The sequence below is a fragment of the Ranitomeya variabilis genome, chromosome 1, assembly GCF_051348905.1.
Source record: "Ranitomeya variabilis isolate aRanVar5 chromosome 1, aRanVar5.hap1, whole genome shotgun sequence".
NCBI lineage: Eukaryota > Metazoa > Chordata > Amphibia > Anura > Dendrobatidae > Ranitomeya > Ranitomeya variabilis.
Window position 1 is genome coordinate 761,551,879 of NC_135232.1, and position 72,089 is coordinate 761,623,967.

The following is a 72,089-nucleotide window of genomic DNA, read 5'->3' on the forward strand; positions in this document are numbered from 1 at the left end:
CACAAATAAAAGTATCCAGATGTTAGAATGGCCAACTCAAAGTCCAGACCTCAATCCAAACGAGAAACTGTGGAAAGAGCTAAAAACTGCTGTTCACAAACGATCTCCATCAAACCTCACTGAGCTCGAGCTGTTTGCCAAGGAAGAATGGGCAAGAATTTCAGTCTCTCGATGTACAAAACTGATAGAGACATACACCAAGCAACTTGCAGCTGTAATCGCAGCAAAAGGGGGTGCAACAAAGTATTAAGTTAAAGGGGCCAAATAATATTGCAGCCCCACTTCAGTTTTTGAATTTCCACAAAAATTTAAAATAACCAATAAATTTCGTTCAACTTCACAATTGTGTTCCACTTGTTGTTAATTCTTCACCAAAAGTTTACATTTGGTATCTTTATGTTTGAAGCATATGTGGGAAAAGGTTGTAAAGTTCCAGGGAGCCGAATACTTTCACAAGGCATTGTATGTGCGCTCATGAGGTGCCTCAGGAGGAATAGTGAAAAGGTTATGCATTGGAAAATAAAAATAAATGGATCTGATTTGTCGTTATATAGACTTGTTCTTGTATATTATGTAAAGTGCGTTTACATGAAGCAACTATTGGTAAGGCTCAAATAAATTTAAGCAAACATAACTAAGGTAAATTGATTCATGCTAAGAATCAATTATTAGCTAAAGTTTAGACATGATTGTGCAGGATCTGAAAATTCTCACCTAAAGTAACATTTTCAACAATCCTTGACTGCCTTTAATAAACAAGGATATTAAACACTGTTTTACTGACTCTACACATTTCCCCGTCCCATGGGCAGTGTACATGGCAGAAGTTCCCCCGATGGTTAGGTAACCTCAGAGAGATGGCCGTGGCTCTCTCCGTGTCAGTCTGCGAGGTAAGGAAACAGCTGAGTTAGTCACATATAAACTCAGTTATTGCTTTTATACCAAAACATCATTTGTGTCTTACTCCTCACTATTCCTTTTCTAATGTGCATAATATAAGAAAACCTTTCCAAATACTTTCCATTTCAGATCATTTATAGCACATTTCCAGTTGGCAAATGCATGGAAAATATTTACTAGGGATTAGCTGATCTCTGCATTTACAAAGCTTTTTAGATTGATATATAACTATGGTTCGTAGCAGACTTAAAGAAAAAACAGGTGACACTAAATAAATGAAAAACAGACATGTTGAGTGGAGGTTTAATGGAACTGAGTGCCGCCATTGTTAGTGATTCCAATTAAGCCAAGCTGCTTCCATGTAGTCAGGTGCTGACTAGATGAGTGCCACCTCACTCAATGCTAGTCTACTGCGCAAGGCCAGACACAGTCTAGTTGGAATGTGGCAGGAAATATGTAAATCATATACTTGCAGTCACATGACTACCGACTCCTAGTGCCGACACACGACAATTCTCAGTGTGCAAGGTGCTCAATGTGAGGATTCACAAGTCTGCAGTCACATAAAGAGACTGTAGACATGTAGCTTAAAGGGAACCTATCACCCCGTTTTTTAAAGATTAGATAAAAATAATGTGAAATAGGGGCAGAGCTGGGCTTTACATTAGTGCCTTTTTGGTGTCTTTACACCCCCGTTAGGCTGCCGAAATACCTTTGTGAAGTGGCCGTTTTGTCCTGTCACTCAAGTTGGTCAGGTCGGATGGGCGTGGTCACAGCGCTGTTTCTCCCCCAGATCAGGCTCATCATTACGTTGGTGGCGTAGTGGTGTGCGCATGTCCAAAGAGAAGATCCACTGCCCAGGAGATTCAAAACAGCGCAGTCTACGCTATTCGCCGTTTACCGGTGGGCGCGGCCATCTTTCCTGTGGCCGCGCGTGCGCAGATGGAGCGCTCTGCTGCCCGGGGCTTCAGGAAAATGGCCGCGGGATTCCGCGCGTGCGCAGATGGAGATCGCGGCGGCCATTTTCCTGAAGCCCCGGGCAGCAGAGCGCTCCATCTGCGCACGCGCGGCCACAGGAAAGATGGCCGCGCCCACCGGTAAACGGCGAATAGCGAAGACCGCGCTGTTTTGAATCTCCTGGGCAGTGGATCTTCTCTTTGGACATGCGCACACCACTACGCCACCAACGTAATGATGAGCAGGATTCTGGGGGAGAAACAGCGCTGTGACCACGCCCATCCGACCTGACCAACTTGAGTGACAGGACAAAACGGCCACTTCACAAAGGTATTTCGGCAGCCTAACGGGGGTGTAAAGACACCAAAAAGGCACTAATGTAAAGCCCAGCTCTGCCCCTATTTCACACTATTTTTATCTAATTTTTAAAAAACGGGGTGATAGGTTCCCTTTAAGGCTGGACAACCCCTTTCATATAAAATACTGACTAATATGCATGACAGCCATGAGGTAGCAGCAGATTTAGTATGCTCCATTTGTGCCATGGCTAAAACTGTGCAATTTTAACCCCAAATATTGATGCTATGATATAAATCTACTTGTGTATTTTGTGGTCACCATCTCAGCTGATTTGCTTTGACGATTCAGGGACAGAGAATATGGTCAATAAAGCTGTAAAGGATAAAATCTGCTCTTTTAAAACAGTCAGTGCGCAAATGTTTTTTTTTCACCTATAGGAGTCAAGAGAACTGACGTGGATTTAAACAGGGAGACACAGAACTCGGTCAGGGGTTGCCCAGAACAGATCTAAGATCTGAGACAATAAAGATGGCAAACTGGTTTCAACCTGATTAAAAATGGACTTCAATTACTAACTTAAATTAGTAGTGTGGTTCATTTAGGTCTGTTCTCTGATCCTCTAGTAACAGCTACATCCCAGGTCCCACCACTTCACTTCTGATCAGTAGCTAAGCCAGCTATGATTCAACATCATCACAATGAAAGAAGGGTTCTGCCTTATTATAGAACTGGAAGTGAAATGTCCAAAACCAGAATAACGTGGCTAGCAGAGGATTAGACACTGTTTGCATATAATTTGCAATTATTAACAAAGGAAACTGAATTTGGTCTTGTAAATTTTAATAATGGCTGATGTATTAAAAAAAAACCAGAAGCAATACAGATTGCCTTCAGATGGCATATGGGCCAATTCAGATTAAAAATCGGCCATTTTTTCTGGATGAAAATGTAATTATATTTTACATGCTCATATGAATTTAGCCATAGAGTTTCAATTAAAACGATAAGTACCATTTTTTTAATACATTTTGCTAAATATATTGCAATTTCTCAAAATATTGCACTTTATTAGAAGCGTGGACTTCAGCAGACAAGACAAGGTATATGTTTGACCATCTATATAAATTATAATATATGTTAGCAATATAAAACAATTGGATAAAATAATAGTCTAAAATAGGTTAACTGAAAACGCAAATTGAAAAATAATTTGAGATATACATTTAATTAATGGCAATTTTTCAGTGTTAAATAACTCTAATTTGGCACAAAATGAAACAGAAAACAACCTAAACCAGACAAATATTTGTATAAAATAGCATTAGTATGTTCGGGTGTTTTGCTTAATTTATAAGCGTATGTTTTAGTATTATACTTTTTCATTTATATAATTTTATACTGTGCAGAACTGCTTAAAAATGATGCTGTTTCGCAGGATCTTTCTGCAAGGAACACGTCATCCATTAGTTATGCTAGGGAACTGCAGTATTTTATGGCTGATGTCTATATAAAACCATTACAATGGGCAATCAAGCTCTGCAAAGGACCCATTGTAATCAATGACTGTCTACGTCATCCTACGTATAATGGGTTTCCTTACAGTGCCCTGCTGCTCTGGAGGTTGCTCTACATTATTCACTAAACATATCACAATACAGCACCTAAAGAGAACCAGTCAGCAGTATTTTATAATGTTAATGTAAAGGCATAGCGGTAACGGCACTCTAATACTGATTACATTGATAACTTTGATGAAGAATTCTGCTTTGATCTCCTTCTGTAATCAGTGGTTTAAAGTTTTCTTCTAATTAGGAATCACAGACCGGAAGCAGGCAGGGAGTGCTGGAATCAAAGACTGGAGGCAGGCGGGGAGTGCTGGAATCACAGACTGGAGGCAGGCGGGGTGTGCTGGAATCACAGACTGCAGGCAGGTGGGGAGTGCTGGAATCACAGAACAGAGCAGACAAGGGGGGCTAGGAATCACAGACCGGAGGCAGGCGGGATGGCTGGAAATCACAGACCGGAGTAGACAAGGGGGGGCTGGGAATCACAGACCGGAGGCAGGTGGGATAGCTGGAAATCACAGACCGGAAAAGACAAGGGGGGGCTGGGAATCACAGACCAGAGGCAGGTGGGATAGCTGGGAATCACAGCCCGGAGGCAGGTGGGATGGCTGGGAATCACAGACCGGAGGCAGGTGGGATAGCTGGGAATCACAGACCGGAGGCAGGTGGGATGGCTGGGAATCACAGCCCGGAGGCAGGTGGGATGGCTGGGAATCACAGACTGGAGGCAGGGGGGCTGGGAATCACATACCGGAGGATGGCAGGGGGGCTGGGAATCACAAACAGGCTTGGAGAAGACCCAGTGCAAAATCCAGCCCCGATGCACTGAATGTCAATTAGAAGAAAACTTCTAGTGGTGATTAAAGAAACAAAAAGCGGATTTCTTTGCCACAGTTATCAATGTAATCAGTATTACAGTGCTATTACAGCTAAGCATTTACTGTGCTCACAGGTTCTCTTTAAATTTGAATGTCTGAAGCCATTAACATGTTCCTTTTTTAGTTGATCTTGGGTGCACGTTTGGATTAAAGATACTACATATATTTTACATGTAAAATTTACAATTATTGGTCATTACTGTCTAATTACTATATTCATCTAAAATGATGCATTACTCAGTATTCATGATTCCTGTAAAGGCAGTCGGGTACATTCTAATAATAATCTCACACAAGCTCCTTTGAAACATAATATTTTTCTGTTTTATTTCTTTTATGAATCCTACATGCTTATTTTGCTTCCATGTAGAAACCCATTATTAGTTTCAGTCGATGTATTCAAGGTTAATGGTCTCTCTGCCTGAGGTCTTTCATCTCTGTGCCTATAACTATGGGTACTTGATCTTACAGACCATGCTGACTTGTGTCCTTTGTCTGGAGTTCCATCTCCTTAGATATGTGCTCTTGACTCTCCTCCCTGTAACACTTATCCCTGATTTATGGTGCCTGATGGGAGAAACAGATAATTGCTATATGTAAAAATATCTACTCACATTATTAGTGAACAAGTTGCCCCTAAGGATACATGTCATTGGTTCCTTCTTTATGTACATGCGTATCCTTAGTTTCCATCACTATGCTCAAGTGTTTCCAATCTCAACAAGATGCTTGGTAGATATCTCAGTAGACATCCCTTTCCAGTCTCAATAAACGTACATATGTAGGCTTGGGTTTCTATGTGTACAGATACAATGTTGTACATATTTCTAGTTGCTTATACATTTATTTAGTTCTTCGAGTTTATATTCTATTTTTATAGCTGTATAATTCCAGGAATTTTTCCTCTATAAATATGTATAACCAGTCCCTGGTATAGAACAGAATATATTTTTGGAATATTAATGTTTAGTAGCCTCTTTATGCTTTTGTAGGCTAATATTGAGGAACAAACTTGCTGTTTTCTTATTCGCAGAGTTAAATGGCCCTGTACCCTTCTGTAATGATCGATCCATTTGAAACACAAACAGATCTGTAGAAAAGGTCTAACCTACTTCATTCCTTGTGCTTTTAAAATTAGATTTGTGCTCTTTTAGTATTTTGATACTTCAATTCTAATACTGGCAAATGATCAGTGCAGTTGACTTTTACTAACGGACTCATTACTGCCTTCACAGTGTTTCTCCTAACAGTTTTAAACACCTTCTTTAGTTACAGTCACACGTGATTGTGTAATATGGGGCATTGATTATTTTCTAATCATGTAACCTTAGCCTCCAAAGTTCCCTCTTGGCATACTAGGTTCTGTGAAAAAGATGAAAGCACCATCAGTTCACTGGATTGAGAAATGCCCGGAATGAGGGCTCGGTGCGCGGAGACCTCAGGTTGGTTTCCTGAGCAATGAAGCCATGACGGAGGAAAAAGGAGAATCCCGCAACCCCCAACAAAAAATATTTAAAACATCATATTTTAGATAATTAAAAAAAATATGAAAGAATTAAAAGTACATATTAGCACTACAGTCAATATGTTTCAAGCGCTACAAGCTCTTAATCTTTATTAAGAGCTTGTACAGCTGGAAACGTGTTGACATTCGCACTAATATGAATTTTAATTCTTCTTTCATAATTTTTAAAGATCTAAAATATGTTATTTTAAATATTTTTTTCTTGCATTGCTGGACTTTCCTTTTTATTTTAGTTTCTGTGCTATTCTGTTTATTGGATAATCACTGTACATTGTGCTTGATAACACATCTATGTGGGCTTAAAATGTATGTTTGTGGGGCAAATCATATAGGATTCACCTACCTCTTGTGCCTTTAACACTTTGCTCTGTACTAGGCTAATATTACACACAGACTATGAACATTATACATACATTGCTATACTTCTACATTATGGAAAGGTTACAAGAGATGTGTTGTATATATACGTATGATGATTGCTAACATACTACTTGACAACCCCTTTCCATTGCATACATTCCTTCAGAGTAATAACTTTATCTAGGAATATCTCGTGTTCATTTTTAAATATTTTGATTTGTTTAGTATATATTAAGGGATATGGTTTATACATGGTTTACCAATAATACAGACCATTTTCTCTAATGAAGCAATCACATTATCCTGCAGTACTGAGTATGAAGTACCGAGTATTCTATGCTACTGTCCCATATTTGAGGTTAATGCCACACATATAATAGATGGCTGGTCTGACAATAGAGAGGTAACCAACTCATTTTGTCTATTTCTTTTCCTCTTACTGTGCATACAGTCAACAAGATGCTAAATAATATTATGTATAAAAAATACTTTACAACGAAGTTGCACACAAAATACATAACAGTAGTGTCTCAATGGCATTTTCCTTTCTTACAGAGAATAGTAAGCCAAATGTTATATCTTTTTTTTTCTTTTGGAATGAGTTGCTTTATTAAGAACCAGTAAAAAGTGCCAAATTGTCATCTCGTCCATTTTTCTTTCTAGATAAGTATTTTCCAACATTCGTACATATGCATGTGCAGAGGTGTGTGATTCAATTTGACGTCCAGTCCATAATTCCAAAATTGTATGAACACTAATAAGCAACTTAACCCACAAATATATAATTTCTTATTCTGTAAAGCCATGGTTTCTGTCCTTTATTTTCAAATGAACTGTATAATCTTCCAAATGGACAATCAATAGAAGCATGCAGATTGCTTTTCTATGCCAAGTCTCTTAAGTTGGATTTTTCTTGTTTTTAGGCCTCCTCTGTTATCTCAGTACTACATTTGTAAGGTCAAAGGTAACTTTGTATTCTTTGATGCCTCTGTTTGTGCTCCTCAATACATCGCTTTCTAATGTTCTTTATGGACCAGGACACATTCCTGATACTTTATTTAAGCACCACCCTTTAATAATTAAGTTAATCTGTAATCATAAGGCTAACAGCCGTGAACTTGTGTAGTTTTGTGTTGTATATGCATGTTGAAGCAGAGCAGACATTTCATAGCTCCAGTGTTCTTTCTTTAAAAAAAAATATAATAGAAAAGGGGTATTGTTCTGTCAGATTTTACATTTTTCAAAAATAAAATTAATGACATTTGATAGTGAAGCAAAACCTGTCATTGCTGCAAAATGAATGTGCAAGGCAATTTCTGCATGCCTGAGCAGTCACAGTGTTAAAATGCAGCAAGGGATATTCCTCTCTTCCAAGCAACAACAGAATTGAAAACTGGTATGACTGTGTATATACATGAATGAAACAGATGCACCAGCATTTCCATTGCTTACATCAGACTGCACTTCCCCTTAATTTTTTCTGCCCTCTTCTGCTTGCTGGACCTTTTGCCATCAATATTTAGACTCATGTTTCTCCTTTTCTCCAAGTTCAGAAGCTCTTGGAAAAGTTCTTTCACATTGTAATTCATCTTGGCTGAGGTCTCCATGAAGGCACATTTCCACTCTTTGGCCAAAGCCTCCACATCTTTTGTATCCACTTCACGTTGCGTCTCATCACACTTGTTTCCCACCAGCATGACTGGAATACTCTCTATACTTCCTTTAATCTGCAGGATCTGTTGATAGATAGGTTTCAGCTCCTCAATAGACTGTTTGCTGGTCACTGAAAAGACAAGAATGAAGGCATGACCCTTAGAAATAGAGAGTCGCTGCATGGCTGGAAACTGGTGACTTCCAGTTGTATCTGTGATTTGCAGGGTGCAAACACTTTTGTCACAGCTGATGACCTGTCTATACGTGTCCTCGATGGTGGGGATATAAGTGTCTCGAAATGTTCCTTTTACAAAACGTAGAACCAATGAGCTCTTCCCAACACCTCCTGCTCCAAAGACAACTACTCGATAATCATTACTTTGTTCTGGCATCTTTACGGCTTGTTGAGTCCTAGAATAAAAGGCAATAAAACACAATCATATTTATTGGAAAAGAATGTGTTTAGACTTGAAAGAATACAGATACAATCACATAATAAATTCAGATAGCTTTTACAAACTAATATTAGGTAACATTGTCACAGTCTTGTGTATATATATATATATATATATATATATATATATATATATATATATACTATATAATTGTCTAAGGGGTACTTCCGTCTGTCTGTCTGCCCCGGATATTCATTGGTCGCGGCCTCTGTCTGTCATGGAAATCCAAGTCGCTGATTGGTCGTGGCAAAACGCCCATGACCATTGCCACGACCAATCAGCGACGGCCATAGTCTGGCAGCGAAATGGCCGCTGCTTTACTGCCCTGCAGTCAGCGCTGAGCGCTCACACAGGGTTAATGCCAGTGTAAACGGATCGCAGCGTAACGCACTCCGTTAACGCTATTAACCCTGTGTATGCAGCATCAATAGTAAAAAGATCTAATATTACAAATAATAATAATAATAATAATAAAAAAGGTTATTCTCACCATCCGACGTCGCGCACTGTCCTCGGCAGTGCAAGCGGCAGGTTCCGGTGCCAAGGATGCTATGCGAGAAGGACCTGCCATGACGTCACGGTCATGTGATCGCAACATCATCACAGGTCCTGCGCTCATACCAACCCTGGGACCGGAAGCTGCCGCGTGCACCACACACAGGCGCCAGGACTTCAAGGGGCCTTCGGAAGGTGAGTATATGTTTATTTTTTATTTTAAGTCTTTTTTAACCATGCATATAGTGCCCACATTGCTATATACTACGTGGGCTGTGTTACTGCGAGGGCTCTGTTATATACTACAAATCTGTGCTATATACCATGTAGCTGGGCAATATACACGTCGACTGTGCAATATACTACGTGGCTCTGTTATATACTATGTGGCTGTGCAATATACTACGTAGCTATGCAATATACTACGTGCCTCTACAATATACTACATGGCTATGTTATATACTACGTCGCTGACCAATATACTACATAGCTGTGCAATACACTACGTAGCTGTGCAATACACTACGTGACTGTGTTATATACTACGTGGCTCTGCTATATACTACGTGGCCTGTGCTATACACTACGTAGCTGTGCAATACACTACGTGGCTATGTTATATACTATGTGGCTGTGTTACATACTACGTAGCTCTGTTATATACTATGTAGCTATGTTATACCCAATACGTTAGAATCGGGCCACCATCTAGTGTATATATATATATATATATATATATATATATACACACACACATACACATATATGCATATATATATACACATACACACATATATATATACATAGAGTGGGTATGGAAAGTATTCAGACCCCTTTACATTTTTCACTCTGCTTCACTGCAGCCATTTGGTAAATTCAAAAAAGTTCATTTTTTTCACATTAATGTACACTCTGAACACCATCTTGACTGAAAAAAAACAGAAATGTAGAATTTTTTGCAAATTTAATAAAAAATAAAAAATGAAATACCGCATGGTCATAAGAATTCAGACCCTTTACTCAGACACTAATATTTAAGTCACATGCTGTCAATTTCCTTGTGATCCTCCTTGAGATGGTTCTACTCCTTCATTGGAGTCCAGCTGTGCTTAATTAAACTGATAGGACTTGATTTGGAAAGGCACACACCTGTCTATACAAGACCTCACAGCTCACAGTGCATTTCAGACTAAATGAGAATCATGAGGTCAAAGGAACTGGCCAAGAAGCTCAGAGACAGAATTGTGGCAAGGCACAGATCTGGCCAAGGTTACATCAGAATTTCTGCAGTACTCAAGATTCTTAAGAGCACAGTGGCCTCCATAATCCTTAAATGGAAGAAGTTTGGGACCACCAGAAATCTTCCTAGACCTGGCCGTGCAGCCAAACTGAGCAATTGTGGGAGAAGAGACTTGGTGAGAGAGGTAAAGAAGACCCCCAAGATCACTGTGACTAAGCTCCAGAGATGCAGTAGGGAGATGGGAGAAAGTTCCACAAAGTCAACTATCACTGCGGCTCTCCACCAGTCGCGCTGGCAGAGTGGCCCGACGGAAGCCTCTCCTCAGTGCAAGACATATGAAAACACATCAAGGACTCCCAGACTATGAGAAATAAGATTCTCTGGTCTGATCAGATGAAGATAGACCTTTTTGGTGATAATTGTAAGCCGTATGTGTGGACAAAACCAGGCACTGCTCATCACCTGCCCAATACAATCCCAACAGTGAAACATGGTGGTGGAAGCATCATGTTATGGGGGTGTTTTTCAGCTGCAGGGACAGAACGACTGGTTGTCATTGAAGGAAACATGAATGCGGCCAAGTACAGAGATATCCTGGACGAAAACCTCTTCCAGAGTGCTCTGGACTTCAGACTTGGCCAAAGGTTTACCTTCCAACAAGACAATGACCCTAAGCACACAGCTAAAACAACAAAATAGTGGCTTCAGAACAACTCTGTGACCATTCTTGACTGGCCCAGCCAGAGTCCTGACCAGAACCCAATTGAGCTTCTCTGGAGAGACCTGAATATGGCTGTCCACCATCATTCACCATCCAACCTGACGGAACTGGAGAGGATCTGCAAGGAAGAATCCAGGTGTGAAAAACTTGTTGCATGACCATATGATATTTCAGTCTTTCTTTTTTAATAAATTTGCAAAAATTACTACATTTCTGTTTTTTTTCAGTCAAGATGGGGTACAGAGTGTTCATTAATGAGAAAAAAAAACAAACTTTTTTGAATTTACCAAATGGCTGCAATGAAACAAAAGTGTTTCGTCTGAAGGACTTTCAGAAAAAAACTTGAGGGGATTGAAGTACCACCTAACACCCTTCTTGCGAGTTTGGATGTACAGTGGGTACAGAAATTATTCAGACCCCTTTAAATTTTTCACTCTTTGTTTCATTGCAGACATTTGGTAAATTCAAAACAGGCCATTATTTTCACATTATTGTACACTCTGTACCCCTTCTTGACTGAAAAAAAACAAAAATGTAGAAATTTTTGAAAATTTATTAAAAAAGAAAAACTGAAATATCACATGGTCATAAGTATTCAGAGCCTTTGCTCAGTATTGAATAGAAGCACCCTTTTGAGCTAGTACAGCCATGAGTCATCTTGGGAATGATGAAACAAGTTTTTCACACCTGGATTTGGGGATCCTCTGCCATTCTTCCTTGCAGATCCTCTCCATTTCCGTCAGGTTGGACGGTGAACGTTGGTGGACAGCCATTTTCAGGTCTCTTCAGAGATGCTCAATTGGGTTTAGGTCAGGGCTCTGGCTGGGCCAGTCAGGAAAGGTCAAAGAGTTGTTCTGAAGCCACTCCTTTGTTATTTTAGCTGTGTGCTTAGGGTCATTGTCTTGTTGGAAAGTGAACCTTTGGCCAAGTCTAGGTTCCAAAGCACTCTGGAAGATGTTTTCATCCAGGATATCTCTGTACTTGGCTGCATTCATGTTTCCTTTAATGACACCAGTCGTCCTGTCCCTGCAGCTGAATAACACCCCCATAGCATGATACGTCCACCACTTTTCACTGTTGGGATTGTATTGGGCAGGTGATGAGCAGTGCCTGGTTTTCTCCACACATACCGCTTAGAATTATCACCAAAAAGGTCTATCTTTATCTCATCAGACAAGAGAATCTTATTTCTTTGAGTCCTTCATGTGTTTTTAGCAAACTCTATGCGGGCTTTCATGTGTCTTGCACTGAGGAGAGGCTTCTGTCACTCTGCCATAAAGGCCCGACTGTTGGGGGGCTGCAGTGATAGTTGACTTTGTGGAACGTTCTCCCATCTCCCTACTGCATCTCTGGAGCTCAGTCACAGTGATCTTAGGGTTCTTCTTTATCTCTCTCACCAAGGCTCATCTCCTACGATTGCTCAGTTTGGCTGGACGGCCAGGTCTAGGAAGATTTCTGGTGGCCCCAAACTTCTTCCATTTAAGGATTATGGAGGCCACTGTGCTCTTAGGAACCTTGAGTACTGCAGAAATACTTTTGTAACCTTGGCCAGATCTGTGCCTTGCCACAATTCTGTCTCTGAGCTCCTTGGCCAGTTCCTTTGACCTCAGGATTCTCATTTGGTCTGACATGCACTGTGGGCTGTGAGGTCTTATATAGACAGGTGTGTGCTTTTCTAAATCAAGTCCTATCAGTTTAATTAAACACAGCTGGACTCCAATGAAGGAGTAGAACCATCTCAAGGAGGATCACAAGGAAATGGACAGCATGTAACTTAACCCGGCTGTTGAACCATGGGGTCATATAGACCCCCGCAAAATATTTCTAAAACTGGTCAATCTCACACATAGACCTTCTATGTATTTTCAAGTAACATATTTCTGCTTATGTTGATATTTTGAATTTGTTTTTCAATTTTGTTTCAAAGTTATTTTCAATTTTCTGTGTTTGGGACTATCCTGACCCCATAGTACCTTTATTGTCTGACTTTTTTTAAAAAAAAATTTCTGTTTATTAACAGGTTTTGTAATATAATTGTAAATAAACAATGGCTAGTCACTTCCAAGTGACACCAGCAGTGTAAAGGTACCTTCACACTAAGCGACTTTGCAGCGAGAACGACGACGATCCGTGACGTTGCAGCGTCCTGGATAGCGATCTCGTTGTGTTTGACACGCAGCAGCGATCTGGATCCCGCTGTGATATCGCTGGTCGGAGCTAGAAGTCCAGAACTTTATTTCGTCGCTGATCACCCGCTGTCCATCGTTGGATTGGCGTGTGTGACGCCGATCCAACGATGTGTTCACTTGTAACCAGGGTAAACATCGGGTTACTAAGCGCAGGGCCGCTCTTAGTAACCCGATATTTACCCTGGTTACCATTGTAAAAGTTAAAAAAAAAACAGTACATACTCACATTCTGATGTCTGTCACGTCCCCCGGCGTCCACAGGGTTACGCGCTGCTGCCGAGAGCTTCCTGCACTGTGTCAAAGCAGAGCACAGCGGTGACGTCACCGCTGTGCTCTGCTTAACTGCCGGTGCTGACACATTCAGTGCAGGAAGCTCTGAGCAGCAGCGCGTAACCCTGTGGACGCCGTGGGACGTGACAGACATCAGTAGGTGAGTATGTAGTGGTTTTTTTTTTTTTACTTTTACAATGGTAACCAGGGTAAATATCGGGTTACTAAGCGCGGCCTTGCACTTAGTAACCCGATGTTTACCCTGGTTACCCGGGTGCTGCAGGGGGACTTCGGCATCGTTGAAGAGAGTTTCAACGATGCCGAAGTCGTTCCCCTGATCGTTGGTCGCTGGAGAGAGCTGTCTGTGTGATAGCTCCCCAGCGACCTAAACAGCGACGCTGCAGCGATCGGCTCGTTGTCTATATTGCTGCAGCGTCGCTGAGTGTGTGGGTACCTTTACAGGACAGCGTAAACGGTGCTATGTTTGTCCTCAATCGAAGGACAAAAAGACGAGATTTGTTTGCAATGACTACAAGAAGTTAATTTGTGAAGAACAAGGCACTATGACGTCCAGTGAATGTAAGGGCTAAATTTATTGCCAGATCATTCGCTGTCATTATGTTTTTACTAAAATCCACACAGTTGCAGTTATTGTGCATTTTTTTTATTGAATTTGAATACTTTTAGTTATTAGTAAAGCATTTTGGTATAAATTTCATTTTGTGTTTGATGATGACAAATAAATCACTTCAAAGTTACGTTTGATTTCATAACTGTGTTCTGAAATGATGACAGAATAAAACTTGATTATTCTGAACAGCCAGCATGTTCATTTTAATAAAATATGATGAATTTGAGCCTGGGGTCATATAGACCCCATGGTACCAAAGCAGTGATTTTTTTCATGGTTCCACAGCAGGGTTTTAAATATGAGTGTCTGAGCAAAGGGCCTGAATACTTATGACTATGTGATATTTCAGTTTTTCTTTTTTAATAAATTTGCTAAAATTTCTTCATTTCTGTTCTTTTTTTCAGTCAAGATGGGGTGCACAGTGTACATTAATGAGAAAAAAATAAACATTTTTGAATTTACCAAATGGCTGCAATAAAACAAAGAGTGAAAAATTTATTGGGGTCTGAATACTTACCGTACCCACTGTAAAGCTCTTTACAGCTCCATCAAACACGATCTAGGATGTGAAGCAGTGAAGTTTTACCTAAATATGAGAGGTATCCAATATAAAGAGCATAACCAGTTTATCAACCCGCTTGAATTCATTTTGACCAAGAATGTGTTCACATTTGGAGGTCAGTTTTACCACCAGCAACTCAGGACTGCCATGGGCAGCCTGTGTGCATGCAGTTTCACAAACCTCTACTTGGGATGGTAGGAGGACAGAATGTTTTTTTCAGATAGCATGGAGCAATACACCTCATTCATCGTATTTTGGGTGAGGTATATTGATGATATTTTATTCAATAGACAGATATTGAAATTAGATTCAAGGAGTTTGTCAACCATCTCAATCAGAATGAGATAGGGCTGTTCTTCGCCAGCGAGATCCAGAGAGAACATCTCAATTTTTTGGACATCACAATTGTCAATAGGTCCTATGGACAACTGGAGACAACCCTATACCGAAAACCCACTTCCACAAATGGCTTTCTGTACTGTAACAACTATCATCCTGCCCCATTACGTAGAGGTATACCAAAAAGCCAATATATCAGACTGAGACGTAACTGTTCCTGCATAGGTGAATACATAAATAAGTCAAAAGACTTAAGGAATCATTTTCTAGATAAAGGATACCCTATAAAAGTACTCAATGAAGCATATAGGTACGCGATAACACAGAGTCGAGAATCTTTATTGTCTCTTCGGGAAACAATAAAGCCAAATGATAACATCCATTTGTTTGGCACTTTTGTTAATCAGAGTTATGAAGTTAGGAGTATCATACAAGGTTTGTGGCTTATCTTGAAAGCAGATGGTGATCTCACAGATGTCCTGCCAGATAAACCTATTATCACATACAGAAGGGGCAGGAACCTCCAAGATCACCTAGTTCATAGGCACTATGTCATAGGATTACCTCTGGCACTTATAGATGCCTGCAATTACGTACTCAAAAGTAAAACCTTTTTAAGAGCAACAACAAAAAGATATATCAAAATCGATAACTGGCTATTTGTAAGACTAAAGGTGTTGTCTACTGGCAACTTGTCCATGCCCACTCAATTATGTGGGAAAAACCAAAAGAGAGCTAAGGAGGAGAATCTTGGACCATATTGGCTACATTAAAAGAAAAGAGGATACTTCGCTTGCCAGTCATATGTTAGAGATCCACCCTGATGCTCCTCTAGCCATCCAATTTCAGGCAATTGAGGTGGTACGTCCTCCGATAAGGGGAGGTAACTGGGCCAGTTAATCCTACAGGGAGAGTAGATGGATCCATAAATTGTGAACTGTTTGTCCAGAGGGGATTAATGAATCTATATCATTTGCATTTTTTATACGTCCTTAAAGATTTCCTCTATTAGAAGATTAACTGGGATCAGTTGTTCCTATTGAAGAGGAATGGCTAGATTTATAAACCACAAATGTTTTGTTCTGAAGAGATTAATAAATATATATCTTACTAGATGGTGGCCCGATTCTAACGCATCGGGTATTCTAGAATATGTATGTATGTATGTATGTATATAGCAGCCACATAGTATATAGCACAGGCCACGTAGTATATAGGAGCCATGTAGTATATAGCAGACAAATACTATGTGGCCTGTGCTATATACTATGTGGCTGCTATATACATATATACATATTGTAGAATACCCGATGCGTTAATACAGGCCACGCAATATATAACAGTGGCCACGCAGTATATAACACAGCCCAAATAGTATATAACACAGCCCACGCAGCATATACAGTGCCTACAAGTAGTATTCAACCCCCTGCAGATTTAGCAGGTTTAATAAGATGCAAATAAGTTAGAGCCTTCAAACTTCAAACAAGAGCAGGATTTATTAACAGATGCATAAATCTTACAAACCAAAAAGTTTTGTTGCTCAGTTAAATTTTTATACATTTTAAACATAAAAGTGTGGGTCAATTATTATTCAACCCCTAGGTTTAATATTTTGTGGAATAACCTTTGTTTGCAATTACAGCTAATAATCGTCTTTTATAAGACCTGATCAGGCCGGCACAGGTCTCTGGGGTTATCTTGGCCCACTCCTCCATGCAGATCTTCTCCAAGTTATCTAGGTTCTTTGGGTGTCTCATGTGGACTTTAATCTTGAGCTCCTTCCACAAGTTTTCAATTGGGTTAAGGTCAGGAGACTGACTAGGCCACTGCAACACCTTGATTTTTTGCCTCTTGAACCAGGCCTTGGTTTTCTTGGCTGTGTGCTTTGGGTCATTGTCTTGTTGGAAGATGAAATGACGACCCATCTTAAGATCCTTGATGGAGGAGCGGAGGTTCTTGGCCAAAATCTCCAGGTAGGCCGTGCTATCCATCTTCCCATGGATGCGGACCAGATGGCCAGGCCCCTTGGCTGAGAAACAGCCCCACAGCATGATGCTGCCACCACCATGCTTGACTGTAGGGATGGTATTCTTGGGGTCGTATGCAGTGCCATCCAGTCTCCAAACGTCACGTGTGTGGTTGGCACCAAAGATCTCGATCTTGGTCTCATCAGACCAGAGAACCTTGAACCAGTCAGTCTCAGAGTCCTCCAAGTGATCATGAGCAAACTGTAGATGAGCCTTGACATGAAGCTTTGTAAGTAAAGGTACCTTACGGGCTCGTCTGGAACGGAGACCATTGCGGTGGAGTACGTTACTTATGGTATTGACTGAAACCAATGTCCCCACTGCCATGAGATCTTCCCGGAGCTCCTTCCTTGTTGTCCTTGGGTTAGCCTTGACTCTGCGGACAAGCCTGGCCTCGGCACGGGAGGAAACTTTCAAAGGCTGTCCAGGCCGTGGAAGGCTAACAGTAGTTCCATAAGCCTTCCACTTCCGGATGATGCTCCCAACAGTGGAGACAGGTAGGCCCAACTCCTTGGAAAGGGTTTTGTACCCCTTGCCAGCCTTGTGACCCTCCACGATCTTGTCTCTGATGGCCTTGGAATGCTCCTTTGTCTTTCCCATGTTGACCATGTATGAGTGCTGTTCACAAGTTTGGGGAGGGTCTGAAATAGTCAGAAAAGGCTGGAAAAAGAGATAATTAATCCAAACATGTGAAGCTCATTGTTCTTTGTGCCTGAACTACTTCTTAATACTTTAGAGGAACCAAACAGAATTCTGGGGGGTTGAGGGGTTGAATAATAAATGACCCTCTGAAAAAACTTTTCCCAATTTAAAAAAAAAATAAACAAAGAAATAACATTCTTTTTTGCTGCAGTGCATTTCACACTTCCAGGCTGATCTACAGTCCAAATGTCACAATGCCAAGTTAATTCCAAATGTGTAAACCTGCTAAATCTGCAGGGGGTTGAATACTACTTGTAGGCACTGTAACACAGGCGACGTAGTATATAACACAGGCCATGCAGTATATAACACAGCCCACATAGTATCTAACACTGGCCACGTAGTATATAGCAGCCACGCGGTATATAACGCAGCCAACGCGGTATATAACACTGCCCACGCGGTATATAACACTGCCCACGCAGTATATAACACTGCCCATGTAGTATACAGCAGCCCACGCGGTACATAACGCAGCCCACACGCTATATAACACTGCCCACGTAGTATATAGCAGTGTGGGCACATTTCCATGTTAAAAAAAGATAATTAAAACAAAAAATAGTTATATACTCACCCCCTGGGATCCAGCGAAGCTGTCCCTATGAACGCGGCAGCCACCATCTTCCATTCCCAGGATGCATTGGGAAATTACCCAGATGACTTAGCGGTCTCGCGAGACCGCTAAGTCTTCTGGGTAATTTCGCAAAGCATCTCTGTTAACGGAAGATGGCGGCAGCCGCGAGCACATCGTCGGACTACGGAGGGTGAGTATAGCAGGTTTTTTGTTTATTATTTTTAACATTAGATGTTTTTACTATTGACGCTGCATAGGCAGCATCAATAGTAAAAAGTTGGGGACACACAGGGTTAATAGCAGAGGTAACGTTACCCGCGGCATAGCGCGGTACGTTACCGCTGGCATTAACCCTGTGTGAGCGGTGAGTGGAGGGGAGTATGCGGGCACCGGGCACTGACTGCAGGGAGTATGGAGCGGGCGCCAGGCACTGACTGCAGGGGAGTAGGGAGGGACTAATCGGACTGTGCCCGTCGCTGATTGGTCGCGGCAGCCATGACAGGCAGCTGGCGAGACCAATCAACGACGCGGGATTTCCGTGACGGAAGTTGCAGACAGAAAGACGGAAGTACCCCTTAGACAATTATATATATATAGATTTGTATTTGAACATTCCTCCTGTATACTGTGGCTCCACATTATAGAGTAGAATTCTGCCCAAAACCCTACATACTGGCAATTTTGCCCTTGGTATTGAACTGTTATGCGTATGCAACATTACACCAAAATTATGACTGTTTAATGGAGATTGAAAATGAAATATTTAAGGATGCTTAATTGAAAGAAAGGCACATACAGACCATGGACTTTGCAGTATTTGATCTTATATTGAAAACAGAAAGAAGTAATACGTATAATCCTTTGTTTCACAAACAGTGCATCTTCATAAGATAAACAGGACATTTGTTCCATCGGGATAAGTGATATAAATGTATCTTGTGAAGCAAGTGGTGTATGTATTTATTCACTTCAGTATCCACGGCACAGGATAAAGTTGTTTCCATGTTGATTGGCTGACCGCATATGAACCTCCAGGCATCCCCATGCGATGATTGGACCGAGTGGCAGAGCAAATTACTTCCACCTACCAAGCCCTCAGGAATTCCAGCGTAATGATTGGATGTGGGTTTTGAACTTAAGAAATGTAATTCACACACAAGGTTGGTTACTGAATTTCGTGGGAGTGCCGGTCGGCTTGTCATATGGTGTCTGAAAGGCTGACGCAATCTTACCTCTGTTTGATTCCACGCTTCTGAGGGGTTATCGTTCCTGGATGATACCGCCATGATTGGTTAAATAGGGAACGCTGACTTTGGAGGGTGGGACTACATTTGTCCTAAATACGTGCCAGTTTAGCTGCTCCATGCGGCTTGCAACCATGCCGATATTTTATCATTTTTTACCTTTATCTATGACTGCTAGCCCCTTATGATTTAAGCAGTAACGAAAAATAATGAAAAGCGTTGGGCTTAAATAACCACCTGTAGTTTTGTTTGCTCTTAAGCCATAGTGACTACTTGATATGGAATATTATTTCCACCGCACTCACCCATTGTGGGAATCTGTATTTTTGAATTGATAGCTCAAATAGCACTTTCCGTAGACCTCAGGAATAATGAGCAGCACTGCTAGCACCATATAGCGGTAATATCAGTGTTGGTCCTTGTATGGAGATTTATTTTCAATAACAGTGAGGTCATCGCCTGAGGTTCCCCTATACCACCGTAGTTACAATCATGGTTAGCTGGTTAGGGGTAATAGAAAAGGCCCCTGTGCAAGAACAATATATGGGCCCTTTGCAGCCCAAGAGCTCTTAAAAAAGCAAAAATTCTGCAATGGTTTGTTAACTTTTGAGCACAACTGTAGCTCCCTATATACAGTATCAGACCCCACATAGCCCCCTATATGCAGTGTGAACTTTCACATAACCTCCCTATATACAGCCCTTGACATAGCCCCATACAACGTGAGCTCCTCCCACATGTCCCCCTATAAAAAGCATGAGCCCCATATATCCTCTCTTTATACAGTATGAGCCTTCACATAGCCCCCTATATACAGTATGAGACCCCATATAGACCTTTATATACAGTGTGGCCCCCTATAATAATTTTTTTTCTATAGTGCCAATATATTCCGCAGAACTGTACATTTTAGACGGAACATGTAATAACGCATAAATCAACATATACTGAGAGGAGTGAGGTCCCTGCAAGCAAGCTTACAATCTATGAGGAAATAGGGGAGATACAAAAGCTGAATGGTAAAACAAAATGCTTGTTTTGTACATTCCGGCCATCAATAACATACTTAGAGGGATTCACATAACGCTGCTTGAACCAACCGGTATCAGTATAAGTATAGACACAGAGGAAATAGAAAAAAGTCCAGCTCACCTTAATGGACATCCTTAGGTGATCGGAGCACAGGAAATGATGTGTCAGGGCGTGGAGCAATCAAAGACAGGAGAAATCCAGCTCAACGAACTTGTGAACAAACGTCTTTCTTTATCCAGCAAAAGTGCTCAGTAGAGGGTAAAACAACATCAGCGTTGATAGTTACATGATATGCGACATCAACACGTTTCAGGTGACTACGCACCCTTAATCAATCATAGTCACCTGAAATGCATCGATGTTGCATCTCATGTAATTGTCAACACTGATGTTGTTTTACATTCTGCTGAGCAGTTTAGGAGAATAAAGAAAGAAGTTTGTTTACAAGTTTGTTGAGCTGGATTTATCCTATCTTTGATAGACAGAGAGGACTAATAAGTGATAGAGGGTGTGTGAACAGATGCTACGAGGGTCCTAATTTAAAAGAAAGTTTTGTATGGGCAAAACAGGGATAGTTAGATAAGTAAGGTGAGGCGATAGGCCAATCGAAAGAAAAACGTTTTTAGGGCACGCTTAACACTGTGGATAATGGGGATTAATCAAATTGTCCTAGGAAGTGAATTCCAATGAATTGGCGCAGTAAGCAAGAAGTCTTGGAGACGGAAGTGGGAGGTTCAGATTATACAGGATGCTAGTGTTAGGTCATTATCATAATGGAGGAAACGGGTAGGGTGGTAGACTGGATGTTCCATGGGGGTTTATGCTGGGGGAGTTGGACATCCGATAAGGCTTTATGCTGTCAGTGGCGTCCGATGGAGGGCTATGCTTGGGGGGGGGTGGGGGGGGTAGCGTCTGATAGGATTGAGGGGGATTTTCATCCATTCTTCCTTGGATAATTCTTCCAGTTCTGTGACATTCCCGGGTCATCTTGCATGCAATGTTATTTTGACGTTTAGCCACAGATATTAATGATGTTCAGATCAGGGGACTGAGAGGGCCATGGTAAAACCTTTAGCTTGCGCCTTTTGAGGTAGTCTATTGTGGATTTTGATGTGTGTTTAGGATTATTATCCATTTGTAGAAACCATCCTCTTTTCAACTTCAGCTTTTTTTACAGATTGTGTTATGTTTGCATCAAGAATTTGTTGAAATTACATTGAATCCATTCTTCCCTCTAGTCGTGAAATATTCCCCGTGCCATTGGCTGAAACACAACCCCAAAGCATGATTGATGCACCTCCATGCTTTATGGTTGGCAAGATGTTCTTTTCCTGAAATTCTGTGCCCTTTTTTCTCCACACATACCTTTGATCCTTGTGGCCAAAGAGTTCTATTTTAACCTAATCGGTCTACAGGACTTGCAAAATGCATCAGGCCTGTTTAGATGTTGTTTTGCATACTTTTGACATTGAATTTCATGGTGAAGATGCTGAAGATGTTTTCTCCTGATGACTCTTGAAAGCCATATTTGTGCAGGGGTCCCTGAACAGTAAAATAATGCACAACTCCAGTCTGCTAAATCTTTCTGAAGGTCTTTTGCAGTCAAGCGGAGATTCTGATTTACCTCTCAAGCAATCCCAGGAGCAGCTTTCACTGAAATTTTGCTTGTTCTTCCAGACCTTATCTTGACCACCACTGTTCCTGTTACCTGCCATTGTTAATAACATTTTGAACTGAGGAAAGGGCAGAAATACATGCACCTACAAGCCTTGGCATGCTTACAATGGTGCTATCAAAGGGAATCTCTCAGTAGGAGTGTGTATATTGGGTATAATATATTTTTATACGTGTGCCATGTATGATGTGTAGTATGTATATATTTCGGTCATGTACAGGGAGGAATATGTATATTGTATGGTGTACAGTCCGTAGCGGTGTACCGTCCATTTGCATCAAGCCCCATACCCCTGTCATCACAATTTCAGCAGTATCTGCATTCTCGAGACGTGGATACTCTTGAATATAATTGTACATCAGGCAGCCCAAGGCTCCGTGATCCACCATTCAGCCTGTGTCTATGAGTCTGAGACTGCAGGCGAGATGATGTCACTACATCGCACCTGTAGTGTGGAGCTAGCTCAGACCTAAGGGAACAGGGCAAGGTGAGTATTGTGTTTTGTTTTTTTTAAATGTCAGTAATTGTGGGGGCCATCATACTGGGGGTCTGTTGGGGGCCAATTTAACTGAATGGGGGCTTTTGGGGCCAGTCAAACTAATTGGTGGGTCCATAATACTGAGTGGAGGGATGGGGGGGTCATAATTTTGAGTGGTGGGGACGTGGCTGCCATAATAATGTGTGGGGGCTTGTGGGTGCAATTAAACTGAGTGTGGGGCTGGTAGGGGCTGTTAAACTGAATGGGGGTCTGTGGGGGTTATAATACCGTTTTAGGGGCTATAAGTGACTATGTTGGCCCCAAAGTTAAGTTGCAGACTGTGGGGGTCATTATACTGAGTAGGGTTTTTATACTGAATGATGTGTTCTGGGGTTCATCATCCTGTGTGGCGCTCCTCATTCTATGCTGGGGGCGGTGGTGGCCCCAATACTGTGTGAAGGGCTGTGGAGTCAATCATACTGAGTGAGGAGTTGTTGGGGGCCATTATATTGCGTGCCGGGCTATACGGGGCATTATACTAAGTGGAGGAACTGTGTGGGTTATCATACTTCATAGAGGGCTGTGGGGGCTCCCATATTGAGTTCTAGTTCTAGGGTAGGATCTCAAATTCTGTGGGGGGAGGCTGTGGGGACCCACATTCTGTGTGGGGGCACTTATAAAGAGTAGGGGGCTATGGGGGCCCTCATACTGATTGGAGACATCATACTGACAAGTACTAACTACACTATGTGAAGGGTAAAACTTATGTTGGGATTCACTGTAAGGATACCATACTCAGTGTGGCTGGGGGCATGTATGTTCATCACACTCTAAAATGTCCATAAAAGGGGTATTGCTGGGTATTGCTGGCTTCAATAAGGATCTATGTATATATTTTCTTTTTTTTTTTTGAAGGGGGCCCAATTAGAACATTTGCTATGAAGCCATGTGTTTTGTATGTACAACAGCAGGTGAAATAAGTCATGAAAAAATCAACCACATCCATCAGGATATCTCAGCCCAATGTCCTCAGTGCCTGGATCCCCTTCCCTGCCGCACCTCAAGCTCACTAAACATCTTTGAGCCTGTTTCAGAAGAAGAAGTTTCCAAGCTCCACACTTCTGCTCGGCCTACAACCTGCAACAGTGACCCCATTCCTTCACATCTCCTGCAGTCTCTCTCACCAGTGGTCACCACTCACCTGACTAAAATATTTAACTTCTCTCTTTCTTCAGGTATCTTTCCCTCCTCATTTAAACATGCCATCATAACCCCTTTGCTTAAAAAGCCATCCCTGGACCAGAACTGCACTGCTAACTACAGACCTGTCTCTAACCTTTCCTTCATCTCTAAACTCCTGCTTGGTCCCCTCCCGTCTAATCCGCGATCTCTCGGATAACGCTCTTATCGACCCCTTACAATCTGGTTTCCGCTCTTTACACTCCACTGAAACTGCCCTCACTAAAGTCTCTAATGATCTAATAACAGCTAAATCCAAAGGTCATTGCTCTCTGCTGATTCTCCTGGATCTCTCTGCCGCTTTTGACACTTTGACCGCTCCTTCACTGTATCTTTTGCCGGCTCCTCTTCCTCTCCTCATCCCCTTACTATATCAGGGTTCCGTAGGGCTCAGTCCTAGGCCTCTTCTCTCTCTATACACGGCCCCTATTGGACAAACAATCAGCAGATTTGGGTTCCAGTATCATCTCTATGCTGATGACACCCAATTATACACTTCTTCCCCTAACATCACCCCTACCCTAATTCAAAATACCAAGGATTGTCTGTCGGCTGTCTCTAACATCATGTCCTCCCTCTATCTGAAACTAAATCTCTCCAAAACGGATTTTCTTGTGTTTCTCCCTTCTACTAACCTCACTCTACCCAACATCGAAATTACCCTGGAGGGTTCAACCATAACTCCCAAGCAGCATGCCCGCTGTCTTGGGGTCATATTCAACACCGAACTTTCTTTTATTCCCTATATTCGATCACTCACTCGCCAATCCACACAGGCAAAAAAAATCAAACCATAGATGTCCATAAATTAAGTTATGTCTAATAATGGGAAATTACACAAGTAAAAAGCATTGAACACATAAAGAAAAAGAGGTGAAAAAACATGGAAAGTAATGACTTTAGCTGAAATCTCTCAGTAATTAGAAAGCAATCCTGCCACTTAGTGAAAACTTAGCTGGTTCAACTGATGGCCTATAAAAAGGTGTCTCAGTACCAAGATGACACACAAGAAATATCTAATGATGGGTAAAACCAGTGAGCTGTCTCAAGACCTTTGCAACCTTATTGTTGCAAAACATACTGATGGCATTGGTTACAGAAAAATTTCTAAACTACTGAAGCTTCCAGTGAGCCCTGTTGGGACCATAATCTGGAAGTGGAAAGAACATCATTTCACCATAAACCGGCCACGATCAGGTGCTCCCCGCAAGATTTTATTCAGAGAAGTGAAAAGAGTTATGAGAAGAGTTGTCCAAGAGCCAATGACCACCTGTGAAGAGCTACAGAAAGCCCTAGAATCAGCAGGTACAATTTCTTAAAAGAAAACAATAACTAATGCACTCAAATTCCATGGCCTGTAATATGTAATGTGCATGCCAAAACTCCCAACTTTTGCAGAAGAGAAAGAGAGACAAATCTATGTTGCTTAGTGCCCAGTGGCACATTTTTTACTTACATTTTTTTTAGACTCCACATAGAAGCCTCTAGAGAAATAAAAGAACAAAAATTGTATAGTTCAGCAACAGTTTTCATTAAATCACATACACTTTGCTTGGACAGTTATCCCCTTAGTGACAGAGACAATTTTGTACTTAATGACCAAGCCAATTTTTACAATTCTGACCACTGTCACTTGGCCTGTTTAGATGTTGTTTTGCATACTTTTGACATTGAATTTCATGGTGAAGATGCTGAAGATGTTTTCTCCTGATGACTCTTGAAAGCCATATTTGTGCAGGGGTCCCTGAACAGTAAAATAATGCACAACTCCAGTCTGCTAAATCTTTCTGAAGGTCTTTTGCAGTCAAGCGGAGATTCTGATTTACCTCTCAAGCAATCCCAGGAGCAGCTTTCACTGAAATTTTGCTTGTTCTTCCAGACCTTATCTTGACCACCACTGTTCCTGTTACCTGCCATTGTTAATAACATTTTGAACTGAGGAAAGGGCAGAAATACATGCACCTACAAGCCTTGGCATGCTTACAATGGTGCTATCAAAGGGAATCTCTCAGTAGGAGTGTGGATATTGGGTATAATATATTTTTATACGTGTGCCATGTATGATGTGTAGTATGTATATATTTCGGTCATGTACAGGGAGGAATATGTATATTGTATGGTGTACAGTCCGTAGCGGTGTACCGTCCATTTGCATCAAGCCCCATACCCCTGTCATCACAATTTCAGCAGTATCTGCATTCTCGAGACGTGGATACTCTTGAATATAATTGTACATCAGGCAGCCCAAGGCTCCGTGATCCACCATTCAGCCTGTGTCTATGAGTCTGAGACTGCAGGCGAGATGATGTCACTACATCGCACCTGTAGTGTGGAGCTAGCTCAGACCTAAGGGAACAGGGCAAGGTGAGTATTGTGTTTTGTTTTTTTTAAATGTCAGTAATTGTGGGGGCCATCATACTGGGGGTCTGTTGGGGGCCAATTTAACTGAATGGGGGCTTTTGGGGCCAGTCAAACTAATTGGTGGGTCCATAATACTGAGTGGAGGGATGGGGGGGTCATAATTTTGAGTGGTGGGGACGTGGCTGCCATAATAATGTGTGGGGGCTTGTGGGTGCAATTAAACTGAGTGTGGGGCTGGTAGGGGCTGTTAAACTGAATGGGGGTCTGTGGGGGTTATAATACCGTTTTAGTGGCTATAAGTGACTATGTTGGCCCCAAAGTTAAGTTGCAGACTGTGGGGGTCATTATACTGAGTGGGGTTTTTATACTGAATGATGTGTTCTGGGGTTCATCATCCTGTGTGGCGCTCCTCATTCTATGCTGGGGGCGGTGGTGGCCCCAATACTGTGTGAAGGGCTGTGGAGTCAATCATACTGAGTGAGGAGTTGTTGGGGGCCATTATATTGCGTGCCGGGCTATACGGGGCATTATACTAAGTGGAGGAACTGTGTGGGTTATCATACTTCATAGAGGGCTGTGGGGGCTCCCATATTGAGTTCTAGTTCTAGGGTAGGATCTCAAATTCTGTGGGGGGAGGCTGTGGGGACCCACATTCTGTGTGGGGGCACTTATAAAGAGTAGGGGGCTATGGGGGCCCTCATACTGATTGGAGACATCATACTGACAAGTACTAACTACACTATGTGAAGGGTAAAACTTATGTTGGGATTCACTGTAAGGATACCATACTCAGTGTGGCTGGGGGCATGTATGTTCATCACACTCTAAAATGTCCATAAAAGGGGTATTGCTGGGTATTGCTGGCTTCAATAAGGATCTATGTATATATTTTCTTTTTTTTTTTTGAAGGGGGCCCAATTAGAACATTTGCTATGAAGCCATGTGTTTTGTATGTACAACAGCAGGTGAAATAAGTCATGAAAAAATCAACCACATCCATCAGGATATCTCAGCCCAATGTCCTCAGTGCCTGGATCCCCTTCCCTGCCGCACCTCAAGCTCACTAAACATCTTTGAGCCTGTTTCAGAAGAAGAAGTTTCCAAGCTCCACACTTCTGCTCGGCCTACAACCTGCAACAGTGACCCCATTCCTTCACATCTCCTGCAGTCTCTCTCACCAGTGGTCACCACTCACCTGACTAAAATATTTAACTTCTCTCTTTCTTCAGGTATCTTTCCCTCCTCATTTAAACATGCCATCATAACCCCTTTGCTTAAAAAGCCATCCCTGGACCAGAACTGCACTGCTAACTACAGACCTGTCTCTAACCTTTCCTTCATCTCTAAACTCCTGCTTGGTCCCCTCCCGTCTAATCCGCGATCTCTCGGATAACGCTCTTATCGACCCCTTACAATCTGGTTTCCGCTCTTTACACTCCACTGAAACTGCCCTCACTAAAGTCTCTAATGATCTAATAACAGCTAAATCCAAAGGTCATTGCTCTCTGCTGATTCTCCTGGATCTCTCTGCCGCTTTTGACACTTTGACCGCTCCTTCACTGTATCTTTTGCCGGCTCCTCTTCCTTTCCTCATCCCCTTACTATATCAGGGTTCCGTAGGGCTCAGTCCTAGGCCTCTTCTCTCTCTATACATGGCCCCTATTGGACAAACAATCAGCAGATTTGGGTTCCAGTATCATCTCTATGCTGATGACACCCAATTATACACTTCTTCCCCTGACATCACCCCTACCCTAATTCAAAATACCAAGGATTGTCTGTCGGCTGTCTCTAACATCATGTCCTCCCTCTATCTGAAACTAAATCTCTCCAAAACGGATTTTCTTGTGTTTCTCCCTTCTACTAACCTCACTCTACCCAACATCGAAATTACCCTGGAGGGTTCAACCATAACTCCCAAGCAGCATGCCCGCTGTCTTGGGGTCATATTCAACACCGAACTTTCTTTTATTCCCTATATTCGATCACTCACTCGCCAATCCACACAGGCAAAAAAAATCAAACCATAGATGTCCATAAATTAAGTTATGTCTAATAATGGGAAATTACACAAGTAAAAAGCATTGAACACATAAAGAAAAAGAGGTGAAAAAACATGGAAAGTAATTACTTTAGCTGAAATCTCTCAGTAATTAGAAAGCAATCCTGCCACTTAGTGAAAACTTAGCTGGTTCAACTGATGGCCTATAAAAAGGTGTCTCAGTACCAAGATGACACACAAGAAATATCTAATGATGGGTAAAACCAGTGAGCTGTCTCAAGACCTTTGCAACCTTATTGTTGCAAAACATACTGATGGCATTGGTTACAGAAAAATTTCTAAACTACTGAAGCTTCTAGTGAGCCCTGTTGGGACCATAATCTGGAAGTGGAAAGAACATCATTTCACCATAAACCGGCCACGATCAGGTGCTCCCCGCAAGATTTTATTCAGAGAAGTGAAAAGAGTTATGAGAAGAGTTGTCCAAGAGCCAATGACCACCTGTGAAGAGCTACAGAAAGCCTTAGAATCAGCAGGTACAATTTCTTAAAAGAAAACAATAACTAATGCACTCAAATTCCATGGCCTGTAATATGTAATGTGCATGCCAAAACTCCCAACTTTTGCAGAAGAGAAAGAGAGACAAATCTATGTTGCTTAGTGCCCAGTGGCACATTTTTTACTTACATTTTTTTTAGACTCCACATAGAAGCCTCTAGAGAAATAAAAGAACAAAAATTGTATAGTTCAGCAACAGTTTTCATTAAATCACATACACTTTGCTTGGACAGTTATCCCCTTAGTGACAGAGACAATTTTGTACTTAATGACCAAGCCAATTTTTATAATTCTGACCACTGTCACTTTATGACGTTATAGCTCAGGAACGCTAACGGATCCCACTGATTCTAAGACTCTTTTTTCATGACATATTGTACTTTATGTTAGTGGTAACATTTCTTCGATATGACTTGTGTTTATTTATGAAAAAAACGGAGATTTGGAAAAAATATTGCAAATCTTGCAATTTTCAAAATTTAATTGTGCCCTTAAATCAGAGTCATATCGCACAAAATAGTTAATAAATAACATTTCCCATATGTCTACTTTATATCAGCACAATTTTAGAAACAATTTTTTTTGTTAGGACGTTATAAGGGTTCAAAGTTGACCAGCGATTTCTCATTTTACAACAAAATTTACAAAACCATTTTTTTAGGGACCACCTCACATTTGAAGGGAGTTTGAGGAGTCAATATAACAGAAAATACCCAAAAGTTATATCATTCTAAAAATTACACCCCTCAAGGTGCGCAAAACCACATTCAAGAAGTCTATTAACCCTTCAGGTGCCTCACAAGAACTAAATCAATGTGGAAGGAAAAAAAATTACATTTTACTTGTTTCACAAAAAATTTACTTTGGAACCAAACTTTTTTATTTTCACAAGGATATCAAGAGAAAATTGATCATATAATTTGTTGGGCAATTTCTCCTGAGTACGCCGATACCCCGTATGTGGGGGAAAGCCACTGTTTGGGCGCATGGCAGGGCTCAGAAGGGAGTGAGCACCGATTGACTTTTTGAATGTAAAATTGGCTGGAATCAATGCAGGCGCTATGTTGCATTTTGGAGACCCCCTGATGTACCTAAACAGTGGAACCCCCCCAATTCTAACTCCAACCCTAACACAGCCCTAACCCCAACACAACCCAAGTCCCAACCCTAACCCCAACCCTAACCCCAACCCTAACTCTAATGGAAAAATGGACATTTTTTTATTTTATTATTTTTACCTAACTAAGGTGGTGATAAAGGGGGGTTTGATTTACTATTTTTTTTATTTTGAACACTTTGATAGGGTCTATCACAGTGATCAAAATAAACCAATAGGCACTCTGGCACCACTCCAATCCATCCTAAACTCTGCTGCCTGGCTAATCCACCTGTCTCTCCGTTACTCCCCAGCATCTCCCCTATGCCAAGCCCTTCACTGGCTTCCTATTGCCCAGAGGCTACAGTTCAAAACACTAACAATGACATACAAAGCCATTCACAACCTGAGTCCTCCATACATCTGTGACATGGTCTCCCGGTACCTACCTACACGCAACCTTTGATCGTCTCATGATCTCGTTCTCTACTCCACTCTCATCTCTTCCTTCCACAACCACATCCAAGACTTCTCCCGTTCTTCCCCTATACTCTGGAACTCTCTACCCAACACATCAGGCTCTCGCCTACCACGGAAACCTTCAAAAGGAACCTGAAGACCCACCTCTTCCGACAAGCCTACAACCTGCAGTGATCCCCAGTCTACTGAACTGCCGCATGACCAGCTCTACCCTCTCCTAGTGTATCCTCACCCATCCCCTGTAGACTGAGCCCTCGCGGGCAGGGTCCTCTCTCCTCCTGTACTTGTGGGTGCCTTGTTTTACTCATGTTTATTGTACTTGTCTACATTTGCCCCGTTCACATGTAAAGCGCCATGGAATAAATGGCGCTATAAAAATGTATTATAATAATAATAATAGGAAAAATCTCCTATTGTTGCCAGGAGCAAGAAATGCAGCAGAAATGTTTTCATGTGGAGATAAAAGCAAATCTATCAATTTAATGCAATATTAGCAGCTAAGGTGTGAATTGTGAGGTTCTGCCTCATCTGTGATGTGCATTATGAGGTTCTGCAGCAGCTGAGGAGAGTATTATGAGTTTCTGCAGCAGATTAGAATTGAGAGTCCTCAGTGGTTGATACCTTTTAATGGCTAACTGAAAAGATGGTAACAAATTGCAAGCTTTCGAGACTACACAGGTCTCTTCATCAGGCAAAGACTAAAAGAAATTCTGAAGAATCTCATATTTATGCATAAATAGAGACCTGTGTAGTCTCGATAGCTTGCAATTTGTTACCATCCTTTCAGTTAGCCATTAAAAGGTATCAACCACCGAGGACTCTCAATTCTAAATATTTTTCTATCTACTGGCTAACACGGTACCAAGATATATATCTTTCCTATATGCAGCAGATTAGATATTTTAAGGCAGTTGGGCTGTGCATTATGATGTTTTCAGCAGCTGAGATGTGTATTATGAGGTTCTGCAGCAGCTGTACTGTGTATTATAATGTTCTGCTGTGGCAGAGGTATACTTTATGAGGTTGTTCAGCGGCTGAGGTGTGTATTATGAGGTTCTGCAGCAGCTGAGCTGTGTCTTATGAGGTTCTTCAGGTTAGGTGTTTATTGGGAGGTTCTGCAACATTGGGAGTATATTATGAGGTTTTTCAGCAGCTGTGGTCTGTATTATAATGTTTTCCAGCAGCTAAGGTGTGTATTATGAGGTTCTGCAGCAGCCGAGGTGGGTATTATGAGGTTCTTCTGCAGTTAATTTTGGTATTATAAAGTCCCTCAACAGCTAAGGTGATTATGAGATTCTGAAGCAGCTGATGTGTGCATAATACAGCTCTAAAGCAGTTGAGGTAGGTATTATGAGGTTCTGCAGCAGGTGACATGTGCATTACAAAGTTCTGCAATGGCTAAGGTGTGTGCTCTGAAATTTTGCAGGAGCTGAGGTGTGTATTGTGAGGTTCTGCAGCAGCTGAGGTGTGTATTATAAGGTTCTGCAGTGGCTGAGGTGTGTATTTTAAGGTTCTGCAGTGGCTGAGGTGTGTATCATAAGGTTCTGCTGGTGTATTATGTACAATGTATTGTATATTTTTCTGTGAAATCCATAGACTTTTTTTATTTCTTTTAACAGACAAGAAAATCACAGGTAAATTTGAACCAATCTCTGCGGCGTGGATTTGTTTATAGATTTCCCGAAAAAAACAATTTGCAGCATTACCAAATGGTGTGAGCCCACACTTATTAAAGCAGTTATTTAGGATTAATATTTTGGTATTCTTCCATGTTGTGTATGTAGTGCTGCACCTTCATGTTCAGGTCACTGGAGAGGCAATGTCCGGTATAACCCATGGGCACTTTATTTTGCAAATTATGAAGGAAAGCAAGTATTTGTTTTCTTATTTTGTACAATCCCCAGCTACATTGTACATCATCTGGTATTCTCATCTCATACATTTACAGCTTATCCACAGGATTTGCCAGAAATATATACTAGTTGCCGATCTCACCATCATACGAGCTGCCAAGAGATGGCAGAATTAGCTTTCATGTGTATAGGAATTTTGACCACCTCTCCATGAAAAGCAGCAGTGCCTCATTCTTGAGATAGATGTGGGTCCCAATGGTGAGATTTGCATATACTATTCCTTTATGTAATATCCATGGATACAGCACAAGTGTATAATATCAGAATACCCTTTAAGGCCGGTGTCACACTTAACTCATGAAAAAAAACTTTGGGTAGAAACCCTAAATCAATGTTCTTAGGTATATATTTTTTTTTTTGTAAATTCTTTAAGGTATATATATATTTTTTTAAATGGCCTCTTGCCCTTGCTTGCGTCCTGGGTAACTGATGCAAAACTGCTCTTGATGCCCCCACCCTATTGATATTTTACCTATTCAGGCCAGCCCTACCACTGTTCACCATATCTTCACTCTACAACAGACATCAGACACTTTTTTTTTTTCAATGTTACACTTGCATCAGTTATTGATTTGGTTGCCCCTATCATGCATACCAGAAGATGACAAATCAATAGACACCAACCTCACAAAAAAACGATGCCAAGCATCCAGGGTTGCGGAGTGGCACTGGAAGAAAACGCACTCACAGGTAGATTTTACCACGTTAACAAGCAATTTTCACATTCAAGTCGGCCCTCACTTTTCTTAAACAGGAATATTTTGCACATCTCATCTTCTCTATCTCAGAACCGCAAAGTTTTTCAACACATTTACCTCCCTCCTCTGTCCACTATTACATCCTCAGACCGCTCTCATTTCTGCAGAGGACTTTGCCGCATATTTCAAAAATAAGATCGACCTAATCAGACAAATCTTTACTGTTCAACTACTCAAATCTCTCCATTTAATAGAGCATTGCACCTGCTCCATAATCTTCCACCCACTATCACTAAATAAAAGCTTACTCATGTACTCTCCAAATCACATCTCACCTATTGTGCGCTTGACCCTATCCCATACTCTTTCTCAATCTTACCACCGTACCCTAAGCCATCTCATTAACCTATCCAAATGTATAAGAAGAGAGGAACGCACTCACCGGGCAGGTAAAATCCAATCCTTTATTGCAGCATGGATAAACTTAGCAGGGAGGGGAGTGGAGGATGACGGACGACGGCCGTTTCACGCTGACGAGCGCTTCTACGGGTCCTTGAGGACATTAACCTATCATTAACCTTTGGTGTCTTCGATTCTACTTTGAAAAATGCAACAATCAATCCTATTCTGAAGCCATCTCATGACCCAACCTCCACATATATTGCTACTCCTGTTCGCTTTCAAACTCCTTGAATAACACGCTGACATTGAACTTTCCCCCTACTTCTCATCCAACTCAGTATTCGACAATTTACAATTTGGATTTCATCCCATCCAATCCTCTGAAACTGCCCTATCCAAAAATACTAATGACTTATTAACCACCAAAATTAGCAGACAATATTCTACAATCCTCCTCCTAGATCTGTCCTCTGCCTTTGACACAGTTAATCACTCCCTACTAATACAAAACCTTTCTTCCCTTGGCATCACAGTTAGGGTCTCCTATTCCCATGCTACCCCACCATCCGGCCCTTTCTCTGTTGGTGTCCCTCAAGTCACTGTCCCGGGACTCCTACTATTCTTCATCTATACCTTGGCTTTGGATAGCTTAAAGTCCCATTGCTTTCAGTACCACTTATATGCTGACAACACGCACTACTACCTTTCTGGCCCAGATGTCACCTCTTGGCTGTCCAGAGTCCCAGTGTCTATCAGCCATATTATCCTTAATCTCACCACGCTTTCTAAAACTCAATGAGGGCAAAATCAAACTCATAATCTTTATTCCATCTTACTCAACCCCCTACCAGATCTATCGCAATAAATTACAGCACGTCTTCTACTGTATCACAAGTCCACTCCCTTGGAGTGACCATTGACCCTGTCTTGTCCTTCAACCCATACATCCAAGACCTTAACACCTCGTGCTGCCTGCAACTCAATAAGGTTTCCAGAATCTTCCCTTCCTCAACCGTGAATTTACTAAAATGTTAGTGCATACTCTCAACATCTCCAGCCTAGACTACCATAATATCTTCTTCTGTGGCTTCCCAGCTAACTCTATCACACCACTCCAGTCCGTCATTAACTCTTCTGCCAGATTAATCTACCTCTCCCTTCGCTGCTCCTCCACCTCTGTAAATCCCTTCACTGGCTCCTAATTCCTTAATGAATCAAGTTTAAACTAACAATTACTTATAAACCTGCCCATAGTCTAGCTTCTCCACACATCTCCAAACTAATCTTCCGATACTCCCCCATGAATAATCTCCAGTCCTTAAAAGACCTCCTTCTCTCCTCTACTCTTGTATGTACCTCACCCAATCCATGCATCAACAATTCTGATTGTCTTCTAAATTTGACCTGAAAACTTATCTCTACAAGGGTGGCATAATGTGAGCTAGCATAATGTATGGCAAGTGGAACTCTCTAGTCTTTACTCCATGTACACCAACAGCTCGCTGTTAGATTGATTTGTTTATAGAGCCAGTGGTAAGGCCATTTCTCTAATGTACCCCAGGAATGGTTTTTCAACATAATACCAGACTGCATGTTGTTCTTGCTACTTTGAGCAACCTACATGGCCTAAACATGCTACCATGCCAGGCAGTGTCTCTGGACCTGTCTCCCATCAAGCAAATTTGGGACGTCATTGGCTGGCAACTGCAAAGGAAAGCTGCCAGCAGCGGACCATGAAGATTTGTGTGCCCAAGTGTAATCGGAGTGGCAGAACATTTCAATAATAACATCACTGATAATATGGCACGGCTATCACGGAGATACCACGACACAGAGTGGTTTCCTCTATTTCAGTGATCAGAGGATCACAGAGTTTGGCTACACGCATGCTTGCACTGGTTTGATCTGCTTTGCTCTCCAGTTAGCTATGCAGATTTCCTTTGTTCCCTTGGTTGCAAGGGTTAAACTCTCCTGCTTGTTTTCTAAAGCCCTCAGTCCTGAATTATCTCAGCTGTTCTGATTTTCTCCAATTAGTTTGAAGCTGAGAGCTGTGGAACGAGAAGACATTTATAAGTCATCTCCAAAGATTTCTGTTTGGAAGTTGGAAGGTGGGCTTCCTTTTCCTTATCTCTTTTTGGTTTGCCTCTCCCTTTATGTACCTTTCCTAAAGGTACCGTCACACTCAGCGATGCTGCAGCAATATAGACAACGAGCCGATCGCTGCAGCGTCGCTGTTTAGGTCGCTGTAGAGACGTCAAACACAGCAGCTCCAGAACGATGCAGGAGCGATCCTGTGACGTAACGGTGACTCACTTATCGTTCGCACAGGTCGTTAGCTCCATGTTTAACATTGCTGGCGTCGTTGCTTTTGCTGTCAAACACGACGATACACGCCGACCTGACGACCAAATAAAGTTCTGGACTTCTAGCTCCGACCAGCGATATCACAGTGGGATCCAGATCGCTGCTGCGTGTCAAACACAACGAGATCGCTATCCAGGACGCTGCAACGTCACGGATCGTTGTCGTTCTCGTTGTAAAGTTGCTGAGTGTGAAGGTACCTTTAGTCTGGGTGCACTGGGAGTGATTGCTGTTTTCTTTTACCCTTGTCTGTTTCCCTCTGTGTTTGTATTATAGAGCAAGACTAGCATTCCTGCTACCCACACACTAACCAGGGGTGTTCTTAGGGCAAGACAGGGATAGAAACATGATTGCCGAACGGGGTGAAATAACCTGTCTAGGAGGTGTTCTTGAGCTCAGGGTTGAGCAGGTCAAGGTTCATGGATGTCCTTCTAATCTTTCCCTAGGTGCAGTGCTTCTTTTCCATCCGTCTCGGCCGTGCCCCGTCTGGCTCCTTGGTGGAGCGTGACAAGCGGTGTGTAAGCACAAGTATTTATGTGCATGATGCTCATATTCAAGATATGTGAAAACATTTCTTTTAATTTTTCATAATTTGCATAACATTAACAAGTCTATCAACCCTGTGATTTCCATAATTCCACAACTTTTCCTTCGTGGTGTTGCAACCTCAATGTTCAACTTTTCCCGTTCTGTCACATGCTACCTACAGATCAGACTTATTACAGTATCTCATGCTAACATTAAAGCGACAAAATTCATGCAACGTCACTTTTATCAAACTGAAATTAAATTCTTAGCTTTATATTGCAAAAGTGGTAAACGCAGACATTAGCCCCTCAAAGGCAGAAAGAAAACATTGTCTGTTTTCATAGAAACATCCCTTTAAACAGCAGGATGATGGGAAAAGATAATCAGTGATCCTTCCAGGATTCTGCTTTATGCGTACTCTAGCAATAGTGATTTCATGACGAGAAATCGTATCATCGCCATATAAAGGAATGCCTGGAGGATGCAGATAGCATTATGGCAGCTTCCTTCAAGCTCACAGTAAAAGTACTGTAAGTATAAAATGAAACTATAATTAGTGCCTATCGGTCTGGAATTTGTAGGATTTTATTTTGCCTGGACTCAATACACTGGTCAGATAATGGCTTTTACAAGAGTTTTGTGATCATGCTCTTTGACTTATGCAGAGGTCACTGTGCAGGAAAGGAGCAGAAGGTGACCCGTCCCAATAACTTTTTGTCAAATGTTTGAACTTCAATTGTCACCATCCAACTTTATAACAGAGGTGTTAACCTTTCATCTTAATCCTACCTTTTGATGAAAAAGTGAGTCAATACCCTTCTCTTGTCACAAACTGAAAAATAGCAACAGGAAGAGTTGACTTACTATGATTATTATTCTATGGTTATATAGTGCCATCATATTGCATATTGTGAGGACACTGGTACCAATGTTAAAAGGGTTGTCCCAAATCATCAACTATCCACAGATTAAGTTTAAAGCTAGTGACAGTAGAGGATTTGACCACTGGTCTGACCCACACTGATCCCTAAAATAGGGGTTTGAATTGCCTTGTTAGAGAAGTGAGACCACTTCTCATTTGTCTATGGGGATGCTTGACAGTTGTGTACTGAACATATAGATGTCCTTCATTGACTGATGGATTGTCAAATGTTATAGTTTTGTTCAGTACAAAATGAAGGAGGCCTAAATGAATACTTTCCTCAGATCAGACACCAAATGTATTTCATTACACATCGATTAAAGGGAACCTGTCACCCCGTTTTTTCAGTATGAGATAAAAATACCGTTAAATAGGGACTGAGCTGTGCTTTACAATAGTGTATTTTTTGTCCCCCGATTCCCCACCTATGCTGCCGAAATACCTTACCAAAGTCGCCGTTTTCGCCTGTCAATCACGCTGGTCTGGTCAAAAGGGAGTGGTGAAATGGCTGTTTCTCCCCCACCTCTTGCTTATCTTCCCAGTGTTGGCGTAGTGTTTTGCGCATGCGCAACTGCCGAATGCACTGCGCAGCGGCAGACAAAGAGTGCGATCTGCGCTATTCACCGGCTTTTCCGTGGCGGCTTAAAAAAATTATATTTGCACTGTACCTGATACTGGTATAATGCTTGTGAAATTATCTATTAATTAATATACAAACATAGTGGCTTCAGCACATTATGGTGTTGCCATGAGCTACATGGTAACACAAGACCCACTTATACTAAATAAATACACAACCCTAAATTTCACGGAATAAAATGGCCGTGGGTTACCTTGAAAATACTTTTATTCACTCATAAATAATATAAAGTCCATAAATTAAGATTCATCATAACCAACATATCCAATCCACCTGGCAGAACCGGGCGATTTTTCCTGAAAATAAACGACACGATGGAAAAAGTAACATCAGTAAATAGGGAGGGTGGGAGGGATCTTCTTTTTTTATTATCAACAGATGATCCTGACCCTTAGAAACAGCTGATATTTGAACCTGCTCATGCAGTAGCATAGCTTACTCAAACTTTGTTAACCCTTTCAACATACCGTAACTGTTAAGAACAGAAAAAAACATAATATACAACCCTTTCCGTTATGGGGTCTGTATTGTCATGAGACTCCCTTGTATTCTCTCAAGGGGAGGGCTTCCGTTACCACACAGTGGCTGCGTGCACTCTCTCTTACACTTCTCAGCAGCAGTAGAGAAGAACCAGGGAGGAGAACATGTCCAGCCACTATGTGTATCCACAAACAGTATGGCCAGTAGCAATGCACATGAACACAAGCAGGAGCGAGTGCTGTCCATCACAAGCTAGGCTGTGCAAAAGACACAAATTGACTGGGTGTAACAGTGCACCTAGCTCACAGCCACATCATGGGTATGGGTGCACAAAGCTCCATCATTTGCATATGGAGTAAAACTTATTTTCACAAGCACTGTACCAGTAATAGGGACAGTGCTAGTATGACGTCCCCTATATCACCATATAGTACATCTAAAATGCATTTTGGGGGTAGCACTCTTCATTTAACACAGACCACACTGAAAGAGAATTGCCACACAAACAAGCTAGCTTCATTTAGGGCCTAGATTTAGGAATGATGCTGATGTAGGCTTCATATATGAACATGCCAATCATTGCAAGAAAGACAGAAATGACCACAGCAAAGTCTTCAACTGCAACAACCAGGTACAATTTCAGAAAACAGTGGAAAAGCAACCTCGGCACTGATAATGAACCTGAAGAAGACTTAAAACGTTTTAAAGAAATTTTAAAAAGAAAGTGTAATACCCCTTTAGGGCTACCACGGTACACTGGGTGTTATGGGGGGTCTCACCTCTCCAGGGCGCAGTGCCTCCACCCGAATCTTGATTGGAGCTCTCTCTGGGACTGCAGAAGGACTATTATCTTCTGCCAGGGGCTGACTCGGGAAGCCCCTGCCACACTCAGTACATACTCACAGGGATCAGGAGTAAAACAGTTTAACAGGTTTATTGCTATGCAGAATAAATGAGATGGATTTAAAAGAATAACATGCAATACAAGTAACTGTGCTCTGTCAAAGTCATATACACATCACACTCTAATTCTACTTCAACCCTGCAAGTATAACGTAGCAGGTTTTTTTTTTGTTTCTTCTGGTTTAACTCAGTCCAAACGTTGGGGCCCAGTTGCCGCGGATGTTGGCGCGCAAATTAGAACAGTTGGTGCACTTAGACGAATATTAATGGCAATAGTCTGGGCTGTAATGTACTCACTGTAAATAGCGCTGGTATGACCACAAGTCTCAGAAGGGCACTCACTGCGCGTCTCCAACGGTCGGATGGTTCTCTGGACGCCAGCTGGGGGCGGCCAGATTCAGTCCTTTATACGGTGGGAGTGCCTGCAGAACTCTCCAAGTTCTTGATGCAACTTGCTCCAGAGGGTAAAACAAAGCCGCGCTCTCTCCAGCAGCGCGGGTATATCCGAGGGGATAGCAACCCTGCAGCGTGGTGCGATGCAAATCCACCGTGCTCAGTCTCTCCCAGCAAGATGCCACGCTCTTTTCTTTCTCTGAATTCTTGCTTTCACTTTCTGCCCAGCTCCTCCCTCCAGGTCCCTCCTCATCCAATCCAGGCTGTGTCATCTGACTGAAACAAAGATCCCTGTGAATTGTAGTCCAAGGGTCCTTGGGAATTGTAGTCCACTGCAGCTCAGAGTAGTGATGGGCAGTCCGGCTCTTTTTGGTGATCCGGCTCTCATGGCTCCGCTCACCAAAAAGAGCCGGCTCTTTCGGCTCACGAATCGGCTCTTTTTGGATCCCTATTGACTATGTGTTCAGGCGTCTGAAACTCCGCCCACCTACCGCAGAAACTCCGCCCACTTCTTAACAGCCAATTAAATTGAAGAGTGGGCGGGGTTTAGCTCAGGTGGACGGAGTTACGTCTCCCGAAGTCCGAGATTTTACGCCCAGTGAGAGCCATTCAGGAATTTTAGTGGCTCTCACTGGAGTGCCGGCTCCCATCGTTCACAGCAGGGAGCCGGCTCTTTGTGTCGGCTCGTTCGTGAACGACACATCACTAGCTCAGAGGAAAATCTGCTAATGTCTGTAGGTCCCCGTTTAACAGCAGCTGCAAAGCTCTTCTTAGTGTCTGTAAATCCCAGTATACCAGTAGCTGCCCTGACAGTTCCCAGTGCAGGTGTTACAAAAGTAAAAAGATGGTAGTTTTCTTCTATGGCCTTGATAACAGTTTTGATAGAGATTTCCATGGCTTTGATACACATAGGCAATACTCAAAAACTTTATCTGCCTGATAAACAATGTAGACGACAGAGCACTCATGGAGCTGCACTCCCTCTAATCAGCAAACCATGGGATGTGCCGGAGTTGGACATCCACCAATAATTCCAAGGTCCTCCAAATATTCTTTAAACACACTATAAAAAATGTCATGATTTAACTCTTTATCTCCTGATTCCTTCCTTACTCATACCCTTCTACTCAATGCTAAACTACACTAATGAAAAAGTGACAAGATCATATAAAAAATGTAAATATCCCATTATTGTGGTGCGTAGTTCAATTTCTTTCTGATTGTTGTTTTTTATTACCTTGACATTCATTTAACAGCATCTTCTCACATGTAAAGTGCCATGGAACAAATGGCGCTATAATAATAATAAATAATCTAATATATACAGTGCCTTGCAAAAGTATTCGGTCCCCTGGAACTTTTCAACCTTTTCCCACATATCATGTGTAGTGAAATATATATGTGCGCAGTGAACTGTTATGGTCTGGTGATTAAGGAGCGACATGCGACTAGCTCTGGGCAGGTGGTAACTATACCGACCGCAGTTCCTGATCTTAACACAGACACTAGCAGTAGCCGTGGGATGTTCCTGTCACTCCCTGGACACCTCGTCACAGCCGAAGATCTAGCTACCCCTAAAGGTAGAAGCAGGAAAGCTATCTTGCCTCAGAGAAAATCCCCAAAGGATAGGACAGCCCCCCACAAATAATGACTGTGAGAGGAGAAGGAAATGACATACGTAGTATGAAACAAGATTTAGCAAAGGAGGCCACTACTAACTAGAAAGAATTAGTACAGGACAGAACACTGTGCGGTCAGTAATAAAAACTAGAAAAAGTCCACCGCAGAGAAATGCAAAAATCTCCACACCTGACTAAAGGTGTGGAGGGCAAACTCTGCTGCCCAGAGCTTCCAGCTTAGCTGACTAGATACATACTGATAAGCTGGACAAATGAGCAAAACATAGAAAGTGCTAAACAACAAAGTCCACAACAAGTGAACTGCAAAAAGACAAGCAAGGACTTAGCTTTGCTGAAATGGTCAGAGTGACAGGGAAATCCTCAGAGAGCCATGACTCCAAGATCAACAATTGACAACTGGCATTGAATTAGGGAAAAGGCCAGACTAATATAGCAGAGCCAGAAAGACGATCAGTGAAAACAGCTGCTGATGCTAAATCCAAGAAGCAGCCATACCACTCAAAACCACAGGAGGGAGCCCAAGAGCAGAACTCACAAAAATGCTACTTATAACCACCGGAGGGAGCCCAAGAGCGGAATTCACAACAGTACCCCCCCCTTGAGGAGGGGTCACCGAACCCTCACCAGAGCCCCCAGGCCGATCAGGACGAGCCAAATGAAAAGCACGAACCAAATCGGCGGCATGGACATCGGAGGCAACCACCCAAGAATTATCCTCCTGGCCATAACCCTTCCACTTGACAAGATACTGAAGCCTCCGCCTCGAAAAACGAGAATCCAAAATGTTCTCAACCACATATTCCAACTCCCCCTCAACCAACACCGGGGCAGGAGGATCAACAGATGGAACAACGGGTACCACATATCTCCGCAACAAAGATCTATGGAAAACATTGTGGATGGCAAAAGAGGCTGGAAGGGCCAAACGAAAAGACACTGGATTGATAATCTCAGAAATCTTATAAGGACCAATAAACCGAGGCTTGAACTTAGGGGAAGAAACCTTCATAGGAACATGACGAGAGGATAACCAGACCAAATCCCCCACACGAAGCCGAGGACCAACACACCGACGGCGGTTAGCAAAACGCTGAGCCTTTTCCTGAGACAACGTCAAATTGTCTACCACATGAGTCCAAATCTGCTGCAACCTGTCCATCACAGAATCCACACCAGGACAATCAGAAGGCTCAACCTGCCCTGAAGAAAAACGAGGATGGAAACCAAAATTACAAAAGAAAGGCGAAACCAAAGTAGCCGAACTGGCCCGATTATTAAGGGCAAACTCGGCCAACGGCAAGAAAGCCACCCAATCATCCTGATCAGCAGACACAAAGCATCTCAAATAGGTTTCCAAGGTTTGGTTAGTTCGCTCAGTTTGGCCATTTGTCTGAGGATGGAACGCCGAAGAAAAAGACAAATTAATGCCCATCTTAGCACAAAAGGCCCGCCAAAACCTGGAAACAAACTGGGAACCTCTGTCAGACACAATGTTCTCTGGAATGCCATGCAAACGCACCACATGCTGAAAAAATAATGGAACCAAATCAGAGGAGGAAGGCAATTTAGGCAAAGGTACCAAATGGACCATTTTAGAGAACCGGTCACAAACAACCCAGATAACAGACATCCTCTGGGACACAGGTAGATCCGAAATAAAATCCATGGAAATATGCGTCCAAGGCCTCTCCGGGACAGGCAAAGGCAAAAGCAACCCACTAGCGCGGGAACAGCAAGGCTTAGCCCGGGCACAAGTCCCACAGAACTGCACAAAAGAACGCACATCGCAAGACAAGGAAGGACACCAAAAGGACCTAGCAACCAAATCTCTGGTACCAAAAATCCCAGGATGACCGGCCAACACAGAACAATGGACCTCAGAAATTACCTTACTTGTCCATCTATCAGGAACAAACAGCTTCCCCACAGGACAGCGGTCAGGTTTATCAGCCTGAAATTCCTGAAGCGCCCGCCGCAAATCAGGGGAGATGGTAGACAGAATCACCCTTTCCCTAAGAATGCCAACCGGCTCAAGGACTCCAGGAGAATCAGGCAAAAAACTCCTAGAGGGGGCATCCGCTTTAACATTCTTAGATCCTGGAAGATATGAGACCACAAAATCAAAACGGGAGAAAAACAGGGACCACCTGTCTAGGGTTCAGCCGCTTGGCCGACTCGAGGTAAATCAGATTCTTATGATCGGTCAAGACCACAATGCGGTGCTTGGCTCCCTCAAGCCAATGTCGCCACTCCTCAAATGCCCACTTCATAGCCAACAACTCCCGATTGCCGACATCATAATTGCGTTCCGCAGGCGAAAACTTTCGGGAAAAGAAGGCACATGGCTTCATCAAGGAACCTTCAGAATTCCTCTGTGACAAAATGGCCCCTGCCCCAATCTCAGAAGCGTCAACCTCAACCTGAAAAGGAAGAGAAACATCCGGCTGACGCAAGACAGGGGCAGAAGTAAATCAGCGTTTAAGCTCCTGAAAGGCCTCAACAGCCTCAGAGGACCAATTAGTCACATCAGCGCCTTTCTTCGACAAATCGGTCAGGGGATTAACCACACTAGAGAAGTTGGCAATGAAACGGCGATAAAAATTAGCAAAGCCCAAAAATTTCTGAAGGCTCTTCACAGATGTGGGTTGAATCCAGTCATGAATGGCTTGGACCTTAACAGGATCCATTTCTATAGACGAAGGAGAAAAAATAAACCCCAAAAAAGAGACCTTCTGAACTCCAAATAGGCACTTAGACCCCTTCACAAATAGAGCATTATCACGAAGGATCTGGAATACCATCCTGACCTGCTTCACATGAGACTCCCAATCATTGGAAAAAATCAAAATATCATCCAAATACACAATCAAGAATTTGTCAAGATAATTGCGGAAAATATCATGCATAAAGGACTGAAATACAGAAGGAGCATTAGAAAGCCCGAAAGGCATCACCAGGTTTTCAAAATGGCCTTCGGGCGTATTAAATGCAGTTTTCCATTCGTCACCCTGTTTAATACGAACAAGATTATATGCCCCTCGAAGGTCAATCTTGGCAAACCAACTAGCCCCCTTAATCCGAGCAAACAAATCAGAGAGCAAAGGTAAAGGGTATTGGAATTTGACCGTGATCTTATTAAGAAGGCGATAATCAATACATGGTCTCAAGGAGCCATCCTTCTTGGCAACAAAAAAGAATCCCGCTCCCAATGGTGACGAAGACGGCCGAATATGCCCCTTCTCTAAAGACTCCTTTACATAGCTCCGCATGGTGGTATGTTCAGGCACAGACAGGTTGAAAAGTCAGCCCTTAGGGAACTTACAGCCAGGAATCAAGTCAATAGCACAATCACAGTCCCTATGTGGAGGAAGGGAACTGGACTTGGGCTCATCAAATACATCCTGGAAATCTGACAAAAATTCAGGAACATCAGAAGAGGGGGAAGAGGAAATTGACATTAAAGGAACGTCACTATGTACCCCTTGACAACCCCAACTAGTCACAGACATTGATTTCCAATCCAGCACTGGATTGTGTACTTGTAACCATGGAAAACCCAGTACAACAACATCATGTAAATTATGCAACACCAAAAAACGGCAATCTTCCTGATGTGCTGGAGCCATGCACATAGTCAGCTGAGTCCAATACTGAGGTTTATTCTTGGCCAACGGTGTAGCATCAATACCCCTTAAGGGTATGGGACTCTGCAAAGGCTGCAAAGAAAAACCACAGCGCCTAGCGAATTCTAAGTCCATTAAGTTCAGAGCAGCGCCTGAATCCACAAATGCCATGACAGAGAAAGATGACAATGAGCAAATCAGGGTCACAGACAGGAGAAACTTAGGCTGCACATTACTAATGGTAACAGATCTAGCGACCCTCTTAATACGCTTAGGGCAATCAGAAATAGCATGAGCAGAATCCCCACAGTAAAAACACAGCCCATTCTGACGTCTGTATCCCCTCTGTTCCGCTCTAGTCAAAATCCTATAACATTGCATGGACTCAGGACTCTGCTCCGAGGACGCTGCCATATGGTGCACCACTTTGCGTTCGCACAGGCGCCGATCAATCTGAATGGCTAGAGACATAGATTCGCTCAAACCAACAGGCGTGGGAAACCCCACCATAACATCTTTAAGGGCTTCAGAAAGACCCTTTCTGAAAATTGCTGCCAGAGCGTCCTCATTCCATTTAGTGAGCACAGACCATTTTCTAAATTTCTGGCAGTATAATTCTGCCGCTTCCTGACCCTGACACAGGGCCAACAGTGTTTTCTCAGCATGCTCTACAGAGTTAGGTTTGTCATACAATAATCCAAGCGATTGAAAAAATGCATCTACATTAAGCAATGCCGGATCCCCTGACTCAAGGGAGAATGCCCAGTCCTGAGGGTCACCACGCAGCAGAGAAATAACTATTTTTACTTGCTGAATGGGGTCACCAGAGGAACGGGGTTTCAGAGCAAAAAACAATTTGCAGTTATTTTTAAAGTTCAAAAACTTAGATCTATCCCCGTAAAACAAATCTGGAGTAGGAATTCTAGGCTCTAAGGCCGGAGTCTGAACAACATAATCTTGAATACTCTGTACTCTTGCAGCAAGCTGATCCACATGAGAAAACAACCCCTGAACATCCATGCCCGCATCCAAATCCTGAATCACCCAGAGATTAAGAGGAAGGAAAAAGACAAAACAGACTAAAGAAAAAAAAATGGCTCAGAACTCTTTTTCTTTTCCTTCTTTTGAGATGCATCCAGCTCATTTTCGGCCAGTTGTACTGTTATGGTCTGGTGATTAAGGAGCAACATGCGACTAGCTCTGGGCAGGTGGTAACAATACCGACCGCAGTTCCTGATCTTAACACAGACACTAGCAGTAGCCGTGGGATGTTCCTGTCACTCCCTGGACACCTCGTCACAGCCGGAGATCTAGCTACCCCTAAAGGTAGAAGCAGGAAAGCTACCGTATATACTCGAGTATAAGCCGAGATTTTCAGCCCAAATTTTTGGGCTGAAAGTGCCCCCTCGGCTTATACTCGAGTCACGGTCGGCGGTGGGGTCGGCGGGTGAGGGGGAGAGGGCGCTGAGGCATACTCACCTAGTCCCGGCGCTCCTGTCGCCCCCCCTGCCCGTCCCACGGTCTCCGGGTGCAGCAGCCTCTTCCCCTGAGCGGTCACGTGGGACCGCTCATTAGAGAAATGAATAGGCTGCTCCACCTCCCATAGGGGCGGAGCCGCCTATTCATTTCTCTAATGAAGCGGTGCCGGTGACCGCTGATAGAGGAAGAGGCTGCGGCACCGAAGACCAGCTGTCCGGGGGAAGGAGCGGGACGCCGGGAGCAGGTAAGTATTACATATTCACCTGTCCTCGTTCCACACGCCGGGCGCTGTCTCCATCTTCCCGGCGTCTCTCTCTCTCCTCACTGACTGTGCAGGTCAGAGGGCGCGATGACGCATATAGTGTGCGCGCCGCCCTCTGCCTGATCAGTCAGTGCAGGGAGACGCCGGGAAGATGGCGCCGAGGAGCTGCAAGAGAGGTGAGTATGTGTTTTATTATTTTTATTGCAGCAGCAGCACAGCTATGGGGCAATAATGGACGGTGCAGAGCACTATATGGCACAGCTATGGGGCAACGGTGCAGAGCACTATATGGCAGAGCTATGGGGCAATAATGGTGCAGAGCACTATATGGCACAGCTATGGGGCAATAATGGTGCAGAGCACTATATGGCACAGCTATGGGGCAATAATGGTGCAGAGCACTATATGGCACAACTATGGGGCAATGGTGCAGAGCACTATATGGCACAGCTATGGGGCAATGGTGCAGAGCACTATATGGCACAGCTATGGGGCAATAATGGTGCAGAGCACTATATGGCACAGCTATGGGGCAACGGTGCAGAGCACTATATGGCACAGCTATGGGGCAATAATGGTGCAGATCACTATATGGCACAGCTATGGGGCAATAATGGTGCAGAGCACTATATGGCACAGCTATGGGGCAATAATGGTGCAGAGCACTATATGGCACAGCTATGGGGCAATAATGGTGCAGAGCACTATATGGCACAGCTATGGGGCAATAATGGTGCAGAGCACTATATGGCACAACTATGGGGCAATGGTGCAGAGCACTGTATGGCACAGCTATGGGGCAACGGTGCAGAGCACTATATGGCACAGCTATGGGGCAATAATGGTGCAGAGCACTATATGGCACAGCTATGGGGCAATAATGGTGCAGAGCACTATATGGCACAGCTATGGGGCAATAATGGTGCAGAGCACTATATGACACAGCTATGGGGCAATAATGGTGCAGAGCACTGTATGGCACAGCTATGGGGCAATAATGGTGCAGAGCACTATATGGCACAGCTATGGGGCAGTAATGGTGCAGAGCACTATATGGCACAGCTATGGGGCAATAATGGTGCAGAGCACTATATGACACAGCTATGGGGCAATAATGGTGCAGAGCACTGTATGGCACAGCTATGGGGCAATAATGGTGCAGAGCACTGTATGGCACAGCTATGGGGCAATAATGGTGCAGAGCACTATATGGCACAGCTATGGGGCAATAATGGTGCAGAGCACTATATGACACAGCTATGGGGCAATAATGGTGCAGAGCACTATATGGCACAGCTATGGGGCAGTAATGGTGCAGAGCACTATATGGCACAGCTATGGGGCAATAATGGTGCAGAGCACTATATGACACAGCTATGGGGCAATAATGGTGCAGAGCACTGTATGGCACAGCTATGGGGCAATAATGGTGCAGAGCACTGTATGGCACAGCTATGGGGCAATAATGGTGCAGAGCACTGTATGGCACAGCTATGGGGCAATAATGGTGCAGAGCACTATATGGCACAGCTATGGGGCAATAATGGTGCAGAGCACTGTATGGCACAGCTATGGGGCAATAATGGACGGTGCAGAGCACTATATGGCACAGCTATGGGGCAATAATGGTGCAGAGCACTATATGGCACAGCTATGGGGCAATAATGGTGCAGAGCACTGTATGGCACAGCTATGGGGCAATAATGGTGCAGAGCACTGTATGGCACAGCTATGGGGCAATAATGGTGCAGAGCACTGTATGGCACAGCTATGGGGCAATAATGGACGGTGCAGAGCACTATATGGCACAGCTATGGGGCAATAATGGTGCAGAGCACTGTATGACACAGCTATGGGGCAATAATGGACGGTGCGGAGCACTATATGGCACAGCTATGGGGCAATAATGGTGCAGAGCACTGTATGGCACAGCTATGGGACAATAATGGTGCAGAGCACTATATGGCACAGCTATGGGGCAATAATGAACGGTGCAGAGCACTATATGGCACAGCTATGGGGCAATAATGGTGCAGAGCACTATATGGCACAGCTATGGGGCCATAATGAACAGTATGGAGCATCTATTTTTATTTTTGAAATTCACCGGTAGCTGCTGCATTTTCCACCCTAGGCTTATACTCGAGTCAATAAGTTTTCCCAGTTTTTTGTGGCAAAATTAGGGGGGTCGGCTTATACTCGGGTCGGCTTATACTCGAGTATATACGGTATCTTGCCTCAGAGAAAATCCCCAAAGGATTGGACAGCCCCCCACAAATAATGACTGTGAGAGAAGGAAATGACATACGTAGTATGAAACAAGATTTAGCAAAGGAGGCCACTACTAACTAGAAAGAATTAGTACAGGACAGAACACTGTGCGGTCAGTAATAAAAACTAGAAAAAGTCCACCGCAGAGAAATGCAAAAATCTCCACACCTGACTAAAGGTGTGGAGGGCAAACTCTGCTGCCCAGAGCTTCCAGCTTAGCTGACTAGATACATACTGATAAGCTGGACAAATGAGCAAAACATAGAAAGTGCTAAACAACAAAGTCCACAACAAGTGAACTGCAAAAAGACAAGCAAGGACTTAGCTTTGCTGAAATGGTCAGAGTGACAGGGAAATCCTCAGAGAGCCATGACTCCAAGCTCAACAATTGACAACTGGCACTGAATTAGGGAAAAGGCCAGACTAATATAGCAGAGCCAGAAAGACGATCAGTGAAAACAGCTGCTGATGCTAAATCCAAGAAGCAGCCATACCACTCAAAACCACAGGAGGGAGCCCAAGAGCAGAACTCACAAAAATGCTACTTATAACCACCGGAGGGAGCCTAAGAGCGGAATTCACAACAGTGAACTATGCCTAGGTTTATTGTGTGACTAGTAATAATTTAACATCTGTCCTGAAGGCTGCAGGTCTCACCTAGGTGTTAATATGTATTATCCTGAGACAGCAGACTTCTGTCTCCAATCTCGCCAGGGGGCCTAGCTAGGACCAGGAAGGAGAGGAAGCGCTTCACACCTTCGGCTCTTTGGAAGAGAGATGTCAATTACAGCCTGACACTATCTATCTGTGGGAACTTTACACTAAGAATTTCAGAGAAAATAATATATTTATTGGGGGTGCGGCCATGGTCCAATCAAAAACAAGCAATTAGAATATCAACTTGAGGGGCTGGTCTATAAATCTGACCTCCAGGGTGACTATAAATTTGTCTTGTATACATTCAAAATTGTTCACAGAATGAGGGTCAGCCTAGCTGATGTGATCCAGCCCATATTCACACCCCCCCCCCCCCTCAGGGAGCAGTAGCAGACTACAAGTTAACTATTTCTGTAAGTTTACTCCTGTTTATTTTAAACTGTTTTGCATACCTGCATGTCTTTTTATTACCATATTTTTATATTCGTTTTTACTGTAAGCGATGTACTTTTTGTATTAAAGCATAAAACTTTAACAGTTGAACCTTGTCTGTTCTAAAGAATCCATAGCCTTAAAGTGTTTGACCCTTATGAGTGGTAGACAGTATTAGTAATATTTCCACGACTCATCGCCCGTGTGTTCGGTGGCAGTGTGTATGAGCGGGTGTGTGGCTTGGGTCGGCGTGTGATTTATGCTCCCATTACAGCATAGGACAGAGATTGAATGCTGGACTGAGAGAGGGGAGATAGATTAACCCTTGCAGGCCCAACCCCAAGTCACGTGTTGAAAGCGGGTATGTGACAAACTGGTAGCAGCACGGTGGGGATCCATGACATCATGCTTCAAATATAAAGATACCAAATGTAAATTTCTGGTGAAGAATCACTAACAAGTGGAACACAACTGTGAAGTTGAACGAAATGTATTGGTTATTTTAAATTTTTGTGGAAATTCAAAAACTGCAAAGTGGGGCGTGCAATATTATTCGACCCCTTTAACTTAATACTTTGTTGCGCCACCTTTTGCTGCGATTACAGCTGCAAGTCGCTTGGGATATGTCTCTATCAGTTTTGTACATCGAGAGACTGAAATTCTTGCCCATTCTTCCTTGGCAAACAGCGCGAGCTCAGTGAGGTTTGATGGAGATGGTTTGTGAACAGCAGTTTTCAGCTCTTTCCACAGATTCTCGATTGGATTGAGGTCTGGACTTTGACTTGGCCATTCTAACACCCAGGTATATGTTTATTTGTGAACTATTCCATTGTAGATTTTGCTTTATGTTTGGGATCATTGTCTTGTTTTCTTCAAGAATGGTCTGTATTTGGCTCCATCTTCCCATCAATTTTAACCATCTTCCCTGTCCCTGCTGAAGAAAAGCAGGCCCAAACCATGATGCTTCCACCACCTTTGGTGTGTTCAGGGTGATGAGCTGTGTTGCCTTTACGCCAAACATATAGTTCGGCATTGTTGCCCAAAAATTCGATTTTGGTTTCATCTGACCAGAGCACCTTCTTCCACGTTTGGTGTGTCTCCCAGGTGGGTGGCTTATTGCAAACTTTAAAGGACACTTTTTATGGATATCTTTGAGAAATGGCTTTCTTCTTGCCACTCTTCCATAAAGGCCAGATTTGTGCAGTGTACGACTGATTGTTGTCTATGGACAGACTGTCCCACCTCAGCTGTAGATCTCAGTTCTTCCAGAGCGATCATGGGCCTCTTGGCTGTATCTGTGATCTGTCTTCTCCTTGTTTGAGATGAAAGTTTAGAGGGACGGCCAGGTCTTGGTAGATTTGCAGTGGTATGATACTCCTTCCATTTCAATATGATCGCTTGCACAGTGCTCCTTGGGATGTTTAAAGTTTTGGAAATCAATTTGTATCCAAATCCGGCTTTAAACTTCTCCATAGCAGTATCATGGACCTGCCTGTTGTGTACCTTGGTCTTCATGATGCTCTCTGTGCTTCAAACGGAACCTTGAGACTATCACAGAGCAGGTGCATTTATACGGAGACTTGATTACACACAGGTCGATTATATTTATCATCATTAGGCATTTAGGACAACATTGGATCATTCAGAAATCCACAAAGAACTTCTGGAGTAAGCTTGCTGCACTGAAAGGGGCCGAATAATATTGCAGCCCCTCTTTTCAGTTTTTGAATTTCCACAAAAATTTAAAATAACCAATAAATTTCGTTCAACTTCACAAATGTGTTCCACTTGTTGTTGATTCTTCACCAAAAATTTACGTTTGGTATCTTTATGTTTGAAGCATGATATGTGGGAAAAGGTTGAAAAGTTCCAGGGGGCCGAATACTTTCGCAAGGCACTGTACTTACCTTGTAATGTCTTCACATCCTGTTCCTTCCAAATGTGTCTGGATCCCAGAATTCCAAGTGGCAGAAGTTCACCGACCGCCATATTGGGACATCCAAGTGAATGGGTGTCTCAATATGTAAACTGCTGGTGGTATTAGTCTCTTGCATGGTACCACCAGCGGAACACCGTCGCACCACACACACACACACACACTGTATATGCAACACACACACGGTGTATATGCCGCATGCACCACACACACACTGTATATGCCGAACGCAGCCTCTTGCGCAGTACCACCAGCGGAACACCGTCGCGAATATGCTGCCGCCGGGATCAGCCGAATGATTCACTGACCGCCGCCATCTTTGTACAGGAGGAACGCATGCGCAGTTTTAATGTGACGGCTGCTATCTGTCTGCATAAGATGGCGGCGGCATGATTTACTGCGCCTGCGTGAATTACGCGCAGGCACAGTGAATCATTCGGCTCATCCCAGCGGCAGATATGCAACGTGTCTATAGGCAAAGGAAGCCAGTCACATTAAAATGGTTTTCCCACGAACGAAAGTTCATTTTAAAAATTGTCTGTGTCTGACCGTGTACGGAGCATACCACATCTGTTCAGGGGAGGAAGCAAAAGACAATACTGACATTACAGCAGGGGATCACAGAGGATTCATTTTGTGAGGTAAAATATTTCACTGACTGTTTTTAAACAATATTTTACCTCACAAAATGTATCCTCTGTGATCCCCTGCTGTAATGTCAGTATTGTCTTTTGCTTCCTCCCCTGCCCAGGAGCTGTGGTATGTTCTGTAAACAGTCAGACACAGAGAATTTTTAAAATTTACTTTCGTTCATGGGAAAATCCCATTAAAAAGCAAATATAAACGCAAACATTGCTCCTCCTAAAAAGTACGCCAATGAAAATGAAAGGAAAGCAGCAAAGGCACAACGTCGAAGACAACAACGGGCAAATGAGACCCTTGAAAAGCAACAGCATCGCTGGGACAAAAACAATGCAGAGAGTGGATAGGTGGGTGAGCACATGGGAGGAGAGATTCTCAACGCTGCAAAGCCTACCCCCATCGTGATATTACCGCCCTCCCGATGCAATAGTCTAATAAATAATTACCTTGTAATGTCTTCACATCCTGTTCCGTCCAGATGTGTCTGGATCCCAGAATTACAAGCGGCTGAAGTTCACCGACCGCCATATTGGGACACCCAAGTGATGGGTGTCTCAATATGGAAACTGCTGGTGGTACCAGCCTCTTGGTACCACACACACACACACACACACTGTATACGCTGTATGCACCACACACACACTGTATATGCCGTATGCACCACACACACTCTGCATATGCCGTATGCACCACACACACTGTATACGCCATACGCAGCCTCTTGCGCGGTACCACCAGCAGAAAACTGATGAGAACACGCCGCTGCTGGAATCAGCCGAATGACTCACAGACCGCCGCCATGTTTGCACATACGCTATCTGTCTGCACAAAGATGGTGGCGGTCCGATTTACTGCACCTGCGCGAATTCCGCGCAGGCGCAGTGAATCATTCGGCTGATCCCAGCGGCAGATGCACGATGTGTCTACAGGCAGAGGAAGCTGGTCACATTAAAGGGGTTTTCCCAGGAACGAAAGTTCATTTTAAAAATTGTCTGACCGTGTACGGAGCATACCACATCTCCTGGGCAGGGGAGGAAGCAAAAGACAATACTAACATTACAGCAGGAGATCACAGAGGATTCATTTTGTGAGGTAAAATATTTCACTGACTGTTTTTAAACAATATTTTACCTCACAAAATGTATCCTCTGCGATCTCCTGATGTAATGTCAGTATTGTCTTTTGCTTCCTCCCCTGCCCAGGAGCTGGATAGCACATGGAGTAGACAGGTCAAAGAAGAGAGAACAGGCAGAAGTCAGCACATGGGGAAAGAGAGAGTGGATAGGTGGGTGAGCACATGGGGGGGGAGATTCTCAACGCTGCGAAGCCTGCCCCATCTTGACATTATCGCCATCCCGATGCAATAACATCGGGCCTCCATCTAGTAATAATAATAATCTTCTAGCTACAGAGGACTCACTGGTAGTTCAGATGCCCCAAACAATCCTCAACCTTAGATGGCACACACAATGATTGTAATGCTATTGTCATTACACCATTAGAAAAGTCATTGTCAAAACCACATAGGTCTACTTTTTATTTTCTTCTCTACAGGTTTTTTGCGACAGGATGGTATTTTAATGTACGGTATGCATGCAAAAATAAAAGTTTAAACTGTTTGGATTCAATTGCTGGACAATGCATCCCTTTCATTTGTGTATCTACAGTACAATTAGACAAAAAAAGATTCAAATTGGTAGAACTCCTTTTGGTAAGGCCACAACCAAAGATTGGTTCACTGTCAAGGGTTCAGCTGAATTTAGCAAGGGAAGTGCTGACAAATGTCCCTCATAACAGTCATTGCAGGGCACATAGGCAGAAGTTATCCTGATGGGAGCCCCCCAATTGATGCATATAACAAGTCATATGTAATAGAGGAAAATTAAAATGCATACAAGTAGGGACCTCTTGGAGTGACAAGGTAATTACTACATTAGATCAGCTCTGGGAAAAAGTCACCAGGACGGGTATTCGTTTACGCAGAGGCAGGGAAGTACACTTCCCAGGCAAGAGCTTCCTCTGATCAAAGCACTGTTTTGAGACTTTTTGGAGACAGTGGTCAGTGATGAATATTTGGGGTTTGCATCGAATTTTGCATCAATCCGATATTTATGGAAGATATATTTTGGGAGTTGTAGCAAAGGGACAAACATAACACATTCACTCATATCATCGTAAGGCCATTCTAACCCGTCCAACTTCACACTGGTTTGATGAATGATGCTATCCATGTCATGTTTCATTGCTATAGAAAGGTAAAATCGCAGCACTATACATGAAGACTATGGTATGGATATCCAGGGGCAAAGGTATCCTGAAAGCACAGCCCCCATATGAGCTCACTAAGGGAAGGTATGTGGGCATAACCTTGCCCTAATAAAAATGAGAGTTTGAGTGTATGTCATTGTTCATTCTGGAATATATAGTTTGCTATCCCAAGATCACCATAAGAGCATGCGCCGCCCCCGGCGGCGGCCATATTCCCGAAGACAGCGCACGTGGAACCCTGGAAGTGCCGGGGCTCTGGCCAGTCGCAAAATGTCGGCAGAGCCCCGGGCTTCGCCGGACACACACGCAGCACCGCTGGGCACCGGAGACACCCGCAGCAACAGCCAGCAACCGCCGGGCACCCGGAGACACCCGGCAGCAGCACAAGATCCCCGCAGCAGCACACATCGGAGCCCCCACTCATCCCTGCCTGTGGCCTGGAGCATCTCCCCACTCCTACCTCTTCCAGCAGTGACCCTGGGACCCCGCTTCACTGCAGCCACCACCCCCCGGTTAGCAATAAGATGCATGGATTAAAAGCACCACCAATTTATTAAAAAATATTTTTTTCTTATTTTTCTCCTCAAAATTTGGGGTGCGTCTTATAATCCGGAGCGTCTTATAATCCGAAAAATACAGGTATGTATTCCAGGCATTGGAATCAGAGCTGTATATACCATATGCTCACTGTGAGTTCCCCCATAACCAGCCTAGTAGTAGAAGCAGCCGCGGCCTCGTCCATCAGTCGTCAGTCAATTGCATAATTGTCCTGATGATTGGAGGCATCGGATTTGTATCCCCTGACAAACTGACATCTGTGGGATCTGTGCGACTCTCACAGTGTCCTCCATGACAAACTGGTGACAGCAGTGGGATCTGCGAGACTCCCCCTACTGTTTTCCTTGACAAACTGATGGCAACGGTGGGATCTGCGCAACCTCCCCGGCTATATATATATATTTTTTAACCAATAACTTTTTATTAAGTTTTAAACCGATACAAGTCATACAGTCAGTACAGAGATAATAGAATCAGTACAGAGATAATAGAATCAGTAATAGGTTTATCACATATTACTTGGTTCCTAGAAAAAAAAGAAGACCCAAGGAGAACTGTAGTACAAAAAATAGGGATCGCGGCTGTTATTTTTGACAAACTGATGCCAGTGGTGGGATGCGTGGGATCTCTCCAGTGTCTTTTGGCAGCGGTGGGATATCACAGAGCATTAGTGATCTGGGGTGAATAATCATCCCTCTCACTAAAAACTTGCACGGTGCCTGCAAGAATTCTGTGCAGAGTTTTGAGGATCGGACTCTGTGTTTATTTATACCTGGGATCAAAGGTGTAGCTAGGTGTTTAGCTCGGAGGGGTCGAAACATCTGAATGGGCCCCTAACCATATAACCCTGATTACAACTATGGATGTGCACCCTAATTGTTGGCATTGGGGAACCTCAACAGATGACAATGGTATTACAAAAAATCTGCGAATGTGCAAAGACCAACACTGATATTACCGCCACATGGTGCCCATATAGCGGTAGATACCAGTACAGATGTTCTTTCTGATGGAGTCGTTCATTTTTCCCATTTTTTTCCATCTTGCCCAGACCACCATGACGACTTCGCCACTCATGAATCGTCTGCAGAGTTTATAACAAAGACACATATGACTTCTCACATTCCCAGCACTGTCCCCATCTATTCCTGACCTGTACAAAATCCTCATCCAGCTTCCGTATATACAGTATGATGAATCCACATCTTCCCTATATAGTGTGATGGGCTCATATCTCCTCTATGCACAGTATGATAGGTCCACAAGACTTTTGGGTTTTCCTTGAAATAAACACTTGAAATAGATCACTCTGTTTGTAATGACTCTATATAATATAGGAGTTTCACTTTTTGTATTGAAGAACTGAAAGAAATTAACTTTTTGATGATATGTTACAGGTGTTTATCACAAAATTAAACTGTCACACAACCATCCCCCATATGAGCTCACCAAGGGGAGGTATGTGGGCGTAACCTTGATCTAATAAAAAATGAGAGGGGTTTCTGTCATTGTTCATTCTGGAAGAAATAGTTCGCTGTGAAAGTGTTCAATTTTCCTAATCGGAGTGCTTCCATCAACAAAGAGCTATTCCTGCAACATCAGGTTTAGTAATTCTTTTTCGTTATTCTTTTTTATTTTATGTTATTGTACATACCGTAATGTTTTCTTCCCATTTTTTATCATCTTTGTATATTTTGTATAAACACTGCATACGTTTTCGGATGAAATATATAAAATGTAATAGCTCTGTTCCTCTTGTTCTGTAAACCGCACCCCTGAAGCTATACACTACCTGTAACTGATGTCCAGTCAAGCTGTATAAACGAATGGTGGAAGCTGTGATTAGTTCTTTTCATTATTGTGGAGTTGGCAGAGATAATAGTGGGTATATATACAGTATATATTCCATGAGTTTGAATTGGAGGTGTATGTACCATATGCTAACTGTACTCCCTGACATCATATATTTTATCAGTGCTCCAAGCTAGAAACACTTCTAGTTCTTTTCACATTCTAATTATGCTCTGACCCTGTTAAGAAAGTTAGAATGAGAACATTATTGCACAGATGAGGAGTGTTGTCACAAGGACACAAAGGCGACACAGAATTAGTGTGCAACTTCTATCACTGAAAACTGAACCTTTCATATAACTATATGACTTCAATAACATTATTTATTTGCCTCACTTATATAGCGACATTAATTCCCCAGCGCTTTACAGACATTATCATCACTGTCCCTATTGGGGCTCACAATTTTATTCCCTATCAGTATGTCTTTGTCTTTGGAGTGTGGGAGGAAATTACCCAGAGGAAACCCACGCAAACACGGGGAGAACATACAAACTCCTTGCAGATGTTGTTTTTGGTGGGATTTGAGCCCAGGACCCCAGAGCCGCAAGGCTGCAGTGCTAACCACTGAACTACCATTTTTATCCATTGAAGACTAGCTGAATAAATGAAAATAATTTGCTCTGTTTTAATGTTATCTTTTAAAACACCAAAAATGATAAAATAATATTAAAAAATATGTCCTCTAATGATACAATTTGGAAATTATCTTCAAAACATTATCAATGATTTTCTCTGCATTCTACTGTGAGTATTTAAATAATTATGGCCATTCTAGCAGTGACTGTACTGATGTAGCAGAGGGAACCATGAGGGAAAATCGCAGAACGTAATTGGTGATACATTTGTCATGTGAGTCATTCAGGTCTTGTATGTGACGCATTCCTGTTATGTGGGGGATACCTCAATAATGAGACATGCATTGCAGCACAATTCCCATTCTCCTGACCTGTAGGAGTAAAGTCACGACTGATCCAGCAATCTAGAGCGAGATGACAAGAAGCTGAGCCCCTTCCCACATAACAACCAAGAAATGAGAGAACTGCAAAAGCCTCTGGAATGATAGCTTGCTGGTAAAGCCATGATCTGTATGAATGTGCAGACTTGGACTGTGATCACTTAGCTTTCACTGCACAAATTCATTGTAAAAAGAAAAAGCACAGGCAGCAGTCTATAGTTAATAGCGATGCGGTGGGATGTGCTGAATCAGACAACCTGACCTACCCTATACACCAAGCAAAGGCTCATGGTGGGACACTGCATGTGCTCATGGCCTCACGTTGCATTGCAGACTGCATGGGGGGTTTGGTCCAATGTCATCCAGCCACAGTGTGAGTGGGGGTCCTGCCCTGGAGGGTCTGCTGCACATGGTCCAACAACTGAACTTCTACTAGTTCAAGGTTAACGCTGCCGTGGTCATGACAAAGTGGTGCCAGGCCATCGTATAGGGCATGGGGGCACAAAGACATGTACACAGGTTATGGGGGAGCAGACACAGGGCGAGAGGAAGCCAGAGAGCTCTGTGACCCCGCAATTAGCATAAGGTACAAATTATATATATATATATATATATATATATATATATATATATATATATATACACAGTATATATATATGCACAGTAATACCGTCTGTGGGAATTTATATGACATTAGTTAGAAATATTATATGATAGAGATATAAATATTATTATAGACAGATATAAGATAGATAAAGAGATACATAGATATTTAGACATCACTAGTATGTGATAGATCTAAATATTGTGACAGAGACACAACTGAGGATACACACGTATATGATTGGTGACAGACCTAGCTGACTGCCAGCTGCAGAAGTGACAATGGCTCTGGTACCATACATGCGGCTTCCTCACACGGCTCCATGTCCGCCAGCCTCCCTGCTCCCTCATACTGCTCCCTCATACTGCTCCCTCATTACTGCTGCAGGATTTCTCCTCAGATGCCATCACTGCTGCTGTAATGGTAGCATTGCTAATGAGCAGTGCGCATGGAAGCAGCGGTGCAGCCTCTCACCTCGTCCGTCGTGTCCTGCCGCTTTACAGCATTGCTCTGCAGCAGCCCGCGGCTCCTCTGCAGTGTGCTGCTGCCTTCTGGGCAGGCTGCTCCCAGCTTCTCCTCCTGGTCCAGTACGTGCGGCTCAGTCTGCTCCTGCGTGTGCAGCGCTCCCGCACATACATGCAGCCCCTTCAGTCCATGGGCTTGTGCCTGCTTCTCCTACCTAGCTCGGTGGGCTTGTGCTCTCCCTCTCCTCCGTGCTGCAGCTGTCTGGGGGCTTGTGCTTTCTGGTCAGGATGCTGCTCACCTCCTCTGCACACAGCCAGCTAGTCTCTCTGGTAAAGAGCCACACGCAGCAGTTTCCTGCTCTCCCTCATTCTTACTCTGTGATGAATCATTCAGGGACATGGTGTAATTTGTCACTCATGAGCAGCACTCTGGGTCAAGGCCGGGATGAGGGGTAGGCAGGTTAGGCACCTGCTTTGGGCGCTACCTCCTGCCTACCCAAGGGGGGGGCACATTTAAAAAACCCCGACATTGCTGTATTCCTGCGGCCACATATCTTCCTGTGGCCGCTGGCATTCAGCAACGTGATAGCCTGGGTGCAGGTACTAAGGGCAGCAGTATCAGTCACTGACACCACTCACCCCTTTCGCTGCCTGTGCCCCCCACACTCAATTGTATTGACATCTGTACCTCTATCACTACACAAAGATGTCACCATAACCAGGGCTGCCACTAGGAATTTTGGGGCCCCATACTGGCAAAATTTTCAGGGCCCCCTTGAGCCTCCGCCCAGGTTCCACCCTAGCCCCGCCTTCACCCCTCGAACTGTCCACAGTCAAAAAGATTTTGACAATGTCGGGCCTTTCTCTACTCTAACCTATTAAACAAAATATCCAATACAATTTAGCTATATATATATTTTTTTTTCAAAACAAATAATAAGTAAAACAAATACCACCGCTCCATGTCCAGACACCATATTACCACCACATAGTGACCAAATAATAACACAAAAAAGGAACAAATACCATCACACCATGTCCAGACCACTTATTACCACCATATGACCAATAATACCACATACAAGGAACAAATACCACCACATCATGACCAGACCACATATTACCACCACATAGTGACCAAATAATAGCACATACAAGGAACAAATACCACCACACCATGGCCGGACAACATATTACCACCACATAGTGACTGTATACTACAATAGAAATGACAGAAAAACGACTGGCACATCCAAACTAGTGTGAGTAGGTGCATACCAGGAGCAGCTACCTCCATATACAATATACAAAAAAAGGTTGCACTCTATCGTGCCAATGCATGTCCAATATGAAATATGAATAGCAAAATGGCTTTTTGAACATTAGAAAAAAATATTTATGAGACGCTTTGCACAGAATTTGGCCAAATAGTGTGAGCCCATCAACCATCGTCAGGGTGGCCTCATTAATCTGATGGGTCCCTGACCACCCTGTCCAAATGTGAACACTTACCTAAGCCTAATGTCTGCATGAATGGGCGAATGTGGACACCTCTCTCAGCAAAGCCTACATATATGGGTTGGCCGGAACCAAATGTGATTAGATGTAATTAAAAACCACATGGCGAAGGGAGGAGTGCTCAGGTAATACAGTGATCACTGGTGACATTATACACAGGAACTCTGTTTATAGTGTATAATGTAAAGTTAATACAGTGATCAATGGTGACATTGTACACAGGACCGCTGTATATAGTATAGTGTATAGTGTCAGTGTACAGGTAACACACTGACTCACCAGTGACGTCTCTAGGTGAAGTCCTTCATCTTCGCTTTTAATCTTCATCAAGCACAGACTGCCGTCACTTCTTCCAGCCAGGGCTCATCTCTCCAGGAAATAACACAGTTATCTAGAGCACCGCTTGCAGAACACATTACTTATTTTTTCCCAAAATTCTAAACTACACCAGATGAAGAAAAAAGGCGACAGTGTTACTCTGCACAGTATCAGAACCGCCCCACCCCCCATTTAAAACAGTATCCTCAAAAAATAAGATACATCACTGCAGTAAAATATCCCTTAATTAACCCCTATGGTAATAATATCCCCGATCCTGACCCCCGTGTGTCTCATTCCTGGCTAAATCACAGAAAAAAAAGTGTTTTTTGAATATAAAAAATACCTTTTAATAATTCATTTTAAAATTCTTAATCAGTGCACTACTCAAACCATCACCATAACAAAATCATACAATAGGAAAGGCCAGGGCGGTGCCTAGCCCTGCACTTCACTATATGCAACCTACCTACCAGTGGAGGTTTGCACCCTAGTACCTGCGCAAGTGGCGCCCCAGCTCACCGTCGGCTATCCCTTCTATCCCTATTAGACCCTTAAGGGATGGGATAGAACAATGATTATCATACATACGGTGTACCAAATGATGTAGTTGGGGGTCTTAACGTTTGCAAACAGGGGGAAAACAGTACGCTAACCCTGTTCTGACCCTACCTACCAGTGGAGGTTGGCACCCTACTTAGCGCAAATGGCGCCCCCGCTCCTCGACGGCTGATCCCTGCTCCGTCCCTTATTGGACAGGTAAAGGCAAAATTAAGGTGCATTAGTGCTTTAAAGTGCCAGTGAAAGAAATGTTACCGGAGTTTTTTTTTATATACATATGGGACCCCCAGTGTAACATTCACGCATATAATTGCAAAATCATGAAGCACCACAGTAAATAGTAATGGGGAGCAAACCACATTAGCTCTCCCTACGCGCCCAACGTGCGCAAGCAAAGCAGGATAGCTCCAAACAGAACTTAATACGAAAAACCGGAGCAAAAACATCCATGACAACATAGTTATATATAAAAAGATATAACGTTTATTTTGTAATTCCATATAAATAACACCAATATTAATATCAACACTGCAATGAGTGCTGTAGGCACTCTGCACATACAAAGAGGTAATAAGGAGACATGATGGTAGCCACACACAAGGAGGGAAAAACACAATCTATTATACCTTTTTCACATCTTTGTCGCTAGGATGTATAGCCCACAAATCATCAAATATAAGGTCCTACCGGTATCCCCTTAATATAAGTGACAAAACTATGATGTATATAATGCACCATACAAACAATCAGGCTTACCCATTGTGATTACTTGAAAAAGGTTCCCCCTCCTGGTATGGCTCCCCTGGACGCGCGTTTCGCGTATTCGCTTTCTCAGCAGGGTTAACATGTGGCCAGTCTCATGCAGTTTAAATAATGATAAAAGCGGAAGTGGTGCCGGGACAGCGGCGCATGCGCGGTGGCGCCCGAAGTGCGTCATCGCCTAAGCCGTCATAGCAGGGCGGGCGTAAGGGGGAAATCCACCCATAGACATCATGTGACGCACGCCCTGCTGATACAGACGACTGCAGCAGAAGACGTACACTCTAGACGACAGCGGGCATGCGCACACCCGGCAGCCATTTTTAAGAAGACCACGGCGGCGGCCATATTTGGAAAGATCATGGAGCTGCGTATTCCTACCCACCATGTAAGTGAAAGCAACAGTGGATAAACGATACATACAGTGCGACAAGTATGGTGCACAGGGGAAATAGCACACTAATCCATACAGCTGACATAGTAGTGAAAATAAGATACAAAAATGCATAAATACAAATCGTGTACCAATGCGGACTTAAAGTGACAAGTGCATATAATGTTATGATACAATGCATAAACAAAACGGACAAAAAAACGGATATCAAATGGTAATAAAAAGACTCCATTCTTCTTTTTTGCCTTATATTCCCCTCTTTAATTCCTCTTTATTTCTTCTTCAAATTTCAATGTGATTTTAGTGCACGGGGGAAAGGAATACTAAACAGTCCAAATGCCATCTGAAACCATGGTCATATTTAGAGAGTAAACTATAATAAAAACAAACACAAGACAAATTAATACAAAAATATTTAAAACAGAATGGTGAACTGGCTCAAGAGTACAGAGAAAGAATTGGACAAATAGTCCAATGAATTAGGATGTCCATTGCTACACAGGCGTAACAAGATCAAGAAAATACTAATACATATGGTGTGGGTCCAGGACCGAAACATTCAGAGGAAAGGGGCAAAACTTAATTTCTCATTCAATCCCCTTGGAACTAGGGTATCGAGGGTGACAATCCACCTGCATTCACGTTGTGCAAATGTTTTAACCATGTTGCCACCCCTGATCCCTCCATGTATCCTCTCGATACCCCTTATTTTCAGGCCTCTGGGGTCAGATCCATGATACTTCCGGAAGTGTCTTGGTAGAGTCTTTAAACCTGACACATCCACTGCCTCTTTTGCGGCAAGAATGTCGCGTACATGCTCGCGCGCCCGAATTTTTAGTTCCCTACATGTGAGACCAACATAAATTAGGGAGCAGGGACAAGTGGCATAGTAGACGACAAAGGTCGTATTACACGAAATGAAGTCTCTTATTTTAAATTCTCTGCTCCCATCTGAAGTCTTGAAGGTCCCACATCTAAGGATATTCGGACACGCGACACATGAGCCGCACGGATAGCAACCCTGTCTTGGGCTTCCCGCATCCAGGAAATTTCTATTCTTGTTTTTAACTACATAATGGCTCCTCACCAGACTATCTTTTAAATTCTTACCCCTACGTTGAGTCATAAGGGGAAATTCCGTTAGATATGAGGCCAATATGGCATCAGTCTGTAATACAGACCAGTGCCTATTCAGGATTTCCCGGATGCGATTCCACTGACAGTTGGAAGTTGATATGAATCTGACCCCAGACCCATCATCTGATTTGGACTTTTTCCCTTGCAATAACAAGTCCTCCCTCTGTGTGGACTTTGCCCTTCCATACCCTGCCCTGATGCTCCGGCGGCTGTACCCTCTTGCCCCAAAACGTTCCGATAGGATGGCGGACTGCCTCTCAAAGCGGGCCTCTGTGGAGCATACCCGTCTGTTCCTCAAAAATTGCCCAACTGGGATGGCTTTAATGACAGAATAATTGTGTGCCGAGGATGCGTGTAATAACAAATTAACGGATGTTTCCTTTCGGTAAAGATCCGTCTCGATAGAACCATCCCCGGCAACACATAAAGTGATATCCAAAAAGTCTATAGCAGTTTTATGCCAAGAGTAAGTGAATTTTAAATTAAAAGTATTATGATTTAACTCCTGCATAAAATTGGATAGGCTGGTTTCGCCACCGTTCCAAATCATTAGAACGTCATCAATGTAGCGAAACCAGCCTACCACCGGGTCCGTGGCGTGTGCCCCATCTCCCTGGAAAATATGTCTTTCCCAGAAGCCCAAAAAAAGATTTGCATACGACGGAGCACACGCCGCGCCCATCGCAGTACCTTGTAACTGTAAATAAAACCTATCTTTGAAAACAAAATAGTTGTGAGTTAAAATAAACTCAAGTAACTCCAAAACAAATTCAACTAAATGGCCATCCCAGTTGGTACCTTCGAGGAAGAAACGGGCAGCCCTCAGTTCAGTGTAACATTCACGCATATAATTGCAAAATCATGAAGCACCACAGTAGATAGTAATGGGGAGCAAACCACGTTAGCTCTCCCTACGCGCCCAACGTGCGCATTAAAACAGGATAGCTCCAAACAGAACTTAATACGAAAAACCGGAGCAAAAAGACTCCATTCTTCTTTTTTGAAGAAGAAATAAAGAGGAATTAAAGAGGGGAATATAAGGCAAAAAAGAAGAATCGAGTCTTTTTATTACCATTTGATATCCGTTTTTTTGTCCGTTTTGATTGTTTATGTTTATGTATTGTATCATAACATTATATGCACTTGTCACTTTAAGTCCGCATTGGTACACGATTTGTATTTATGCATTTTTGTATCTTATTTTCACTACTATGTTAGCTGTATGGATTAGTGTGCTATTTCCCCTGTGCACCATACTTGTCGCACTGTATGTATCGTTTATCCACTGTTGCTTTCACTTACATGGTGGGTAGGAATACGCAGCTCCATGATCTTTCCAAATATGGCCACCCCCGTGGTCTTCTTAAAAATGGCTGCCGGGTGTGCGCATGCCCGCTGTCGTCTAGAGTGTACGTCTTCTGCTGCGGCCGTCTGTATCAGCAGGGCGTGCGTCACATGATGTCTATGGGTGGATTTCCCCCTTACGCCCGCCCTGCTATGACGGCTTAGGCGATGACGCACTTCGGGCGCCACCGCGCATGCGCCGCTGTCCCGGCACCACTTCCGCTTTTATCATTATTTAAACTGCATGAGACTGGCCACATGTTAACCCTGCTGAGAAAGCGAATACGCGAAACGCGCGTCCAGGGGAGCCATACCAGGAGGGGGAACCTTTTTCAAGTAATCACAATGGGTAAGCCTGATTGTTTGTATGGTGCATTATATACATCATAGTTTTGTCACTTACATTAAGGGGATACCGGTAGGACCTTATATTTGATGATTTGTGGGCTATACATCCTAGCGACAAAGATGTGAAAAAGGTATAATAGATTGTGTTTTTCCCTCCTTGTGTGTGGCTACCATCATGTCTCCTTCTTATTACCTCTTTGTATGTGCAGAGTGCCTACAGCACTCATTGCAGTGTTGATATTAATATTGGTGTTATTTATATGGAATTACAAAATAAACGTTATATCTTTTTATATATAACTATGTTGTCATGGATGTTTTTGCTCCGGTTTTTCGTATTAACATTCACGCATAGCTCATACACATCAGAGAGAACTCCCCTAAGTTGCCTCTTATGAAGTTGCTTGATTGTTAATATCTTGCCTGGAGCGTATAAGATAGTCACTAACAAATCCAGATAAACAATTGTAATAAATAATTTGTTACACTTGTTTAATCAAATAGATGCGCCCATATTAGAAACTCTACATATACATCAATAAGTATGTCCATCAGAAACTCGACGCGTTTCCCTTCTACAGAGATATCAGGTTCATCAGGAGTAAGCAGATAATATAGGACTACTTAGCTTATCCATAGGCGATGAAATTTAAATAGATATAGTCCTCAGCACGTTAGGGTGAGTCCTCTCTCGATATGGTGCTTCATTCCTGGCTCCAGCCTTATGTTCTCCTATCCTGCCCCATGTAATGTCCCATCCTGCCCCATCTGTCCCATGATCCTGCCCCATCTGTCCCATGAACCTGCCCATCTGTCCCATGATCCTGCCCCATCTGTCTCCATCATATCCATCCTGCCCCATGACCCTACACCATCTGTCTCCATCCTGTCTCATGATCCTGCCCCATCTGTCCCATGATCCTGCCCCATCTGTCCCATGATGCTGCCCCATCTGTCTCCATCGTATCCATCCTGCCCCATGATCCTGCACCATGTGTCTCCATCCTGCCCTATGATCCTGCCCAATCTGTCTCCATCCTTCCCCATGATCCTGCACCATGTCTCCATCCTGCCCCGTGTCTCCATTCTGCCCCCGTTTCTCCCATCCTGCCTCCATGCCTCCCATCCTGCCCCGGTGTCTCCATTCTGTCCCTTTGTCTCCATTCTGCCCCTGTGTCTCCATTCTGCCCCTTGTCTCCATTCTGCCCCATGGTCTATGTGTCTCCATCCTGCCGGTGAAAGAAAGTGCAGCTTGCTGCTTTCAATAACAATGTAAAAAAAAACCTGTGCTCTTACCTGCACATGATCCATCCAGGCGTTTCAAGTACGCACTTGCCGGCGAATGACAATGACGTCATACGCTGGCAACGTGCGCACCGACGTCACTGCCAGTCTCCGATTGGCTGGCGGCTTTAACTATTGCCCACCCGGGCCCGCACGGCAATAGAGTAACTGAACCTGCGTCTCGGACGCAGGTTCATTTACTCTATTGCAGTGTGTGTGTGTGTGGTGGGCCGGCAGAATCGTCTGCAGCGGCAGAATCCTGCCGCTGAGGCCCGGAGCAGATGAGACGGGGCCCTATGCGGGCTTGCTCTGCTGATCGGGCCCCATACGCCACCATACGCCAGTCAGGGCAGTAATGCGGCCCTGACCATAACCACTATCACTAGAGGAATACAAGACCAGAAGCACCATGAGTAAATGAATACATCAACAGAACCACTATCTATATAGGAATATGGGCAGTCTTCCCCATGATTTTGGAGCCTAATGAAACAGTCTAAGGGACCTTTTTAAATTATTCTAATTTACTGAGATAATGATCTTTGGGTTTTCATTGGCTATATGCCATAATCATCAACATTAACAGAAATAAACACTTGAAATAGATCACTCTGTAATGACTCTATATGAGTTTCACTTTTTGTATTGAAGAACTGAAATAAATGAACTTTTTGAGGATATTCTAATTTTGTGATAAGCACCTGTATGTGGTTTTACTTTTTATCAATAAAGTACCGTATATATTTATTGTATTGGCTTGCATTGGCATTGCATCTTATATTGGTGTTTTATATATTTAGATGCATTTAAGCTACACTCTATGAATTATGGATATAGGTGTTTCTGCAAACTGTATTTATTGCATGACAGACAAAAACCATCATACATGTCTCTTTATAATGTGGTCTGTTTAGCTTCCATTTGGGTATTTTCCAAATGCTGCACACCTTTATTGAAGCAAAAGCCCCCCATTTATTTAAAGGGGTATTCCCAACTCCAATATTCTATTCCAATATGTAGTAAGCAGGGCCGTATTTAGAGTTTATGCTGCCCTAGGCACTTTTCATGCTGCCTCCCCCATTGGTGAGTATGACTAATGCAGACACTGTCGGCAGTGACTTAGGCTACTTTCACATCAGCGATTTTTAACATTCGCGGCAGATCCGACAGTTTTTCTGCATCTGCCACGTAATGCATCACTTACGGCAACACTGCGTTCGGTCTCATTCATTCCCTGTGGGACTTGCGGACATGTGTGGCACTTGAGGTTTTGCAGCGATCCGGTAAATGCGGTACTTGCAGCAACGGAAAAAAAACGCTGCTAGCAGTGTTTTTTTTTGTCTCATCGTAAGTGCAAAACCGCAAGTGCTGCACATGTTCGCAAGTCCCATAGGGAATGAGTAAGGGGTCCAAATCTATGTACAGTATATGCCCATGTAGCTATTTCAAACACAATTCCAGCAATATTTTTACATGTTCAGTCCATACATATGCAAATGAGGGAGTAGATCTGTTACTCCAGCTCTATACCCTATATAACACAGCCACGAGGTATATAGCACAGCCACGTAGTATATAGGAGCCACGTAGTGTATAGCAGCCACGTAGTATATAGCACAGCCCACGCAGTATATAACACAGCCCACATAGTATATAGCACAGCCCACGAAGTATATAACACAGCTCACATAATATATAGCACAGTCACGTAGTATATAGCACAGCCCACGCAGTATATAGCACAGCCCAAGTAGTATATAGCACATCCACGCAGTATATAGCACAGCCACGCAGTATATAGCGCAGCCACGTAGTATATAGCAGCATGTAGTATATAGCACAGCCACATAGTATATAGCACAGCCACGTAGTATATAGCACAGCCCACTTAGGATATAACACAGCCCACATAGTATATTGCACAGCCCACCCAGTATATAATACAGCCCACGCAGTATATAACACAGCCCATGTAGTATATACCACTGCCCACGTAGTATATAGCAGCAAGGCAGTATATAACACAGGCCACGTAGTATATAACACAGGCCACGTAGTATATAACACAGGCCACGTAGTATATAACACAGCCCACGTAGTATATAACACTGCACACGTAGTATATAACACTGCCCACACAGTATATAACACTGACCACGTAGTATATATCAGTCACGCAGTATATAACACAGCCCACATACTATATAGCAGTGTGGGCACCATATACCTGTTAAAAAAAAGAATTAAAATAAAAAATAGTTATATGCTCACCCTTCGGCGTCCACCGAAGCTGTCCTGATGCGCACGATGCTGCCACCAGCCTCCGTTCCCAGTGATGCATTGCGAAATTACCCAGATGACTTAACGGTCTCACGAGACCGCTAAGTCATCAAGGTAATTTCGCAATGCATCACTGGGAATGGAAGCTGGCGGCAGCATCGCGCGCATCGGTGGACGACGGAAGGTGAGGATAGCACAATTTTTTTAAATTTTTTATTATTTTTAACATTATATCTTTTACTATTGATGCTGCATAGGCAGCATCAATAGTAAAAAGTTGGTCCGGGATGGGGTGACACACTGGCACTGACAGCTCTGCACACACACACAGCTTCACACACACACACAAACACACACACACACACACACACACACACACACACACATACACACACACACATACAGCACCCCACAGAAACACACATACATACAGCTCCACACACACACACATACAGCACCGCAAACACACACACAGCACCCCACAGACACACACATACATACAGCTCCACACACAAACACACACATACAGCGCAGCACACACACACACATACAGCACCCCACAGACACACATACATACAGCTCCACACACACAGCGCCGCACACACACACATACAGCGCCACACACACACACATACATGTTATGATCCGGTGGTAGGATCACCAAACTGACCTGATAGGTAAACAGAATATTAGGACAAGCTCTGGGGATGTGGAAACTATACTGACCGCAACACTGATTCTATCCAAAACACACTAAAGGCAGCCGTGGAGCGTTACCTAAAAACCTAGACGCCTCGTCACAGCCTGAGGAACTAACTACCCCTAGAGAGAAAGCAAAGCCTCACTTGCCTCAGAGAAATAGCCCCAAAGTTTAGACAGCCCCCACAAATAATAACGGTGAGTTGAGGGGAAAATACAAACGTAGTAATGAAAAACATGTTTAAGCAAATGAGGCCCGCTAACGGTAAATAGACTGAAGATAGCAAGGGATCTGTGCGGTCAGTACAAAAACTATCAAAAACTATCCACGCAGAAAATACAAAAACCCCCACACCGACTCACGATGTGAGGGGCGCACTCTACACCCCAGAACTTCCAGCAAGCAAAAAATCACATATAAGCAAGCTGGACTGAACTCATCATATATTGAAACATATTTTCAAGAGAAAAATGAGCAAACATGAACTAGCAAGACTTAGCTTCTCCGGATGGAGACAGGTCACAAGGAAGTCCAGAGAGATCAGAACCAGTACTGAATACAACGACAGCAGGCAACAAGCAAAGGTGCAGGTGGAGTTAAATAGGAACCAGCATAGCAGGAAATGAGGCAGCTGAGCCCAGCTCCAGACCCGCAGTATCGCTAAAGGCCACCAGAGGGAGCCCAGACGGAATTCACAACATTACCCCCCCTTGGAGGAGGGGTCACCGAACCCTCACCAGAGCCCCCAGGCCGATCAGGACGAGCCGAATGAAAGGCACGAACCAAATCGGCCGCATGGACATCAGAGGCGACAACCCAGGAATTATCCTCCTAACCATAGCCCTTCCATTTAACTAAGTACTGAAGCCTTCGTCTCGAAACACGAGAATCCAAGATCTTCTCCACCACATACTCCAATTCTCCCTCGACCAAGACCGGAGCAGGAGGATCAACAGAAGGAACCACAGGCACCACATATCTCCGCAACAATGACCTATGGAACACATTGTGAATGGCAAATGATAATGGGAGGTCCAAACGAAATGACACAGGGTTGAGGATTTCCAAAATCTTATAAGGACCGATGAAACGAGGCTTGAACTTAGGAGAGGAAACCTTCATCGGAACATAACGAGAAGACAACCATACCAAATCCCCCACACGAAGTCGGGGACCCACACAGCGACGGCGGTTAGCAAAGCACTGAGCCTTCTCTTGTGACAACGTCAAATTGTCCACCACGTGGTTCCAAATCTGCTGCAACCTATCCACCACAGAATCCACCCCAGGACAGTCAGAAGGCTCAACCTGACCTGAGGAAAAACGAGGATGAAAACCAGAATTGCAAAAAAAAGGCGAAACCAAAGTAGCAGAACTAGCCCGATTATTGAGGGCGAACTCAGCCAATGGCAAAAAAGTCACCCAGTCATCCTGATCAGCAGAAACAAAACATCTCAGATAAGTCTCCAAGGTCTGATTAGTACGTTCGGTTTGGCCATTCGTCTGAGGATGGAAGGCCGATGAAAAAGATAATTCAATGCCCATCTTAGCACAAAAGGACCGCCAAAATCTGGACACAAACTGGGATCCTCTGTCAGACACAATATTCTCAGGAATACCATGCAAACGAACCACATTCTGAAAAAACAGTGGAACCAAATCGGAGGAGGAAGGCAGCTTAGGCAAGGGCACCAAATGGACCATTTTAGAAAAACGATCACAAACCACCCAGATAACAGACATCTTCTGAGAGACTGGAAGATCCGAAATAAAATCCATGGAAATATGCATCCAGGGCCTCTTCGGGACAGGCAAAGGCAAAAGCAAACCACTGGCACGAGAACAGCAAGGCTTGGCCCGAGCACAAATCCCACAGGACTGCACAAAGGAACGCACATCCCGCGACAAGGAAGGCCACCAAAAGGACCTAGCCACCAAATCCCTGGTACCAAAAATCCCAGCGTGACCTGCCAACACCGAAGAATGAACCTCGGAAATGACTCTACTGGTCTATCTATCCGGGACAAACAGTCTCTCCGGTGGACAA

General features: G+C 43.3%; 1 protein-coding gene across 2 annotated transcripts; it reads right to left on the minus strand.

Moving 5' to 3' along the window:
• Positions 1 to 4,219: 4,219 nt before the first annotated feature.
• Positions 4,220 to 59,863, minus strand: DIRAS1 (DIRAS family GTPase 1). Of its 2 annotated transcripts, none has more exons than XM_077271671.1 (2): positions 59,410 to 59,863; positions 4,220 to 8,549 (listed from the first exon to the last, which is right to left on the minus strand). In XM_077271671.1, the coding sequence occupies exon 2, from the start codon at positions 8,528 to 8,530 to the stop codon at positions 7,934 to 7,936; it is 597 nt and encodes a 198-aa protein (XP_077127786.1). In that variant the 5' UTR covers positions 8,531 to 8,549; positions 59,410 to 59,863; the 3' UTR covers positions 4,220 to 7,933. The 2 variants fall into 2 exon arrangements, with proteins under 2 accessions (XP_077127786.1, XP_077127781.1); XM_077271666.1 differs by lacking the exon at positions 59,410 to 59,863 and adding an exon at positions 59,188 to 59,333.
• Positions 59,864 to 72,089: the final 12,226 nt, after the last annotated feature.

Bases quoted from the DNA above. Each gene is read 5' to 3' on its own strand.
- DIRAS1 (XM_077271666.1), bottom strand. From the start codon at position 59,285: ATGAGGGAGCAGGGAGGCTGGCGGACATGGAGCCGTGTGAGGAAGCCG. The intron at 8,550-59,187 runs GTCTGTCACCAA...CTTTTATTCTAG, and splicing joins TGCAGCTGGCAGTCAGCTAG to GACTCAACAAGCCGTAAAGA.